Source organism: Malania oleifera, chromosome 2, assembly GCF_029873635.1.
Source record: "Malania oleifera isolate guangnan ecotype guangnan chromosome 2, ASM2987363v1, whole genome shotgun sequence".
Lineage (NCBI taxonomy): Eukaryota > Viridiplantae > Streptophyta > Magnoliopsida > Santalales > Ximeniaceae > Malania > Malania oleifera.
Genome location: NC_080418.1, coordinates 37,898,222 through 37,970,310, shown reverse-complemented (window position 1 = coordinate 37,970,310; position 72,089 = coordinate 37,898,222). Strand labels below are relative to the sequence as shown.

At 36.6% G+C, this 72,089-nt stretch overlaps 1 protein-coding gene across 6 annotated transcripts; it reads right to left on the bottom strand.

The window, feature by feature from the left end:
• Positions 1-31,575: 31,575 nt before the first annotated feature.
• LOC131149283 (uncharacterized) lies at positions 31,576-60,479 on the bottom strand. Of its 6 annotated transcripts, none has more exons than XM_058099599.1 (11): positions 60,261-60,479; positions 58,987-59,240; positions 58,276-58,341; positions 57,998-58,137; positions 57,306-57,432; positions 41,997-42,148; positions 35,576-35,711; positions 33,094-33,178; positions 32,705-32,979; positions 32,416-32,555; positions 31,576-32,270 (listed from the first exon to the last, which is right to left on the bottom strand). In XM_058099599.1, the coding sequence occupies exons 1-11, from the start codon at positions 60,466-60,468 to the stop codon at positions 32,258-32,260; spliced, it is 1,596 nt and encodes a 531-aa protein (XP_057955582.1). In that variant the 5' UTR covers positions 60,469-60,479; the 3' UTR covers positions 31,576-32,257. The 6 variants fall into 6 exon arrangements, with proteins under 6 accessions (XP_057955582.1, XP_057955580.1, XP_057955581.1 ...); XM_058099597.1 differs by having other exon boundaries at positions 58,987-59,367; positions 60,261-60,452; XM_058099598.1 differs by having other exon boundaries at positions 32,416-32,552; positions 58,987-59,367; positions 60,261-60,452.
• Between the last annotated feature and the right edge of the window lie 11,610 nt (positions 60,480-72,089).

Below are 72,089 nucleotides of genomic sequence, written 5' to 3'. Positions count from 1 at the left end.
TAAATACAAACTCAATAGTACTCTTTCTACTATCAATATCACTAGTAAAATCAGCATGTACATAACCCTACAGTTTCAAACTTGCACCTGAGAAGCAAATACATGTATCTAATGAACCCCTCAAATATCTCAGAATCCACTTGATTGCCTCTCAATGCTGCTTTCTTGGTCTACTCATGAATCTGCTCACAACTTTCAATGCATGTGCAATGTCTGACCTTGTACACACCATAGCATATATCAAGTTGCCAATAGTTGTAAGGACCCGAGCCCAAGTGGGTTCTTACATATAAATTTTTCAACGGACGCACATAAATCTAAATTATTTTTATTACCAGAGTACTAATTAGCTTTATTACAAATATATGTCTCAACTATTAAAATGAAAATTTCTAAATTTTTAAAATACACAAACATATTCTAAATTGTATTATATTAAATTTTTATTCTACAATGTTCTTTCTACTCCCGTCCATGCACTTGTTATGTTAGATTTCTAGTATACTTTTCAAAATTATCTAAAATGTAAAATAATGATTGGGGTGAGACGACAGTTAGTAAGTAAATAAGATTATTATTAGTGTGTGACCAAAATGAGCTTTCATAATATTATACTTTCGTAAAATAATATTTAATATTAAAACTTCAAAACTGCTTTTAAAATAAACGTGAATTTAAAAATTTTTACGTAAAACTTTTACCATCAACTACGGCAGTAAAATTTTATAACCATATACTGTAATTGTTAAATTAAATTTTTAACTTTAAAATTGTAACTGTAATATTTAATTATATACATATATACTTTTCCTTACACCTCTCCTTTAGATCATCATTTAGGCACAAAAATGGTCATGTTCATATAACATATACTTTTTATTCAAATCATCAATAACTCTATACACGTGATTATATATATATATATATATATAATCACCTTTAGGCCTATCAATTGTAAGTCATGTTTACCCCCATGACTGGGTTGTGCGGTCCGAAACTAGACTTAGTTGGCTGGCCGGCCAAACTAAATCAATGTATATCATCATTAAGTGAGATTTTCTCTATTAAACACTGGTCCGACCCAAGAATGCAGTCAGAAGAAATCTACTATCGTATAAAACCACTCTATAAACAGTGTGAGTGTATTCTGATCTGTTTAAACTTTTTAAGTTGTGGTACCAAGCATTCGTAATTTTCTGTATCATCTGAGTCATAAGGGATTTTGAAAACATCTTATTATACAATTAAAATAATATTATGAAAGTCTCATTTTTACTCATATTTTCATAAAATACACAATTTAAAAATCAACTCATGTCATCTTTACTCATATTTTTATGAAATATGCAACGTAAAAATAAACTCATGTTACACAATTTTCGTATTAAAAATATTTTCTTGAATAAAAATTAATGTTGTAAAATACCCGAAGGGTTTAGAACATTTCTTAACTCAAAAATGAACGCAAGTATATTAAAGATAAAACTGGTATAATTAAATATGAGTAAAAATAAATTCTGAAGAATTTTATAAAAATAACTAATATAATCAAAATTTACTTTCAAATAAATTCGGGTATAAATTTTAATAAAAATTTAACATAATCAAATTTACTTACTTCTTACTTAACCTTATGATACGATCACAACGAATATTTTTAAAAAATATGATCGGAAAGAATAGGTGAGTGAGAATTTTAATTATAACAAAAATTCTCTCTCTGTCACTAATTCTTTCACTCACTAATCTAAAAATGAAGGTTGAGAGCTTCCTATTTATAGGAAAATTTTGGGAAAGAAAATGAAATTTGTAAAAGTATGTGGAGAGGGGTGAAATTATAATTTTTTTTAAAATGAAGGAATGGGCAAGGAATTGGCATGGGATGGGTATGGGATGGAGATGGAGGTACATGTGGGAAAAATGGGAGTGTTTGCCGACACTTTCATTTAATTAATTTACTTAATTAATTTTTGAAATCATTATTATTATCATTGTTATTATTTTTAAGCTATGTATATATATATATATATATATATATGAAAAAAAATTAGGTTCGAATTTCAAAAATTCATATGGACCCTACACAAGTTCGAGACTCAAGTGGGTCGTACATAACTCCAATAGTCACACGGTTTTATGGGTCTTACACAACTTTGAGACTCATGTGGACCCCACACAGCTTAAGGGACTCATTTGGGCACCACACGGTCATGTGGGTCCCGCATAGGATACCTATATTATTATTATTGTTATTATTTTATCATATATTTCTATAAATTATGTTAGTCAAAATATTATTTTATGTATATGTACTTATTTACGCGTACAAGCAATATCTACCCTATTTATCCTATGAAATTTCATTTTGACCAGACCGACCTCCAGGGAGCGACTGAGCCGCAATAGTCTATGAGCACTCGCTAAGATAAGGTCTTTCTTAGGCATCAAACATGAAATCAAGGATCCTACAGAAAAGTACATCTGTATTGATATTAACTTAATAATCATTTTTATTATTATTTTATTATTATTATTATTATTATTATTATTATTATTGTTATTATTATTATTATTATTATGCTTTAATCGTATATATATTTTTGGGGTCATTACATCCTCCCCCCTTATAAAAATTTCATTCTCAAAATTTGTTAATTTAAAATGAGTACTATATTTGTGCTCTTGGTTTGAAAGATTTGGCGAAATATTATTATATAACCAATTTAGCAAAATATTTGTCTGAGAGACTGAAGTGAGAATCATTGATCTAATAGGGGTTGAAGTGGAAAAACTCAGAAAATATGGAAAATGATTGAACGAAATTATATATATATATATATATATATTATACATATCTTATAAATTATAAAAAAAAAATAAAAATGAACTAAAATCTAGCCTTTAGAGCCTTAGCTCAATGTCAACATCTATTGAAATGCTAGCGGTGTAACTACTATCTACCTAGGTTCTTTCTTGGCGACGTTGACCTCTTATAATGTCGCCGGCTTGGGTAGGAAAAAAGGAGAGAACGCCCATTTTTTTGGCAAGAGAGGAAGAGCTGCCATTTTCCCTTTGTGGCCTTTGGTGGGGATGCTCGTAATAAGCCATCAATGGCCTATACATGACTCTCAATGCGTATTGGCTCTCTTGGAAATGGTGGAGTAGGCCAACATTATCAGAAACTCTTAGTGTGGTAACTGCGATGTCACCATTGTAAGGGGTAAGGCTCATTGGTGTGATGTTAGTTGTAAGTTTCATAGATGGAATATTGTCGATAGGGATGAGGGTACGAGTGGTTGAGAAAATGGCAGGGGCACTACTCGGGGGGGTAATGGTGGATAATTGGTGGGGCAGTAGTTGAAATGGTGGCCTCTTCAACTGATCCCCGCCTACGCCTACAATTTTCAAACCAAAAGCGTACATTTTTTTGCTCGATTGGACCATGTCGTCGAAGTCATGCTATAAGCAAAATAGCCCGCTCCACAGAAGGGAGTTCTCTTTGACTACTATGAAAGGTCTCCTCTAAAATCTCCAGTTATTCCTTGTTGGGTTTCCACCTTTGGATTGGCGATCTAGTGCTGCTCTCAGCAACTTGGGGAGTTAGGTGATTTGGCAACATTTTCAATTAAATGAAATGAGTAATGAGACACCCAATAGAAAAGTTAGGAAGAGCTAATCTCTGCAAACCGAAATGTAGTCGTTCAAGATAGTAGAAAGTTGTGATGTTTAGAGTTCGAGAAAGGTAGACCCTTTTTATAGGGGAATGGCCGCGTGTCGTGTAAATCGAGAGAGAGCAATGTGTATCACGAGAATCGAGAGAGAGTGACATGTGCCGCAAATATTGAGCGCGTGACGCGTTTTGTAAAAATCAAGGGAGAGCGACGTGTGTCGCAAGAATGATGGGAGAGTGACGCGTAGGGGTGTACAAAAATTACCGAAAAATCGAAAACCGCACCGAAACCGCACCGAAACAATAAACGGTTCGGTTTTTCGGTTTTCGGTTCCGGTTGCGGTTTGCAAATACTAAAAAATTCGGTTTCGGTTTCGGTTTCGGTTTTGGGTTTAAACTGAACCGAAAAAACCGAAAAAACCGATTTTCATAAATAAAATTATTTATAGTTATATTATACATGGACACCAGGACACGGGAACACACACACACACACGTGCTTAGGGTTTTAATTTTTAATCATTATTTTCACTTTTCACCTTTTCATTTCAGTTTTCACGGTCACCTACTCTACTCACCTTTTTCAGTTTTCAATTTCACGCCGCCGCTTCCCTCCCGCCTCCTCCTCTTCATCTTCCTCAAGCCTCATTCCTCAGTTCTTCATCTTCAGATTCTTCACTGTGAATCTGTGAGCGCCGTGCGTGCGTAGCGACCGCCGGCCAGTGTGCCTCACTGCCTCCCCCCTCCTCTTCCTTCCTCAGTTTTCTTCATCTCTGGTGATCTTCTTGGCTCTCGCCTCTCGCTGTAAGCCCGTGAGTCTGTGACTCTGTCAACTGGTTGTGTGCCGTCCGCCGTGCGTGCCTCCCGCCTCCGCCTCCTCCTCCTCCTTCCTCATTTTTCTTCTTCTCTTCTCGGCTCTCGCCTCTCACTGTAAGTCTGTCACTCGTCCGGCCTCGTCTGAGTCGTCACTCAGACTCTCACAGACTCACTCTCTCGAGTCTCGTCTCTGTTGCGCTGTGCCGCCGTGCGTCTGCTGTGCCTCCGCCGTGAGCCTGCAACTCTGCCTCTCTCCTAGCTCTCGTGTCTTCAGTCCACACCACCTGCATCTGCTGGCTGCTGCTGCTGTTCAGCTGTTGTAGCCTGTAACTGTAAGGTATAAGCTCCTGTAACTCTGTAAGTTTAGTTTCATTTATTTTCTCTGTTTTATATTTTATGTTTTCTCTGTTTTATAGTTTAGTTTTAGTTTTATATTTTCTGTTTATATTACTAATTTATTATTTACTTTATTTTTTCAAACAATAACTGTTTTAAAAAAAATTGAAAATCGAAGTTGATGCCTAGTTTTTTGGTTTCTGAAAGTAATTTTGTGGATCAAATTATTTATTGTTATATGTAAATTAAAATCAAAATTAAAGAAAAATAGCTATGTGAATTTAAAATATAATAAACAAAAAATATTCATAAATTTTCTAAATTTTTCAAGAGAGAATAAATAATATATAGAAAATGTTTTGAATATTTTTTTGTTGTCATGTATGATAAAATTGCTCCTATTTTTAAACTATAGTAATTATGTAAATTAATTATAATAATTTTTATTTTTTATAATAATATTTTAAATGTTATTATTTTATTCATATGTATTAATTGTTATTTGATTTATAGACAAAAATAAGCATATAATTAATCAATTTTTTGTTTTGTCATTTTAAACATGTCTCATCTAATAAATTTGCACTTATCTATGATTTTTATAGATGTCTGAATTTGGGGACAACGCAAGTCTTAATACAACTCCTTGTCCGAGTCCAAGTCCAAGTCCAAGTCCAAGTCCAAGCATGAATACAAAATCCGTAAATAATGTTGCTGCAAGAACAGAATTGGGTGAGAAGAGGAAATTTAAATCAAGATCAGAGGTATGGGATCATTTTACTAGATTATGTGTTGATAACACTGCAGAGGTTAAAGCTCAGTGTAAATATTGTCCTAAAGTATTTTGTGCTAATTCAAGAAGGAATGGAACAAGAGCTTTGTGGAATCATTTGAATTTATGTGCTAAGTATCCCTATAAGAGACCTCATGATCGTAATCAATCCCAAATCAACTTCAAACCAGAGACAAAAATGGAAGAAAAACAGTTAACATGTCAAAAGTATGATGCTAATATTCTTAGAAAAACTTTAGCATATATGGTGATAGTGGATGAACTACCATTCAGATTTATGGAGGGACAAGGTTTTAAATATTTTTGTAGCCTCATGGAACCTAGATTTAAGGTTCCATCACGAGTGACAGTGGCAAGGGATTGTCTTCTTTTATATAGAGAAGAGAAGAAGAAATTGAAAAAAATTTTGAAACATAATTGTCAACGAGTTTGCCTTACAACAGACACTTGGACATCTTTACAGAATGTTAGTTACATGTGTCTAACTGTGCATTTTGTTGACAATGAATGGAGGTTACACAAAAGAATTTTAAGTTTTGGTCCAGTTCCTAGTCATCGAGGGGAAGTGTTAGGTTTTGCTATTGAGAAAGCTTTGTTGGATTGGGGAATTGATAAAGTTTTTACTATTACTGTAGATAATGCAAGTTCTAATAGTACGGCCATCAATTACTTAAAGAGGAGGGTGAACAATTGGAAGGGTAGTGTGCTCAATGGTGAGTTCATGCATATGAGGTGTGTTGCACATATCATTAATTTAATTGTGCAAAATGGATTAAAACTTGTGGGAGATTCTGTACTTCGAATTAGGCAAGCAGTAAAATATATTAGGCAATCACCTGGTAGAACTGCTAAATTCAAAGAGTGTGCAGATGAGGAAAAGGTTAATTGTAAAAAACATTTGTGTTTGGATGTGCCTACTAGATGGAATTCCACATATATGATGTTGGACACTGCTCAAAAATTTCAAAAAGTTTTTGATAGATATGATGAAAAAGACCGAGATTTTACACTTGATCTTTCAAAAGATGGTGGAAAAGGAAAGCCAATGGAAGATGATTGGGATAATGTGAGGAAGATGGTGCAGTTCTTAGGATGTTTCTATCATTTCACTTTGCGTGTTTCTGGTTCTAATTATGTGACTTCTAATACTTTTTTCCATGAAATTTGCATGGTTAATGCTTTTTTGGAAAATTGGTGCAAAAGTGATGATTTTGAATTAAGTGAAATGGCATTCAAAATGAAACATAAATATGATGATTATTGGGGGAATCCAGAAAAATTGAATATGATGATGTTTGTTGCTACCATTCTTGATCCTCGATACAAGTTAGAGTATGTGGATTGGGGCCTTTCTGAACTGTTTCCTCCTCCTACATCTTCAATTTTGAGTAAAAAAGTGAAGGATGTTATTTTTTCAATGTATGATGAGTACAAAAATGGGGGTAGACAATTCCAATGTAGTGGACCTAGTGGTAAAACTACCGAAGCTAGCTCTAGTTCTTCTAGTCGTATCTCTGGTATGGACTATGTGGTGGATGATGATGAACCAACAATGAAGATGATGATGGTTATGCTAGATAAATTCAAGAGGCATAGGTCAGAAAAAGAAGGTGGGGAAGGCAAGAGTGATCTTGAGAGGTATCTTTCTGAGGCACCTGAAGAGGGTAGTCAAGAATTTGATATTTTAGGATGGTGGAAGATAAATAATCCAAGGTTTCCTATCCTTTCACAGTTGGCACGTGATGTTTTGGCTTTGGCTATCCCCATAGCTACTGTTGCTTCTGAGTCTGCATTTAGTACGGGAGGTCGTGTTCTTGATTCTTTTAGGACATCATTGACTCCTAAGATTGTGGAGGCTCTTATATGTTCTTAAGATTGGTTGCGAAATTCACCATTACCAGTGAACTATGAAGAAAGCCTTGAAGAACTTGATAAACTTGAGAAAGGTAAAACATAATTTCTTAAGACATATTTTTCACATTTTCTAGTTATTTTATTTTAATTATTGTTTTGTATTTATTTTCTCTAATTCATTAACTTTTTTTTTTTTCATTCATTTCAGAATTTGATCAAATTGGCATGGATGATTTAGTGGTAAGATTATGTATTATGAACAATTGAACAATGATAGTCAATTTAATTTTATCTTGTTATAACTTTCATATTATTTCATTTTATTAGGAATGATGTTTACATCGAGATTGGAGAATTGAAGTAATAATTTTGAAGATGGAAGAATGTGTGATCAAATAAGCATGGATGATTTATTGGTAAGATTATGTATTATGAACAATTGAACATTGATCGTCAATTTAATTTCATCTTGTTGTAACTTTTATATTGTTTCATTTTATTAGGAATGATGCTGACCGATATATTGGAGAATTGAAGCTACAATCTTGAAGATGGAACAATGTGGATGGAAGGATGTGGATTACTTCAATTCATTAAAATTTTGAACCATTGATGAACAATTAGAATGTCTATTTTGTATTTGTAATTTGGGATATTTATATATATATAAATTCTTGTTTATTGTGAATGTTTGCTTGCTTCATTGCTCGTTTTGTGAAATTAGGGATAGAGAGAATTAATTATTAAAAGTGCCTAAGGATTGGGACATTGTGGAATTGATATGTAATTCTAATTTTAGAAGCGACCAACATATTTTATCATTAAAAGTGCCCAATATATTTTATATTGTTAAAATTATGGGTCCGTATAAAAAATTAAAATGCTCAATAAATTTTCAACTACTTCATGAAAAATAAATGTTATTTATTTTGAAAAAAAATCGGTTTAAAACCGAAAAACCGCAACCGAACCGCCACATTTTCGGTTTTCAATTAAAGCATAATTTCGGTTCGGTTTCGGTTTCGGTTCGGAAATGACATAACCGAACGGTTCGGTTCGGTTCGGTTTTCGGTTTTGGCCAAAACCGAACCGCACCGAACCGTGTACACCCCTAGTGACGCGTGCCGCGAGTGATGCATTTTACAAAAATCAAGGGAGAGCAATGTGTGTCGCGAAAATCGAGAGAGAGCGATGCGTGCCGCGAGTGATGCATTTTGCAAAAATTGAGGGAGAGCGATATGTGTCGTGGAAATCGAGAGAGAGTGACGCGTGCCGCAGAAACAGAGCGAGCGACACATATTGCAAAATTTGCAGACTTAAGATTTTATTTATGTGTCTACATCTTTATTAATGTTTTAACTATAATTAATCTCATCCTTAGGTCACCACTTGGGTAGGTTGCCTAGTGGTAAGGAATTGGTTGTGTGTCCATGTAATCACGGGTTCGAGTCCCCACTATGCTCAAGTGGTCTCATGTCTTGACCTTATTTTGGGAGTAAGTGAACTATAGCCGATGATTCCCACCCATGAGGCTATTTTTTTTATTTTTTTATTTACTTATTTATTTATTGTTATTAAGTTACTTCGAGTCACCTATGTACATTTTTGTATAAGGAGCTCGACTCTAATATATACTACTGTAGACAACCCTGGTCAAGGCTAGTTAATCTCCTTAACTATCTTTGAAGAAGAAGTCTACAATAATTGAACGATGAACTTGAGGTTTTTTTTTTTTTTTATTTGAATTTAAATATAATATAGTAACATTTAAATTGTATTAAATTCCTTTTCAAGATTTCGTCAAATATATATTCCTAAATCAAGCTTGAATATTTTGATGAGAACTAAATATGTAATATAAAAATACATATTCATATCTAACTTGCACACATAAAAGAATTTTGGGTAAAGTTGGATTTCAGAGCAGACCGTTTGTTCATATCTACTTGTATGTGTAGTACCTCCAAACCCTGTAGGATCTAATGTACTACTTCTTATATTTTTAGTGAAAATAGTAACAACGAAAATAAATAAATCTCGAATATTATTATATTATTATATTTATATATTTGATTATGAATATGAAAATTTTAAATTATTAATGCATCTGATTTAGCAATTAATTATGAATCATCAAAGTGGGTACGTGTTTTTACAAACATAAATAACATATTTAAATTAATTAACGTGTCTTCAATAATACTACCATTTTTCTTAGAGAATATAGGATTGTTACATGTCCTTGAGAGCCTTCACGTTAATCTCATTTCCTCCAATGTTAATCATCTTTAAGATCCATTTTTAAATAATGATCAAATGTTATTTTAAAATGATAAATCTATTGTTAACGTATAATAATATAACAAACTAAAAAAATATCCTAAACTAACAAATCCTACCCAAATCATGTTTTATGTCTAAACTCTCGTAAAATCTATATACTAGAGTATGTAGGACCTATATCTTACTCTTTGATACCAATTGTAAGGACTTGAACCCGAGTGGGTTCCTACATATAAATTTTTCAACGAACGCAAATAAATTTAGATTATTTTTATTACCAGAACACTAGTTAGTTTTATTACAAATATATGTCTCAACTATTAAAATGAAAATTTCTAAAATTCTAAAATACGCAAACGTATTCTAAATTGTATTATACTAAATTTTTATTCTACTCTACTCTTTCTACTCCCACCCATGCACTTATTACGCCAGATTTCTAGTATACTCTTCAAAATTATCTGAAATGTAAAATAATGATTGGGATGAGATGACACTCCATAAGTAAATAAGATTATTATTAGTGTGTGACCAAAATGAGCTTTCATAATATTATACTTTCGTAAAATAATATTTAATATTATAACTTGAAAACTACTTTTAAAATAAATATGAATTTAAAATTTTCTACATAAAACTTTTATCATCAACTACAGCAGTAAAATTTTATAACAATATACTGTAATTGTTAAAATAAACTTTTAACTTTAAAATTGTAATTGTAATATTTAATTATATACATATATATTTTTCCTTACACGTCTCCTTTAATCATCATTTAGACACAAAAATGGTCATGTTCAAATAACATATACTTTTCCTTCAAATCATCAATAACTTTATACACGTAATTATATATATACAATAAAAATCTCTCTTAGTTCTATTAATCGTAAGTCATGTTTACCTCCAGACTGGGTTATGTGATCCGAAAACAGGACTTAGCTTGCTAGTTGGTTAAACTAAATCAACGTACATCATCATTAATGAGATTTTCTCTATTAAACATTGTTCCGACAGAGGTGTGCACTAAGAAGAAATCCACTACCATATAAAATCACTCCATAAATAGTGTGGGTGCACTCTGATTCGTTTAAACTTTAAGTTGTGGTACCGAACATTCGTAATTTTCTATATTGCCTGAGCCATAAGGGATTTTGAAAACATCTTATTATACAATTAAAATAATATCATGAAAATCTCATTTTTACTCATATTTTCGTGAAATACGCAACGTAAAAAATCAACTTGAATCATCTTTACTCATATTTTTTTTGAAATATGCAACGTAAAAATAAACTTATGCCACACAATTTTCATGTCAAAAATATTTTTTTGAATAAAAATTAATGTTGTAAAATATCTGAGAGGTTTAAAACATTTTTTAACTCAAAAAAAAACGCAAGTATATTAAAGATAAAACTGATATAATTAAATATACGTAAAAATAAATTCTGGAGAATTTTATGAAAATAACTAACATAACCAAAATTTACTTACAAATAAATTCAGGTATAATTTTAAATAAAAATCTAACATATCAAATTTACTTTCCTCTTACTTAACTTTGCGATACGATCATGACGAATATCTCTAAAAAATGAGATCGAAAATAGTGGGTGAGTGAGAATTTTAATTATAAAAAAAATTCTATCCACCACTAATTCTTTCACTCACTAATTCTTCTCTTCCTTTGAAATTTTTTTGTGAAAAATGAAGGTTGAGAGTTTCGTATTTATAAGAAAATTTTGGGAAAGAAAATGAAATTTGTAAAAGTTTGGGGAGAGGGGTGAAATTATAATTTTTTAAAAATAAAGGAATGGGCATGTGATGGGAGGTATGAAATGAGGATGGTGGTACATGTGGGGAAAATGAGAGTGTTTGCCAATACTCTCATTTAATTAATTTTTAATTAATTTACTTAATTAATTATTTTTTTTTTTTGAAATCATTATTATTATTTTTAAGTTATGTTTTAGTGTATATATATATATATATGAAAAAAAATTAAGTTTGAATTTCATAAACTTATGTGGGCCCCACACAACTTCAAGACCCAAGTGGGTCTTACGTAATTCCAATAGTCCTCACACGATTTTATGGGTCTTACACGGCTTTGAGACTCATATGGACCCCACACAACTTAAGAGACTCATGTGGGTCTTGCATAGGATGTCTATATTATTATTATTATTATTATTATTATTATTATTATTATTATTATTATTATTATTATTTCTACAAATTATGTCACTAAAAATATTATTTTATGTATATGTACTTATTTATGCGCACAAACAGTGTCTACCCTGTTTATCTTATGAAATTCCATTTTGACTAGATCAACCTTCAGATAGCAACTGAGCCGCAATGGTCTCTGAGCACTTGCTAAGATAAGATCTTTCTTAAGCATCAAACATGGAATCAAGGATCTTACAGAAAATCACCTTTGTATTGATATTAACTTAATGATCATTATTATTATTATTATTATTATTATTATTATTATTATTATTATTATGCTTTAATCGTATATATATTTTTTGGGATCATTACAATAGCTGAGGCATAGGGAACCTTGCTCATATGGTCCCTTTCTTCTTCTATCTTCGGTGACTATTCTTTGCTTAATTTGAAATAACTATCAAAGGGTGTGCTCACTAGTTTAGCTTCATTCATGTTGAACCTACTGAGAATTTTCTTCATATATTCTGACTGTGAAAGCTTCAATGTACCATTAGTTTTATCTCTAATGATTCTCATAACAAGGATTGGCTTCCCAAATCCTTCATTGCAAACTATTTTGACAATTGTGTCGTTAGATTATTAACATATTCAATGCTAGACCTTGCAATGACCATATCATCTACATACAACAATAAAATGATGTAAGAATTGTCAAAGAACTTAACATAGCAACAGTGATTAGCTTCCCATCTCTATGCATAAAATTGTCAAATTTCTTGTACCACTGTCTTGGAGATTGTTTTGTGCCATAAAAGCTCTTTCTCAGTTTGCAGACTAGATTCTCTTGTCCCTGAATAATGAACCCTTCTGACTGAATCATATAAATGTTTTCCTCCAAGTCACAATGAAGGAATGTCATCTTCATATCTAACTGCTCAAGATGCAGGTTTTTTTGTAGCTACCATTTCAAGGACCAATCTAATTGTGACGACAGCCATGCACCACCTTGTGTCCGCGTTCCCAAAGGCACCCCTCTCTTTCAAGAGGATTCGCGGCATGTCAAGCCCTGGTAAGGTTCTTCGCTTTGCATCGAATTAAACCACATGCTCCATCGCTTGTGCGGGCCCCCATCAATTCCTTTGTGTTTCATTTTTGCGAACGTACTCCCCAGGCGGGATACTTAACGCGTTAGCTACAGCACTACCCGGGTCGATGCGCACAGCGCCTAGTATCCATCTTTTACGGCTAGGATACTGGGGAAAATATTTATGAGTAGTCAATGCCCTTCTTCTGCTAGAACCCTTTGTCAACTAATTTGGCCTTATAACGTTTGCTACCATCATGCTCATTCTTTATTATGTATACCCACTTTTTGGGCAAAGCCTTCTTACCTACCGGCAATTCAGTCAATTCCTATGTCTAATTCCCCAACAAGGAATCCATCTCATCCTTCATAGTTAACTCTCACTTGCTTGAATTTTCATCCTACAAGGTTTCATCATAACACTCTAGTTCACTACTATCAGTCAATAAGAGATAATTTAGAGCGGGTGAATAACGATGTGGAGGTATAATGGTCCTGGAAGATCTGCAGACTTCAGCTACAGGTGTACTCTAATCTACATGTGATTCTACATTCTCCTTATCCTCTTCAGCCCTTTTTTGGATAATACTTTTAGTCAATTCATCTAAGTTGACAAACTCAGACTTCTTCTAATCTATCTCTGTGACATCTGGTGCTACTGTTGATTTGTCCTTATACATAATATGTTCATTAAACATCACATTTCTACTTCTAATGATTTTTCTATTTTTTTCATCGCAAAACCAATAGCCAAATTTCTCATCACTATAGCCAATGAAAAAATATATTTTAGACTTTGCATCAAGTTTACTACGAGCATCGGAATCAATATGAACATAAGAAATACAACCAAAAACTTTTAAATGGGAAAACTTTACTTCTTTATTGCTCTAAACCTCTTCAGGAAGTCTGAACTTCATGGGAACTGAAGGTCCTCGATTTATTGGGTAAGCTACAGTACTAACAACATCAGCCCAAAAAGTTTTTGGTAGTCCAACATGTAACCTCATACTCCTAGCACGCTCATTGAGAGTTCTGTTCATGCGCTCAACCACACCATTTCGCTGTGGTGTCCCAAGGATGGTCTTCTCCGCCCTGATTCCATGTGCAACACAAGACTCACTGAACCCTATATCTATGTACTCGCCTCCATTGTCTGACCTCAAACATTTTACTTTCAAACTTGTTTCTGTCTCAATCATAGCCTTCAACTTCTTAAAGTCTCAAATACATCAGATTTATTTTTCAGAAAATAAACTCATACCTTTTTGCTTGAGTCATCAATGAAAGTGATGTAATACCTTGAACGTCCAAGGGATGCAACTAGAGAAGGGCCCCACAAATCAATGTGTACTAACTCCAATTTTTCAGCCTTTGGTGTCCTACCAATTTTCAAGAAGCTCACCTTTTTTCTCCTTTCCTAAGATGCAGCATTCACCCATGTCAAAATCAATGGACTTTAATTCTGGTAGTTTCCCTTTTGATAGCAGCATCTACATCCCTTTCTCACTCATGTGACCAAGACTACGATGTCATAAGCTTGTATTAGTACATGGTTCAGCAACTGAAATTGTGTCACTTGAACTTAAGGTCATATATAAAGTACCAGTTTTCTTTCCACGAGCCAATACTCTGGCTCCCTTTATAACCTTTCAAGTACCACCAACAAACAACATTGCATGCCCTTCATCATCAAGTTATCCAACAGAAATCAAATTCCTCCTCAAGTCAAGAATATATCGAACCTTCTCCAGTAACCAAACAGGCCCATTGGGCAACAACATCCAAACGTTTCCCATTCCCACGACATCCAAGGTTGTACCATCAGCCAATATACCTTACCAAAATCACCTGCAACATAGTTCTATATGATTTCTTGGTATGGAATGGTATGAAACGAAGCTCCTTAGTCCAAAACCCAATCATCAACTGGATTGTATACTGCGAGAAGTAATGCATCATGTACCTCTTCTGTTATAGCATTAGAAGAATCATCTTCATTCTTCTTTTTATGACTTTTGCATTGCCTCCTAAAGTGAACCGTTTTCCCACAATTCTAGCATTGTACTTGTTGGCCTAGTCTAGATTTACTTCTGTTCCGATTAGAATTTTTGGATTTTGATCTGACCCGATTTGAATTTATGTCATTACCTCTGCCTCTTGTCTCAAGGTTTAGGGCAGAACCAGATCCTAAGGTTTCACCTGTATCTTTTATGTAAATCTCCTCAACTAGAATTGAATCCCGTATGTCATTGTACTTTAGTTTTTCTTATTGCTTACTACTATCCTCATTACCTCTTAACTGTTTGGCAAGGAAGCTAAAATGATCAGTGCAGGGATCTTATCATTAAAATCAATTTCTACAGACGATAATTGATTTGTGAGAGTGTTAAACTCGTTCAGATGTTGTGCTACTGATGCATTCTATGCCATCTTCAAATTGAACAGTTTCTTCATCAGATGCACCGTATTGTTTGCTAACAGCTTTTCATACATCCCAGAAAAAGCCTTCATCAAATCTGCTGTGGTCTTCTCCTTTACAACATTGTGTGCAACAGACCTAAATAGAGTTAACCTGATAACTCCCAGTAATTGTATGTCAAGAAGAGTCCATTCCTCATCCTTCATAGTCGCAGCTTTTTCCCCTAAAAGTGGCAGATGCAACTTCTTCCCATAAAGATAATCCTCGATTTGCATCCTCCAAAATCCAAAGTCTGTGCCATCGAACTTTTCTATTCCAGGCGCCTTTCCTACTTCCTTTACCATTGCTCCCACTCAAATCTAACCCTAGTTTCCGATACCAGTTGAAAGGGAAATTATCACAAAATTCCCAAAAAAAAATTGTGAGAAACAAAATAGAGGAAAAACACATGCCAAAGAAAAAAATAATCACACGCACGAGACAGTATTTACGTTGTTTGGCAATATGCCTACGTTCACAAAGTTGCAGGGATTTCACTATTATTAGGGAAAAATATAGAGTGCGGCAGTACAGTGTCTCCTCTCTCTTAAAAACTGCGTCAAAAAACCAAAATCCTAATCACCAAAAAAACAGTTTCTATATCCTACGCACAAGATTCACAATGGACTACAAAATAGGCCAAAAAAATTTTCCCAAGGTCGTTGCCCCTGGACCCCCAGGTTTGGCCCAAGCCTCCGCTCCATGGACTAAACCTCAGAAAAATCTCCCATTAAAAAACCACACAACATTATTTCAGATCGAGTCATTATCCGGATCAAACACAATTAGGCTCTATAAAGCCCAACAAGCAAGAGTGAAAAGACCCACCTTCTTCCAACCCTCCAATCTATTGCCCACTCTCTCAAACACAAGATTTCAAAACGCATCATACAATGCATTTCCCTAAAAGGAAGAACAAGATATGATCATGGCCAAGAAAAAAGAAGACTTAAGGATTATTTTCTAGTTTATAGTGATAATATTTTAATCTTCTCTAAGAATTGAGAATACACAAAGTATCTTGACATAGTTTTGTAAAAGATTTAAGCATAATGGAATCATCCTTAGTCTAAAAACGATTAGAGGTTGAAAGGAAGAAATTGATTATTTAGGAATAATTTATGTTTATCATTAATTGTGTTGCAACCTTATATTACTATAAAAATCAAAGAGTTACCAGAAAAATTGCATATCCTTGAAGAACTACAAGGTCTTTTAGGATTAATTATGAAAGACAATTTGTTAGAGATTTATTTAGGTTAGAAAAGTCATTTTTAGAAAAACTAAAAAAAGGATAAAAAAGAATTTAAAAAAAAAAAATGCAAATGTCAAGATTTAATTGAAGACTTCGATATAGAAAGACTAAAGAAGATAAAAACTCTCTTTAAACCATATTTAAGAGTTTATTTCCCAAAGGAGAATAATTTGTTAATACTAGAAACAAACACTTTAGATTTATTTTTGAGATGGGTACCATAGGCAATACCTAAAGCAATTAGAAGGGGAAGAGAAAATCTTTATAAGTTCCAAAAGAGCATAAAAGTTTTGAAAAAACTAATATGTAAATATAATTATGGAAAATTTGAGTCAAATGAACAAAATTATATGATATTTGAAAAGAAAAAAAAAACTCTTAGCCATAAAAAATGAAATAAGGATATTTCATACTTATTCAGCACTTGTCAAGTTTTTAATTAGAACATATAATAAGGTAGAATGGTCTAATTATATTTCTGCATATTAACTCTTACAAGAATGTTGCTATAAAGTTTCTTAGAAAGTTTCTTAGCAAGCACCTCGAAGATGGAAAAGGATGACTAATCGAGTTTCTAATGTGTTTTAGAAAAATTGCTACATGGCCAATAAAGACCCAAACCATGATTGAGCAAGAAGCTTAGTGTCACGACGTTCCCGAACGCGAACTGTGATAATTAGATGTGGTTTTAAAATGATATTTTTGTAGAAAACCATTGTGTGATGGAGTCGCCACTAACCTTTTGAAGTGTTGTTAGAACACTTGATTACTACCCAATTAAGGGTAAAATCGGTCTGCATTACCATAGTCGGGTCTGATAATTCAGTTATGTTAGGGAAAGGTATTAGCGCCCCCTACACACCCGTTCTTACGAACGGTACCTAATTAATCAAAAATTATCCCAGAAATTAAATTTAATAAGCCTTTGAAAATTACTCCCTTTCAAAAATTACAAATAAATGCATAATGTAAATACAATATAGGTATTCCCTCAGAACCAAGGCATACCGTACTCTGAAGAGCTCATACCCTTTTGTTGCAATCATGGGGATCGAAAAATCGAGAAAATATGTTACAAAAATAAACTCCCATGATTTTTGAAAATTAAAGGGTTTTTCTAAGTATGAAAAATAATATTCCGGAAGATTCTTGGAGCGCATTTGGGGATGAAAATTTTGCAAAGAAGAATTTAAAAATATTTTTATATTTTTCTGTAATTTTTCTGAATTTTTATAACATTATTTTATATTTTTCTCCAAATTTTGAAAAAAAAATTAAATTAAATAAAAATAATGAAAATCAAGTCAAAACAATTTTTAGATTTTTCTCATGAGTTTTCTAAATTTTCTGTGATTTTTTAGTGTAAAAATATCTTTCTAGCTTTAAAATATATTTTTGCAAATTTTTATATTTTTTTATTAATTGTGATTTTTAACATAAAAATTATTTTAAGATGAAAAAGCAATAAAAACTGGCTTAGAAACATTTTTAGAATTTTCCCCAATTTTTCTTGATTTTTTGTAATTTTTCTATATGTTTACTATATTTTTCTAATATTTTATGATTTTTAGGAATTTTTCAGGAATTATTTAAGCATTTAAATAATAATAATAATTAAATAAAATAGAGAAAACTGGTTCAGGAGGACGAACCGGTCAAACGTTGACCGGCCTAGGGGAAACCGGTTTAAGGACTGGTTAGGGCCATATGTAACCCAGATAGGCCACGTGGAGTTTGGCGAGTGGAGGAGGCGTGCAGGTGAGGATTGGCGTGGTGGCATGATCCTAAGCATCCATTGAGTAGTAAAGATCTGACGGCTGAGAGGGAGCCATTTCACGCATTAATGGCGAGAAGAACAGGACGCCACATGTTGGCTTTTCGAGTGGAGGAGCGGTCACCAAGGCTGACTTCTGACAAAGGGCAATGCTGACCGTTGATGCACTGCAGAGATCGGACGGCTGAGGAGGGGACATGGAATGTCATGAAGGTGAGGCACCATGTGTTCGTGATCGGTTGGAGGGAATGGTAGCTGGAGAGATGTCTGACACGAGGGGATCGCGGTCGTTGATGAGGGGGGGTGATCCAACGGTGGATGGGAGAGGGTTTTGGATCACTAACACGGTCAAATCCTGACCGTTCGACAGATCTTTAATCATGCAGTGGAGAACATAGCACACGCGGGTCTGTGTCGTGGCTTCATCTGGTGCGCTGACAGAAAACACACATCCTATGGTTCTCAAGGGGCCACGTGGTCTCTTGGTCTAACGGGTGGTGACAGGCCCGTAGGCTGGACTTACTCTGGTTGGCCTACCAGGAAAGTCAATCTGAATCTCTAACATCTGCCAATCTGTATCAATCTAGCCCACTACAATCACTTCGGGCCATCTCTAACCTCTGTCATCGTCTAACCGGCTACCTCAACCCAACATGCTAGGGAGACTGCAATCTTTTCTCGCATAGTTAGACAAATCCACATACTATCTAAGTCATGTGATTGCACATGTCTGAAATAGCAACAGTACCGTGCTCTACTGTATATCTCTGTCTGTAATATCCACAGGGGTGTGAAACTGTGTAATACTGTATACATATATAAATATATAATTATCTTGCTGCTTTTAACATGATTTCAAAACAACCATAATGCTATAAAACTAAGGTATAATATCTGAAATATCTATCTGAATTATCTGTAATATCTATTTAAAATATCTAAAATATCTATCTATAATAACTGTGATATTTATCTAAAATATCTATATATCTATCTGTAATTTCTATAACATTTGTCTGAAATATCTATATGTATGTCTGTAATATTTGTCTGAATGTTGTGGTTTAGAAATCATGTTATTCTGAGAAATACTGTAAGTCTCATTCATTGCTATAATATGTATAATTGAATATCTGTAATACTGTAAAATCTATAATAAACTCATGCCACACATTTAGGTAATCAAACTCTCATGCTCAATTTCCGTAATTCTGCTGTAAAAATAATATTCATGTTATTCTAGAAAAATAATCTGATATGCATGCTTATAAATACTCATTCATAATTTTCTGTTATACATATAAAAATCTCTAGCATAGTATATTTCCCTTACCTAAACTCTGGAAAACCCCTACTGTACTCTGGCCCTATACCCGCAGGGTTCCCTGTTCAACATCCTGAAAATATCATCCCCCTGAACAAAATATCAGTATTTCATTGCATACTACATTTCCTATAACTGTGAGAAAGGTAAAAAATGGATAAAATACCTTACCCTGAAATTTGGATGAATTTTAAATCATCTCCACCAACGATCAGCTCCGGCAGACTTGCAGAAAACTTCGTCAGGAGCGTCGTGGTAGCCTCAGATCTTCAATCCGGCAAGAAATGGAGCCAAGATCGAAGAGAAAAGGGGAGGGGAACGTTTTAGAGAGAGAGCGAGAGAGAGAGAGAGAGGATAATTCATGCACTGAATTTCTGTCAAAATCCGATTTTAGAAGTACTTATATGCCCGGATTCGTCGACAAGACACGTCACCTCATCGATGAGTCCAGAAAAAAGTTCGTCGACGAACTTGTACTCATCATCGACGAATTTTAGATTTCCAAAAACTCCCCTCTCGGTATCTTCTCGTCGATGAGACGTGTCTTCATCGACAAGGTTCTCACGTATCCTCGTCAACGAATCCCCTGTGTTCGTCGACGAGGTCCTGATTAATTCCTCAAGTTATTACATTCTCCCCTCCTTCTAAAATTTTATCCTCGAAATTTACTATCTGAATCATACATCATTCTCTGAGGAAAATGGTCTACTTCTTTTATTACTTACCCTCACTTATGGCAGAGGAATACCGTGGTTACATTCCAAGTTATGGGAGATTACACATATAAAACTATTAATTACTTTTATCTATTCGATACATGTACCTGCAAAAGAAACACTATCTAGCTATTATACTTTACCTGATTACCTCTAAACCTCTTGGAATAACTGCGGGTATTTCTGTCTCATCTGCTCCTCAAGCTCCCAAAAAGCTCTTTCTATAGAATGATTCTTCCACAAAACTTTTACTAGCTGAATTTCTTTAGTGTGTAGTGTTTGTGTCTTTCTGTCTAATACCTGTACTGGTGCTTTTTCATAACCTAATGAATCCTTAAGCTATATTTCTGTATAACTGATTATGTGGGATGGATCTTAGATGTATTTCCTTAACATAGCAACATGAAACACGTCGTGTATTCTGGATAAAACTGGGGGTAGAGTTAGCCTGTAGGCAACTGACCTTACTTTATCTAGTATCTCAAAAGGGCCAATATACCTAGGGCTCAACTTGTCCTTCTTTCCAAACCTCATGACCCCTCTCAGAGGAGCTACCTTCAAAAATACTCGATCTCCCACGTCAAACTCTAATTCTCAACGGCGAGTGTCTGCGTAGCTTTTCTGTCGACTTTGTGCAGTACTGATTCTTTCTTTAATTAGTCGGACCTTATCATACGCCTGTTGTTCTCTGGACCCAAAACTCGCATCTCACCTACCTCATCCCAGAAAAGAGGAGAACGAAACCTTCTATCATATAATGTCTCATATGATGCCTTGCTGATACTAGCCTGATAGCTGTTATTGTAAGCAAATTCAACCAAAAGCATAAAATGAGTCTAGTTGCCCCCAAAATCTAGCACGCATGCCTGAAGCATATCTTCTAATGTCTGGATTGTCCTTTCAGTCTGACCATCTGTCCGGGGGTGAAAAGTTGTGCTAAATGCTAACTATGTACCCATAGCCTCCTAAAAATTTTTCAAAATCGTGAAGTGAGCCGACGATCTCGGTCCGAGACTATGGATACCGGTACCCCATGTACGCGAACTATCTCCTGAACATATATTTTTGCCAATCTATCCATGGAATAACCGATTTTAATAGGGATGAAATGGTCAGTCTTCGTCAGACGATCAACAACCACCCAAATTGCACTCAATCCCTGCCGCACTAGTGGTAACCCCGTAACAAAATCCATGGAAACGTGGTCCCACTTCCACTCTGGAATGAAGAGTGGCTGCAATTGTCCTGCTAGTCTCTAGTGCTTAGCCTTAACCTGCTTGCACGTCAAGCACTGCTGTTCAAACTCGGCTATCTCCCTCTTCATTCCACTCCACCAAAAGTACTCTCGTAAATCCTAATACATTTTAGTACTGCCGGGATGGACTGTGTATAGTGATCTGTGAGCCTCCTCCAATATAGTTATCCTGATCTCGGTATCTGTAGGAACACATAGCCTAGTACGGAACCGCAGGGCTCCATCATCTAATATGTTGAACTCCTCTCCCTAACCATCCCGTACTCTAGTCATAACCTCTGCCAACTCTACATCATCACCCTGAGCTATTTTAATTTTCTCATATAGTGTAGGTTGTACAATCAGGCTAGCAACAAATGTCTAAGGGCTATCTTCTACTAACTCTATGTTAAGTCTCTCCAAATCCATCAGAATCGAGTGCTAAATCTCTATGGCTGCTAATGCTGGTCCTACTGATTTTCTGTTCAGAGCATCTGCCACCACATTTGCTTTCCCTAGGTGGTAACTAATAGTACAGTCATAATCTTTAATAAGTTCTATCCACCTTCTTTGCCTCATGTTCAATTCTCTCTGGGTGAAAAAATATTTCAAGCTCTTGTAATCCGTGAAGATTTTGCATTTTCCACCATACAGATAATGCCTCCAAAGTTTAAGAGCATACACCACTGCAGCTAACTCTAAATCATGCACAGGGTAATCTTCTCATATTCTTTAAGCTATCTAGAAGCATATGTAATGACCATGTCGTGCTGCATCAATATGCATCCAAGACCCTTCAGGGACGCATCACTATATATCACAAACCCATCCTCCCCCGAGGGGATAGCCAACACTGGGGCAGTAACCAACCTCTGTTTCAACTCTTAAAAGCTCTGCTCACAATCGTCAGTCCATTCAAACCTCACATTTTTCCTCGTGAGTCGCGTCAACGGACCTAACAAACGGGAGAAACCATCCACAAAACGTCGATAATAACCTGCTAAACCCAAAACACTCCTAACCTCTTGAACATTTTCTAGCCTTACCCAATTCACTACTGCCTCTATCTTACTCGGTTCAATAGATACACCTGTCGCAGAGATTACATGGCCAAGAAAAGAAACCTATCTCAACTAGAATTCACATTTCTTAAATTTTGCATACAGCTTCCTCTCTCTCAATGTCTGCAATACCAACCTCAAATGATGTTCATGCTCCTCAAAACTTCTCGAGTAGACCAGTATATCATCCATGAATACAACCACAAACTAGTCCAGGTACTGATGGAACACTCGATTCATTAAATCCATAAATACCGCTGGTGCGTTAGTCAACCCAAATGGCATCACTAGAAACTCGTAATGCCCATATCTTGTTCGAAACGCCGTTTTTGAGATGTCTTCTGCCCTTACTTTCACTTGATGATACCCAGATTGTAGGTCAATTTTAGAATAAACCTAGGTCCCCTGGAGCTAATCAAACAACTCGTCGATCCTAGGAAGAGGATATTTATTTTTAAATGTCAGTTTATTTGTTTTCCTATAATCTATACACATCCTCATGGTCCCATCTTTCTTCTTCACAAATAAAACTGGCGCTCCCCAGGGCGACACGCTAGGCCTGATGAATCTTTTATCCAACAATTCTTGCAATTGATCCTTCAATTCTTTTAACTCGGCTGGGGCCATCCGATGAGTTTTAGATACTGGTGCTGATCCCGGTAGAAGATCCACTGTAAACTCAACTTCACGGTCTGGTGGCAAACCAGGTAATTCCTCATAAAATACGTCTAAAAATTCTCTGACCACAGGAATATCAGCTTGTTTCAATTCTTATTTTGGTAATTCCTTTATGTAGGCAACAAATCCCTGACAACCTTCTTGAATTAGTTTTCTCACCTGAATAGCCAATACAAGCTGTGGCGAAGAACGTACCCACAAACCAAGAAATATGTATTCTCACTTGCCTGGAGGTCTAAAAATCACTTCTTTCAAATGATAGTCAATACTAGCATGATTGACTGCCAACCAATCCATACCCAGAATTATGTCAAACCCCTGCATATCTAATACCACCAAATCAATAGGTAACATCTTTCCCTGTATAGTCACTGGAAAGTCCCTGAGTACCCTCCTCCATCTCACCACGGACCAAGTCGGCGTAGCTACAGCTAACCCAATATTCAACAACTGTGTCTCATACCCCATTAACTTAGTATATACCGATGAAATAAGAGAGTGGGTGGCACCTGTATCAAATAAAACAACAGTTGTATATGAGAAAGCGGTAAGGGTACCTGTTACTACGTCTCCAGCTGCATCGGTGTCGCTTAGCATCAATGCATACGCTCTTGCCAGTGTAGTGTTCCTCTGCTATCCTCTACGGGGCGCCTGATAACCACCTCGGTATGGTCTGGGAGCTAGTGCTTGAGCTAGCAATCCTTGACACGACCAAGATCTATGCCCAGGTCTCCCACAACAGTAGTAGACGTCCTCTCCCATTCTGCATTCACCTAGATGTCTACGGCCACATCTAGGATAGGTAAGAACATTCCGTCCACCGCTCGCCAGTAATTCGTGAGGTGCGGACCTCTTCCTCTAACTCTGAACTGCAGCATTCCTCTGCATACCACTCTCAATAACAACAACTTTATCAACAACCTCTGCAAATGTTTGAGCTCAAAATTCGATAACTTGCTCGAATAAACTCTGATTCAAACTTTTTTCAAACTTCTTGGCCTTTTTTTCTTTGTCTGGTGCTAAACGTGGGGCGAAACGGTACAACTCAAGAAATCGTGCAGCATACTATGTCACCGTCATCAATCCCTGAGTCAGATGCAGAAATTTTGCTACCTTTGAGCAACGATAGCAGGGAAATATCGCTCGAAGAATAATTCTTGAACTGACTCTATAATACTAGCACTGGATCTGGCCTCTGCTCCTCAATCAACAGCGCTGGTCTCCACTAGCGCTTTGCTTCTCCTGTCAGTTTAAACGTCTCAAATGCCACTTTCTGCTCGTCTGTACATGCTAGTACTGCTAAAATCTCCTCAACATCCTGAACCCATTTGCTCAACTACAATCGGGTCTGGTCCTCCAGCAAAAGAAGGAGGTTTCATCTGCGTAAACTGCTCGATCATGCAACTACGCTCTCCTCCGCTCCTAGCCATCTCAGCCATCACCTGCTGGATGACGCTGTGCAAAATGGCCTCTATATCTCCACCTCCCATACTAGAGGGTCCTAGTTTATCACCTCCTACATCTGTACCACTCCTACCTGGATCCATCCTGAAAATACACAAAACACTATTTTAAAATCCTACACAGATCCACTTTACTCCATCCAACTAAAACCTCAAATTCACTGTCAACTATTTCCCTTGTTCCTGCCCCAAAATCCAATCCTGCGACCTAAACACACGACTCGTCGATAGTTTACTATGGTTTTCCTAAAATCGTCACCTCGGGAAAAACACAAAAACCACCATGAAAATCCTGTATTCAGACCACATAACAAATCCTCGAATTCTTTTCCTATATTCTAGTATTGTATCCACTGCATCCTAGAGTCTACAGAACCTAGCAACCTAGGCTTTGATATCAAACTATAACGACCTGCTATTTCTTTATTATATATATATTTTTTCTATATTCATATACACAAATATTCTCTGTCTGTAATACTACTGTTAATTTCTCAAGCTCAAGGGAGCACTGAGGAAACTCTGTACATCATACATATCTAGCAGCAGTATACAAAAATTGGGAACTTCTATATACAATACCAGAAAACTACCCTGTTCTGAAATATATTTACAATACAAAAATACCCAGTGACATCACGATAATCTAAAAACTATCCTAAAACACTAGTATCTCAAAAATATCTACCCTTTCATGTATGGCAGTACAAGCCAATCTCTATGCGAGCATGATCTGCTCACCTAACTGGATCTCTTGAAAAATAATAAGCCACTGGGATGAGTCGACGCTCAGTAAGAGGAAATATGCTATTACTAGTGTGTGGCAGCTGAGTTACACATTTGAAACACTAAAATAATACTGATACTATAATCTGAGTAAGTTGATAAACTATACAGAATATATGGAATATAATTTAAAACATAGTTGTGTATCTGAGTTTGCTATCTGAAGGTACTGCTAATATAATAGTATAAATTGTTGCTGTGTGATATATATGTACATAGGAACTTCTGCTATACCCTGGGATCTGTATATCATGATATATCCCCTCATGATAGGATTCTGCGGCCCATAGGCTGGACTTACTCTGGTTGGCCTACCAGGAAAGTCAATCTGAATCTCTAACATCTGCCAATCTGTATCAATCTAGCCCACTACAATCACTTCGGGCCATCTCTAACCTCTGTCATCGTCTAACCGGCTACCTCAACCCAACATGCTAGGGAGACTGCAATCTTTTCTCGCATAGTTAGACAAATCCACATACTATCTAAGTCATGTGATTGCACATGTCTGAAATAGCAACAGTACCGTGCTCTACTGTATATCTCTGTCTGTAATATCCACAGGGGTGTGAAACTGTGTAATACTGTATACATATATAAATATATAATTATCTTGCTGCTTTTAACATGATTTCAAAACAACCATAATGCTATAAAACTAAGGTATAATATCTGAAATATCTATCTGAATTATCTGTAATATCTATTTAAAATATCTAAAATATCTATCTATAATAACTGTGATATTTATCTAAAATATCTATATATCTATCTGTAATTTCTATAACATTTGTCTGAAATATCTATATGTATGTCTGTAATATTTGTCTGAATGTTGTGGTTAAGAAATCATGTTATTCTGAGAAATACTGTAAGTCTCATTCATTGCTATAATATGTATAATTGAATATCTGTAATACTGTAAAATCTATAATAAACTCATGCCACACATTTAGGTAATCAAACTCTCATGCTCAATTTCCGTAATTCTGCTGTAAAAATAATATTCATGTTATTCTAAAAAAATAATCTGATATGCATGCTTATAAATACTCATTCATAATTTTCTGTTATACATATAAAAATCTCTAGCATAGTATATTTCCCTTACTTAAACTCTAGAAAACCCTACTGTACTCTAGCTTTATACCCACAGGGTTCCCTGTTCAACATCCTGAAAACATCATCCCGTAAAACAAAATATTAGAATTTCATTACATACTACATTTCCTATAATTGTGGGAAAGGTAAAAGTTGGATAAAATACCTTACCCTAAAATTGGGATGAATTTCAAACCATCTCCACCAACGATCAGCTCTAGCAGACTTACAGAGAACTTCTCCAGGAGCGTCGTGGTGGCCTCAGATCTTCAATCCGGCGAGAAATGGAGCGGGGATCGAAGAGAGAAGGGGAGGGGAACGTTTTAGAGAGAGAGAGAGAGAGAGGACAATTTCTGCACGGAATTTTTGTCAAAATCCAGTTTTAGAAGTACTTATAGGCTCGGATTCGTCGACGAGACATGTCACCTCGTCGACGAGCCCTGAAGAAAGTTCGTCGATGAACTTGCAGTCATCCTCGACGAATTTCAGAGTTCCAAAAACCCCCCTCTCAGTATCTTCTCGTCGACGAATCCCCTATGCTCGTCGACGAGGCCCTAATTAATTCCTCGAGTTATTACAGTGTTAATGGGATGGATTGGTTTTGAAAACGAGGCCCATTTTGAGTTTTGAAAACTATTTAATGGGCTAGATTGGTTTTGAAAACAAAGCCCAGTTTGAGTTAGTTCTTTTAAAAAAAAAAACGGGTTGTGGGTCAAATTTTGAAATGACCAAGTTTAACTTTTAAAAATGGGCTTGAGTTAGTTCTTCAAAAAAAAAAAAAAAGGTTGGGGTAAAGTTTTAAAAACTGGGTGGGTTGGGCTTTATTTAAAGGGTTACGAGTTAAATTTAAAAGGAGTTGGGCTGGTTTAGGGTATTTGGGTTAGTTTTCAAAAAAGACTGGGCTCGGGGCATTTAAAATTGGGCTCAAGGCTTCAAAAGATGTAAAAGGGCTTCAGAGGGGGGTGAGTTTTTAGATGGTCTTGGTCTGGTTGCATTTTAAAAAAAAAACGGGCTTGGGGATGAGTCTTCAAATGCAGTGGTCTGAACCTAAGTTTGGGTTTGGGTTTGGGTCCTAGGGATTCAAGTTCGGGCCTGAGTTTGATTTGAAATGGGCTTAAACCTGGATTTGGGTTCGGCTTAAGTGGGTATCAAAGAAATAGAACCCGAGTTCAGGTTCGGGCCAAACCTGAGTTCAAGTTCAAGTGAGGACCTAAACACTAAGAGGGTACCTGCACTCGCGGTTCACATATAGCACAATTTAAGACAGTAAGCATTTACGCATGTATTTTACCTCGGATCCTTCCCCTCCTTCGGTCTTCTTCTCCAGTGGGTGTGCCTGTCTGTGCTTGCTTGATCTAGTACTTTGTGTGGTATGCCCTGAGTGACTGATTTCCTACTCCTTTGCTCTCAGCTTTTTCAGAATTTCTCTACTTTCTCCTGCAATCCTCCAATTCTTTCTCTGCTTCTCTCTTTCTCTGTTTCTCTGTTTCTCTGCTTCTCTGCTCTCTGCAATTTGGCAGAGTTTCTTCTAATAGTTCTCAATTTGCAGAGAGAACCTCTCTCTTCTAATTCTCTCTTTTCTCAATTTCTATAGTGTTGTTATGCTTTCTAATGGTGTCTGCTACAGTGTGAGCCTCCCTATTTATAAGGAGGCTTGAGGGTCCAATTGGCGCCAAAAGCACCTTCCTCTAACTGAATTCCCTTGAGCTGGCAGGGAATAATTCCTTTTAACTAATTGCACATGTGAGTTCATTTTTATTTTCTTTTATTTTTGAATTTCTGTTACTAACTAACGGTGCTATTTCTCTCTTCCAAGTAGGTAACTTGAGGAACACCTCTAATTTGGCCAAGTGGCAACCTAAGAGTGGAGGGCTTGTATTTTTTTACTTTCTTATAATTTTTGTGCATTTTTTGTATGTTGATGTACCCCCCCCCCCCCCCCAAAAAAAAAAAAATCCCCTTGTACTGCAACTATTGTTTGTAACATCCCTTGTATACAATACATTTTATTTCCCTGTGCTTTCATAAAATAACCAACTATTATAGCATATTCTAATTACAATATACTACTATCATTATTTGGTAATGACTACATGTTTGTTCTTTAAGAGTAGACATTAGTGTGTAGTCAACAACCAAATTGTTTGAGCATTTTTTTTTTTTTTTATGTAGTGAGATTGAGCTACCATCAAACAATTATAATTTCATATGATTTTAATCTGTTTATTTTAAAACCGACGTCAATCATATCTTTAGCATAAAAACAAATAATGACATCTTTACAACTAAAGAATATATTATACATGACTCACTTATTGTAAAATCGTAAGACAAATTACATCACTAAACTTTTGATATCATTATTTAAGAGTTTGCTTTATGTCATATAAGATACTAGTTAACGAGCACAAATTGTGCTCATTTGAGTATCATAAATCCTTCTAGTTAATTCATAGACATTTCCTCTCATAATTCACCATGATTGCCACTTTGAAATCTTGGTCTATTTCAAGCTTGTAAAATTGAAACCATTACTAGTTAGATTCTAATAGAAGTCATTCTAGACTTCTAGTGGAGCATAAGTATAAACGAGGTATACTCCTTTTTATGTGAGTCTTGTGATTACCAATCTAACTTTACAGTTTTTATTAGCTGCATCAATTTTTTTCTTTCTTTTGAATACTCATTTAGATTATATTGGTTTAAACTTTGATGAAAAATTTACTTATTTCCATTTTATTCATAAGTATCAATATACTCTTTTTTATGTGAATCTTGTGATTACCAATGTGACTTAACAGTTTTTATTAGTCACATCAAATTCTTTCTTGTTGGGAAAAAATTTATATACGAACAATTCCCACAAGTAAATCAATGGAGTAATGTAAATGATAAATGAAAAAAATAAGACACAATAAATTTAACGTGATTCCCTCAAATATTGAGGTACATCCACGGGGCACGGCGATCCAAATCCACTATCACCACATATGTTGTACAAAGTGGATACAAAAGGCATAAGCCTTACAAATACACAAGAGTATATAAACAAATATAGCAAGATGGAAATACCTCACCAAATATTATGAACAAAGCTCAGAGTTCCCTAAAAAACCAACCAAAAATAATACATACAGGAAAATACTAATATGTTGTAAATAATAAACAGCTTGAGTTGCAGGAGTGACCGACGGAGCTGCTGTAGAAAATGGAGAGGACGACTGGCGCTGATGCTGGCTGCAGGCAGAGGGAGCTCGTATTGAAAATCAGAGTGGAATGGCAGCAAGCATGAAAAATGGAGATAAGAGAAAAAAAGGGAGATGAAGGGGCAGCTATTGTTCTTGCACCTGAGACCTTGGTTTTCCATTCAAAAAGCATGCTGCAGCACTTTATTTTTTTTTTTTCTGGGAAGCCAACAAACATTAGAGAAACCATTTTCCAATTGTTGGGCCCCACAAGGAGGGAAACCCAACATTTCTTTCTTTCTTTTGAATGCTCATTTACATCCTATTGGTTTAAACTTTGATGAAAGGTTTACTTCTTTCTTTTTTATATGAGCAGTCTTGCTCATTATTGAATCTATTTCATCATTCATAACTTCTCAGTGTTAAAGAATTGATCTAGTGATACTATAACCTTATTGAAGGTTCTAGAATCGAATTGAACTACATGTTGATAGGAAACTCATTACGAACTTGTTGCTTGCAATATCTTCAATAATGAATTGCTCTTCCAATGCACCCAAAAGTTCAAGTTCATTTGCAGCAACCTAGTAATAATAACTGTCAAAAATACCCACAGGATTTAGCTCAAGTGGCCAGACATGGGCGTGCCACAGTCTCTTGGTAATAAAAAGTCTTACTTCGATTGGCATGAGAAGTTTCTACTAACCTGACATCCTCGGGAGGCAACGCTCTGTGTCCAGTTTAGTGTCATCCAAAAAGTCATAAGAGTTCATTCGAGGGTCTAAAATTCCAAGTTACTAAAATAAAAAAGCATTGTCAAAAAGATTACTTGTTAGGCTCATTTGGTTAACTCACTAAATGATTGGGTCGACCAAACTGGGACTATTATCTAGACTTTTTCTATATAAATTTAAAGTGCCTAAAATTAGTTTTGAAGCTCAAATCAGATGGATAGGTCCAACCCTTTCAAACTAAACCAGTCACTTCACTGCCAATTCGACTAAGACCAGGAAAATCGAAAATCATGCAAGTCGGAGTTAACCTAGCCAAACTCAAGTGACCCGACCTAACTTGACACCTCCCTCCTCATAAGAAAGAAAAAACCCCAAGCTTTTTAAATAAATCAGATTCTCTCCTCACTCAAATTCTCTGTATCAACTCTTCTAACCTTAATCAAATCCTCTCATGCTATTATTTAATATTTGTCTTATGATATTAATCTCATCATTCACACACCCCCACATGTAGAATAGCACCATTGGGAACCAATTTATATATATATATATATATATTAGATGAAATTTAGCCTTGAATTTTTTTCTTTTATCATTTAATTTTTATTTTACAAGTAAAAAAGGGGGAAAAAAATAAACAAGAACAAATTCCTCATTTCAGTGCGAAAAAAAATAGTAAAATATTAAGTGCCAACTGTATTTTCCTCTATACACGCACATCTAGACTAATATCACCATTCGATTTGACCAATTCGACTAATAAAGTTGCCTTACTGGATTGGTCACCAATTCAGTTTAAAAAATATATTAAAAAAACATTACCAAACACCTCAAAATATGCCCTAATTAATATTCTCACTACAATCACGGTCCGGCCAGTTTGACCCGCCAGTTCATGTGAAATGATAGTATGATACTATGCACCATCTCACTTAATTGTACTCATAAGAGATTATTTGCCTCCGAAGCCAAATACCTTGCGCAACTTAAGTTTCATTTCTTTTCCATTGCAGGACAACTGCCATTACATATATCGAAGAAAAAAAAAAAACCTTCGACAATTTGTGCCAGCAACCTTGACCAATGAACTCTCTCTCTTCTTTTCTTTTCTTTTCTTTTCTTTTTTTCCTTTTTTCCAAGTTTCGACCTTCCTCCAGAATTGAAACTCACATAACCCAGATAATCAACATCAATCCCACTTGCTGGGTATCCAAAACATGGACTATACAGAGCTCAGTAAACAACCATGGCCCATACATGGAACTTGATGCTCAAGCTTTGGTTGCTCTTATAAACTGCTCACACATGCTTGTGGCGGCTGCTGCTGCTTTAGAGGCAAAGGGTTGAGACGATCTCTTCTAGACATTCTTGGTCTGGGGAATATATACCATCTCTTCTAGATATATCACACTTCAATAACAGTGGCGCAGATACTTCAAGGAACTCCGGCGGAGAAGCATTCTCACAAAATTTGACTACAGCAAAATTAAAAGAAAAGAAATCTTACATCATAAATTGTAACCAAAAACAGGTAACATAAAACAGTATAAAAAAAATGCACAACCTTGGAAGACCCTATAGAGCTTTGCAACAAGTAGAGATGAGCAGAAAGGAAGTTACTTGACATGGTCCCGGAAGCAATCCAACAATCTGACAACACTTTCTTCAAATTTATGATCTTCCCTGTCTGACTTGTCCCCGACAACATAATCCTTTGAGGCAATCCACTGATTTAAAATACTGATAATTCTTTTAAGCTGCTGCAGTAAAGGACAACAAGGAAGCTGAAGGAGGCACAAATCAATATAAGATATAGGCCCACAAAGAGTTGATGGGGTACATTAGATTTCTACAACCAAATGAATTAGGCATTAGACTGACACATTATCCAATTGAAATAAGAGGATACAGATGTATTTCTAGCATTTAGTTTTGCGCCAGAAGTGGTCAAGCTTTCATGTTCTTCATTGGAGTAACCTAATTGTTGGTTGAGAAGGTCATCTTCAATCAATTCTGATTTGCTTACTAGAACCAACACATACTGATGCAAACTTGATGGGCTCATCTTGCATTCATCAACTTGGACTAGTACCCTCGCCATAATGCTCCAAATTGCACTGCGTGCTTCTAAATCATCTGAAGAAAAAGGCAGTACATCAAGAAGACCCTGCAGGAAAGCCACATCTGGATGGACTGAACGTCAACTTCAATTCTCAAGGAAATTTGGTGATGAATGATGATAGATCCTAATAACAGAATACCACACAAACTTTCCAGATAAGAAGCCAAAATGTTTACCCTGTGATATATCAGATACCAGATCAGCCGCGTCGATAAGAATATTTGCAATTAAAACTGCAGCAGTAACACAAGAGTTGGCAACCTGCAGGGAACAAAAAAAAAGTCACTTGAAATGCTTACAATACTATGTTCATGATTTCATTATCATAATTGTCATTATCATCATAATGGATCAATGAAACAATCTTCAACAGTAGGCAAAAAATGTACCACTTTCTAGTCTTCCACATGGAGCTGTTGCAATTTTAAAACTTCCAAACTTGTGTCCACACTCAACATACATAATATGTGTGTGTGTGTGTGTACATAAATTTTCATATCAGATTTTTGGTTACAAGATAGATTAATTAGAGGGGGCTTTCCCAAGGTGCTGGAAATCCACACCACCTAGGAAAATCACTGAACAGGCACTTAGGTCAGCTGCGGATACCAAACAACGTCTTGACACCCAAACAATTCTTCAGCCAATACACGACATACCCACACACACGCGCGCGCACGCACACACACATTGTGTGGGCACTTGCACCTACATGTGCATGCTCACTAGCTGCAGGCATCCAATTCGTGTGCCCCGCAACTTTCTATAGCGCCATGGGTTATGAACATAAATGCATGTGCAAATAAGAAGGTAGTTATGAGTGGTTATGGGCAGGAGTGAGTTCTATTAATTTACACATAGAATCATACAATTCTCAATTCAAATAGTACGATTCATATTGAGAAAAGGATAAATTGTTCAAATCACATGGGAGAAACACAAAACTCTGTGAATTGAGGTGAATCATACGATTCACCTAGTGAATCAATGAATCGTATCAAGTTGAAGATTTGGATCTGACTCCTCTAAAACCTAACTTAAAAGAGGAGCTTTTTTTACAATTCGTACCCAACTCCTCCAAAACCTAACTTAAAAAAGTCTCATAAACTTGTTTTTTTTTTTTTTTGAAAACGGCCTTCTATTTGCTATTTGCTGGGTTCTTCCTCCAAGAGAGAAGAAAGAACTCTGTTGGCTTTCTCAATCTGCACCTTTCTTTTCTGTCATTGGTTAAGATTAGAAGAAAACCAAGGTTAGACAAGGGAACCAGTTTTGAGAAGAAAACCAAAGTCAACTAGGTGGGTGAGCTTTCGGTTGGCACATTGCCTTCTCCACTCTCCAGATTTTAAGATCTGATCTTTATTAGTTTTTATATTTTAATAATTTTTTATTTTTATTTATTTTCTCTTGTTATAGTTGTTGGAGAAATCCCATGCATTAAAAATGACTACTTTTCTATTAAACACCATAAAGTTCAAACTTTTTTTTTTTGCTTTTTATTGATTCATTCCCTTAAAAACCATAAAATTCAATTTTTCATTAATTTTCCTCGATTCCTCTCATTATTATTTTTTTTAAAGAAAGCATACACATGATTTTTTTTTTTTTTTTTGAAACATGTAAACTTACGCATAAAGCTTAAATTTTTTTAAAAAAAAGTATGGGTCTTATTTTTTTAGTGTATCTTGAACTCTCTTAGACTCAGTGCACTAGTTTTGAGTTACATAACACGTGTTAAGAGTTCCATGCAAACTAGCTTTACTAGATACTTGATAGAGGTGGAATGGTCTGATCATGAAATATCTTGATTATACGGGTGAAGGGCCTTCCAGACATCCATTGTGGAAAGAACTGCCAGAAATTAAAGACAATTGGATGATTCGTGGGTCATCGAGGGTGATTTCAGAAGTGGGTCACTGCAGCCTCATTAGAAGATGAGCTGTGGGCTTGGAAATGGATCAGATCAAATACAGAAGGAAGAAGATTCTCTCCCTCACCCCCCTTGCTATTTTTTGGGTGGTGTGGAGAGAGAGGAATAGAAGAGCCTTCAAGGAACTATTTCTCCTATTCAGTCTGTCATGGACCAGTGGATGGCCATGATCTCTAGCTGGCATTATGGGCTAGTTGGAAGGGACCCCTTTGTAATCCTCATTTATATGGCTAGTTGTCCCTTTTTGTATCAATATATGTTTGACTTAAATAGATCATGGTAGGATTTGGACCCACAAAACTTGCTTCCAAGGCAAAGTACCACTCCAATTATCAACATGGTTGATCCATATTTGTTAAAATTTCGATGTATTTTATTTTACTCGTGCATATATGCAAGTCATTTGGAATCAGTTTTTTAAACTTTGCACCGAACCTTATAATTCAATTCGATTCTTGATTCGTGAATTGCGGTTTCGGTTCACAACTCGAATCTCGATTTGACAACTATGAATTTGCCTATTATTTAAAAATATTGTTTTAAATATTAAATTGTGATGAGTTCTTTTGAATTTTATGTGTAAAAAAGGCAGATCGAAACTGCATCTTTCTTATATCATATATATACACACACACACACACAGATATATATATATACATACATATATATATATATATATATATATATATAGAGAGAGAGAGAGAGAGAGAGAATTTCAGCAGCTTACAGACCTCAACCTTATCAGGGAATCTGACCAATTCATAAACCATTATAAAGAGTTCTTTTTTTGAACAGATTTCTTTTGAATATTCATCAATCACAGAAAGAGCTTCAATTGCGCGAAGAATCAACTCAAGAACAGCATACCTGTAAAACAGAATATCAAACATCAAAATATTTACAATCATTGCCTCACAGTGGATTGACTTGGGAGAGTTAAGCATGTGTAGACCACATCCAGTAAAGCCTTGTAAAAATTGTAAAAATTACAAGAAAATCAGGGTATTCTTAACTTCATTGACAGGAAATAAGTACTCATGGCTTAAGAAGATAATTTATAATTGCAGTAACTGCAAAAAAACATCCAGATTAAAAAACAGGTCAAGTCTGGCCTGGTGACATATGTGGAATGGACACCTTAGTGTTTGTGTTGACATCAGCTGGGGTGTTGATGTGATTATTCCAGCTCTATTTAACATCATACACGAAACAACAATAGTAGGGGTTGTAACTCCTAGACTCATTATTCAGATTCCAGATAACTAGAATTCTGATAACTAGTTTCCTGGTGCAGATATTGACAGAAATTGATTGAGACTTTTGTATGGGCTCATGAGCGCACACCTTTGGCAAATTTGCATGGTTGGACAATAACCAGTGGATCTTTGACTCAAACACTCCTTGAATACTCTCAAACATTTCTCTACGCATCTTTGACACACTTTAAGCACTGTGCATGGCAAATTATAATTAAAATTCCATTTTCTTTCATTCATAACAATAGTTATAACAATAATTTATGTAAAATTATTATAAACTGACTACATTCAAAATAGAAAGAGGAGATATTTTAAGAATCTCTTTGGATATAGAGTGTTTTATAAATGTTACAAACCTAATATTACATATAATATATTTGTATATAAACCTGATATATTTGGAACCACCTCTCCAAATGAGGAGATAAGGCTACACACATCATACCCTACTAAGAGCCCAAATATGGCAATAGAAATTTTTGATGAGGAAGAAGGAGGTTAGAAGGAAGAAAAGTCACAAGATGTCCTTCAAAATAGGAGAAGAAATACAAAATAAAACATAGTAGTCAAGCAAAGCCCCTCCAAACATATTAGTCAAGCAAAGCCCCTCCAATATCATTGCATATCTACCGACGACAGTCCTCAATAGCTACCAAATGAAGAAAACCAAAAAATGAGGCAAGAAAAATAACTCTACCACATACCAAATCAAGGGATTCTTCAACCTTTTATAAATCCGAACATTCTGCTCCAGCCAAACACACCAACAACTGCCAACAAAGCACATTTCCAAAGAAGCCTCCTTTCCTTACGCCTACCAAAAGCCACAAATTTCTAAAGAAAAAATCCCAACAAAGAAAGGCAGCGCACAACTCTCATCAAGAATACAAAACAATCTATTCCTCAGGTTTTAAAAGGCAAAAACATAACAAAGGCATTTTACCGTTGAGTCATAAGCCTTTTGGGAATTCAATTTTTTATTTAAAAAATCATTATACATACTAAAAATAATATGGATTTTATTAAACAGTGGAAATAAAACCTGTTATGTAAACTTTACCACTAAAAACAGCTTAAGAGAGTCTAAATTTAGGAAATCAAGCTGCCCAGGGGGGTACTTCCCTGTGCATAACATGGCCATTGCCACATGCCCGTCCAATGAGCATAAATATTGTACTACTGTGGTTGCTTTCCGGTTAAAAAAAGCCTTTCTGTAATTAAAAAGACCGAAAAAATACACGAACAAAACCAAGTCTTAAGTCCCTCACGAGGTGGGGTCAGCTATATGAATCCTTTTCCGCCAATTTATGCAATCATGGACCATTTCTTTTGACAGATTCAGGGCTATTAAATCCTTACTATCTCATTCCAAGTTATTTTAGGTCTACCCCTACTCCTTCTACTGCCCCCCACAATAATTAACTCACTCTTCCTTACTAACACACTAAGTGACCTACATTGCAAGGAAAGGGGGCTGCGTTAGGTAGCTGACAGCCATCGTAAACTTACCGAAAAAGACCAAAAAAATATAAAGAAAAAAAAATAGTGCTGACTCCCTTGTCTAAGATAACTCCCAAATGCAATTAAAGATAATCTTTTAGTCATTGCCACTTGCTGAAGTGAAAGGGAAGTCACTGACAGAGAGAGGCATCCAGAATGTGAAGATCTGAATCAGGCCCTTGACACAGGGCTAGACAGAATGTCAAGATGAGAGAGAGAGAGAGAGAGAGAGAGAGAGTCACAAAAACAAAATCGTCAATCTTGATCAGCCAGAGAGGGACGACAGCCTAGTCATCACATTGTTGTCGCTGCAGAAGATTGACTGAGGGTGTTTGCCCGAGGGGAGAGGTTGTCAAGGGAGGTGGGGCAGCTCATGCACTGAAGGTTACACAAATGAACAATAGAACAAGGCCTTCTGTGCTCTAATTGTTTAACTTCTAATTTCTTTTGTATTTTTTATATTACAAAAATAAGTTAATGAGGATCCACATACCCATATGCCTTATGGTTTGAGGTGTCAAATGTGCACTTTTTGGCCTGAGGCATACACCCAACTCCCAAAAGCAATTGCCATTTAGGAGTTAACATTTCATAAATGCCTTGGGGCATTTTTGGCTCAAAATGCATCAAGATGTGCGTCTTAGAAACACCTTTTAAAACACTGATTCCTTATATATTTTCATTTATTGTTGTCTCTAAGCCATGTTGTGTCGTATATTTTTCAAAATTGCTGCATCCACATGCCTATACCCGTGTAATCATGCCTGCGTCTTTGCTCGTGGGGTTAAATGAACCAACATCAAATGCCAATAGAAGCTGCTGAAACCTCCTAAATATTTTTATTACAAAACATTTTCTCAAGTCTTACAGAATCACATAATGATAAACAAAAGCAGGACATTCCTATATAGGACAGTAAGTGCCAAATCGCTAGAGAGGCTGATGTGTGATTTCCTTTGGTCGGGTTGCAGTAAGGGTAGGAGAGACATCTAGTCAGTTGGGAAGTGGTTAGCAGACCAAGTCTGATAGGGGTTTGGGCATCGGGAATGTGGTATCCAAAAACATCTCCCTAATAGGCAAATGGGTTTGGAAGTTCCCTCTGGAAGTAGACTCCCTATGGCATAAGGTCATTCAGGGCAAGTATGGGATAAAATGGAACAGGTGGGAGAGGAGAGGTAGTGGCATTACCTCTCGTGTGTCCAAGGAAATTCGTGTCCCAAGTAGCTTATCTTTTCTTTCCTCTTATTTGGTTTAAAGTGGTAATGGCAAATAAGTTCGCTTTGGGAGGACGTATGGATGAGGGAGTCTTCGTTGGAGTTGAAATTTCCTCGTTTATTCAAGCTTTCTGTGCTTCATAATGCTCTCATCAGCTCCTTCTTTTCTTCATAGTGTTTCTTGGGATTTCCATTTCTTTAGAAATCTCAATGAAAGAGATCAAAGAGTTCATCATCCTTGGTTCTTTATTGGACCAACATGATCCTACCATTCATGAGGAAGGAAGAGATCACTCGAGTACATTCACTTCTCTATATCCTTTCTAACTCACCCTCCCCCAACCTTTTCACTTGGAACTCTAGGAAGGTTCAAACTTTTGGTTGGATCGTAATCCTGGAAAGGATAACACAGAATTTTCTTTAGATGAAAAGGCCCAACATAGCTCTCATTCCTAACATGTGCTTCATGTGTTATGCAAGCAATGAAACAAATGTGCATCTTTTTGTGCATAGCAGGGTAGCATCAGAGCTTGGGAATGCCCTTTTTCTCTTTTGTGGGTTGCGGGGCGGGGGGGGTTTGGGGTAGTGGGTGGCCCCGAAAAAGGTGGCAGACTAGTTACTGGTCAATTTCTGGGGTTTTGGAAAGAATAGAAATGGAAGACCTCTTTGGTTTGTGGCTGTCTTCGTCATCCTTTGGATACTGGATTGAGAGGAATGCTAGGATTTTTAGAAGTCGCTCAACCTGTCCATGGTTACTTTGTGATAAAGTGACTTTCCCTTGCATCACTTTAGGTGCACTCTCTTGGCCTTTTAGGGGATTGCCGCTGCCCGACCTCACGAGAGATTGGAGGCTAGCACTCTTGTAATTAATACTTGTATTTTTGTTCCTGGTTCCTTTAGTAACTTATAGGTTTTTTGTATCTTTTGTTATCCAGGGAGGACCCCTTGTCCTCTATTTTTGTGCTTTGTTTATTGCTTTAATAAAATTGTCTTTTACCCAAACAAAATGACATATAGGACATTAAGATGTGGTGAAAACAAAAAGGCTACGGAATTTCCAAGTTTAAAAAAAAAAAAAAAAAAAGACAGCTTCAAGTCCAACAGATTAAATGTCAGAAATAGTTTAACCTAGTATCATTAATTTACCAGCAACAAATAACATTAGCATATCCAGGCCAGCTGGTCCAAAATAACATGGACAATCTATCAAGGAAAAAACAAAGATTTGATTTCTGTGAAGGGAAAAAAGAAACAAAAAGAGACCATAAATTGTGAAATTTTTGCATCCTTGTTCTCCAACCCATGTCCACACTGAACATACAATTCCAATGGAACTAGATCAAAGTTGTCCCTGATTAATGGGTTGTCAGTTGTCACAAACATAAAAAAGTATAATATGCTAATATGAGAAAAATTATATATATTTACCTAAAAAACTGAAAATTACAAATGCCACATCTTTCAGTGTCGCAGCAACAGTTAGCCCCTTCTTCTTACAAAGTGCTCTAACTGGACTTTTGGAAGTTTATCACAATATGCATTTCACTTAAAACACACACACACACACACACACACACCCGAGAATGCATTAAACTCATTGATTTCCAGAAACTATTATGTGCTCCAATTGAATTGATTCAGGAATTGGATCGTTGGAGTTGGTGTGTTATTATCCTAAGGTATATATTTCTAGCGCAGGTTTTCTTTCAGGAGCATGGCAAAGAGGCAATTTTCCAAAGTTCAAAGCGATAAATATACTTCAAGAAGACAAGTCACAGTATAATAGCTGTTGAGGCTTGAAGTACATTGTTGGCCCACAACCTGACAGCTCAAGCTTTTAGGTAAAGTGGTAGCCTAACACAGTATCAGAGGTATGGTTACTGGGAGGTCTTGGGTTCTAGTCTTGTTGCCCAGTTCATCGCTTGTTTGTTAAGAACTATCTTATTTCCCTGTAAAGGGTGTTGTTTATCTTTGTTTATCTCTGCACATGCAATTGGGCTGCATTTGTAGGGGAGTATTAAGGCTTGATACATTGCTGGCCCACAACCTAACAGCTTATACTTTTAGGCAAAGTGAGAATCTAATAATGGAAATGCAGAAATTTCTACAATTTCTACATGCATACAGCGAAGAACCCCTTCCATCAAAATAATAATAATATCATTATGCTCAGTCCACAAACAAGTTTGCAGATACTTGGACCGAGGAAGTATTAGAGAAACACGTCAATGTTTTGCCTGCTTGACCATGTGAGTTCACTAAAGATCTAAATTATTTTGCAATTGTTAAGCAACCACTTTACCTAAAAGCTTAAGCTGCTAGGTTATGGGCCAACAATGTATATCAAGCCTTAACACTAACAAACAATGAATAACACTCATATTGAATGATAATTTTTTAACAAACTTATGTGAAACGAGGACAAGAACTAGAACCCCGGACCTCCTGGCAAGGGTTTGATACCATGTTAAGCAACCACTTTACCTAAAAGCTTAAGCTGTTAGTTTGTGGGCCAACATTGTATATCAAGCCTTGACAGAAATATGTACTGGGATATTAGTTTAATGTTTACAGTTCTACTAATTTTTTTGCCAGTGGGTGGAAAACTTTGCCCGTCCCATGAGGCTATGACATGGTTTGGAGTTTGGAAATTCAGATACCAACTGAGCTACAGATCATTCATAGCATTTTTCTTGTCGCAGTATTTAATGATGATCTGATACTGGGATGCTACAACAATCATGTGCATTTTATTAGAGGATTAACCAAAAAGTAAATCAGCATGTAGTTGCCACTGTATCAGAGGTGGAAAACTTGGAAAAGTAGAACTGTAAATGCCATAAATGCCGGTTTAAGAAACTATCTGAAAAGAAAAACTTCAACACCTCAGCATTTGAGAAATATGCTTCAAGCATGAAAAGTCCACGTATTATAGTTGAAAAAAAAAATGGAAAAGAAAAAGAAACTGTCTGATCCGCTCAGCCCATGTGCCCCATAAGAGGGGTGGGTGTAAAGGTTTTGGGAAGCAATAACAACAAACAAAACCAAATAACATGAAATATGATGTAGAAAGTCCTCCATTAACAGTTAAAATGTGAACAATTTAGCATAAAGCATTATAAAATATTTCACAATGCCAAGAAACAAAATTTACAAAATAAAGGCAAAATGAATCATACCGTTCAGGTATTCTTTCGTTCATCAATTTGCTCATCTCAAATGACAAGAGATTTATCAAGAGATCCAGAAAACCCAACTTCATCATGGTTGCAAGAAGAGTGGACTTAACTTCCTGTTGACTTTCTATGATGGCTAGCACCAGTCCAATGCTCTGTTTTTCCAAAAAAAATAATAATAATAATAATCTTTAGATTATGACAAAGGCAATCAATCTTTAAGCTTCCTTCTTCTTCAGGAAGAAATTAAGAACACAATAAATGGAATTTTACTGAATCAATGACCATGCATTAGTAAGGCATGTACGTAATGATGAGGTAAAATCTTCCCAATGATCTATTGAAAAGACTAATTTTCAATCATATAAGATTTTAAACTTCCCTAATTTAAGGTGGGTAATGGAACAACTTCATGCGAGATGCTGGTTTTATTAATGAGGTTAAGAGACTCACTCTTCCCCCCTGGGGAGGCTCAAGAACATTCCCAGGATATATTGTGGAAAACAAGGAGGATCATCATGCTCAATCACTTACCATTCAAAAGCAGGAGAGTACTTCTTGTCTAATTGTCAAGCAGCGGGCTAGTTTTGGCAATATTACACCAACTACTACTTCTGTTCCTGACCTGCTGACGGAAGACCGCAGCTAAGGTTATTTGTACAACAAGACTACTTTGGGCATAGGCTAACGAAGTACTAGTTTAATTTGAGAAATATGCTCGTTATACGAATCCTAGCTCTTTAGAGGTTATTTTGTAAATATTTGGTTTGCTTTTAAAATGTAGGACGTATAAGCATTTTGCATGTGTAAGAAATTCTTCTTCTCCTCCTCTCCATCTCCCCACCCCTGTTCTACGTCACCCAAAAACCTAAAAATTACCACAAATAGAAAGGCCCCGATGAGTGCTCATGATAAAATAAGATGCTCAAATCCTAGTGTTTGTTTACTATCTTTTGGGTTGAGCTTCACAAGCTCCTGTCTATTGCCCAAATGAATTGAAAGGGGTATAAAAGTTGGTGGTTGTTTCCAAGGCTATATACTTTCTTATATTTTTTCTTCTTTCTCCTATACATGGGCTAACCTATGGCAATTTCATCTACTTCCATCATAGTTGTTTTAATGGTGAGGATAATAACACCAGACAAAACTCAGTAGATTAAACTGAAAAGGTTTAGCAATTATTAATCGTTATTCGAGTGCACATGCTCAGGCAACTGCTACACCTTTAGCTCTCTTCTTTTTAAGTCATTTAACACATTTTTAATTTTTCTTCTTTAAATCATTGTTCCCTCTTCATTTACTAATTATGGAGAGGAAGAGGAAGATGGAAGAATTTTTTCTGTTTTAACTTTTTTTTTTGGAAATAAAAAAATGGAGTTTCAGATGGTTAACAGTTTTGGAAGCACTGGATTGCACAAGGTCAGGGGGTGCAGGGCATAAAGAACATAGGCTAAGTAGTAAGGTAAGACATAACCAATAGTTAAAATATGAAATCACCTTGAAAAAAATATGAAAAATGACCAACCATGAAATATGCATGGGCGTCGCCAATTGAGGAAAAATGTATTAAAAAATTAAGTGTGGTTCAAATAAGAATGTTAAGATGGATTAATGACTATGTAACAAAGGGGTAGGACCCAATGCACGCGAGAGAAGATAAGGGTCACAAAACTTGCACCAATCCAAATCAAGACAGGAGAAAGTGAAATGAGCGCGTGCAGGAGAGGCTAGAGGTAGCACCAATTGAAGTAAATGACTTGATTGCAGTGGAAAGTGTTGCTAGGACAAGGAAGACCAAGGAGATCTTTGCTTGAGGCCATCAAAAAGGATTTAGTAAATTTTAATTTAATAGAAGCAATGTTTGAACAAGCGATGACCAAGAAAACCAATAAATTTGAAGTTGTTTCACCAATTATCAACATGACCAACCACCTCTCCATCAAGATGATATCAAGTTCCATTGTTTTGGGCACTGGGGGAAAGACTCTTCATTGAGAAATACTTGTGTGTGTGTTGGGGGGGGGGGGTTTCTTTCACCCTAGCAATGGTGATTCTCTAATTGGTGCACTTCATTAGTTATTGCATAAACAAGCTGATACTCTAATTGGAAGTTTATAAGTTATTGCATTGACAGTCCATAAGCAAGCCACAAATAAAATCTGTTTCTATCTGGACACTTGTTTCACGAAAAACTTTCTAGTAATTACTATTGCAACATAGCAAAGGTAGAATTGCTTTTTCAAAAGGCAAAAGGAAAGAACTCGCGCTTCAGGGCACCTAGGAGATGCAACATTGCAACCCAAGTAAAACCATGGAAATTACAAAGAAATTGTATCAACAAATCTATGAGAGGGTGGATGGCATACATTAACAAAATGCTGCCCATTGAACCAAAAATACTAGGTTTTTAAGCCATCTGTTGTCTAAAATTGTGGGAGAAGATTCTATGCCTTCAAAAGCGCTGCGATTTCTTTCTATCCAAATGATCCAGAAAGTGGACACAAGGATCAGCTCCAAAATATTTTCTTTACCCATGTTAATGCACCTACAAGCTCAACTTTTTCCTGAAAATATAATCTGCTCCCACTCAGAAAAATCCCACCAGAGACGAGGCAACATCCCAAATATTCCTCTGGACTAATCACAGGGCAATTTATCAATTTCCTTTTCCATGAGGCTTCCCAAGCTAAAGAAGAAAAAGGGCAAGTTTGATAGGAGCACTTGTCATTCAAATGGCTTTCCAGGATAAGTACTCTTCCTCTCGGGCATTCCAGACCCAAAAGAAACATTTTACATCACAGCATCATTTTCATCTTTCAATGCCCCTTCCTTAAATTATCTGCAGAGAGAATAGCCTCCCATAAAGCTTCACAAGTGGAGGATGCAACCTTCTTAGGAGCTTTAGCTCTTCAAACAGCCTTCTACAGGAAAGGATTTCTAGAACCACCACACATCGGAAAATAATAGCTTTCCACTGAAAGGCTTTTTTTCTGCCAAGCCAACCAAGAAATCCTCCAAAAATAGTAACCATATCCTATACAGATTCTGCAGTAAGGAATCAAATTCATCCAGATCCTAATCCTAAACATACAACAACAACAAACCTTAAGTCCCACTAGATGGAGTCAATTACATAATCCTTTTCCGCCAATTCATCCGATCAAGAGCATTTTCCTCTATTAGATTACGGGCTATTAAATCCTTCTTCATTACCTCATTCCAAGTTATTTTGGGCCTACCCCTACCCCTTTTCATGTAAAACACAATAATTAACTCACTCCTCCTTACAGGTGCTCTACTACGCCTACGTTTCAAATGCCCAAACCCATCTAAGATGCCCCTCCCTTATCTTGTTTTCAACCGGTGCTATGCCTAAATTATTACGTATATGTTCATTTCTTACTTTATCTTTTAATGTTAGACCACTCATCCACCTTAACATTCACATCTCAGCAACTTTTTATTTTTTGTACATGTTGTTTCTTTGTTGCCCAAAATTATGAACCATAAATCATAGCTGGCCTTATAGCCGTCTTATAAAACTTTTCTTTTAATTTAAAGGGTATTCTACAATCACACAACACACCTGATGCGCTACTCCATTTTACCCAACCTACTTTAATTCTATGTACTACATCTTCAATTTCCCCTTCAGCTTACATAATAGATCCAAGATATCTAAATCTATTAGTGATATTAATCTCTTGATTATTAAGCCTAATCTTCTCTCTATTGCTACTCCTTACATTACTAAAATTATATTTCATATATTCTATCTTATCCCTACTTATCCTGCACCCTTTAGACTCTAATGTGGCTCTACAAAGTTCTAGCTTAGATTCCACTCTACTCCTACTATCATCAATCAACACGATATCATCTGCAAACAACATACACCAAGGGATCTCATTTTGGATATTCTCAATTAGTTCATCAATTACTAAAGTAAAAAGATAAGGACTCAAAATAGAACCATGTTGTATGTACACCTATTGTGATTGGAAAATCTCTAGATTCACCTCCTACAGTCCTAATGTTAGTCACTACTCTATCATACCTATCCTTAATGACCTCCATATATCTACTACAAACTCCCTTCTTTTCTAAGACCCACCAAAGAACTTCCCTAGGTACTCTATCAAAAGCTTTCTCTAGGTCAATAAAACCCATATGCAAGTCCCTCTTTTTTTCCCTAAACTTTTCCATTAAACTTCGTAAAAGATAAATAACTTCTGTTGTTGATCTCCCAGGCATAAAGCCAAATTAATTTTCTAAAATCTTCATTTCTAATATTATTCTTTGTTCAATTATCCTTTCCCATAATTCCATTGTATGACTTATAATCTTAATTCCACGATAGTTATTATAGTTTTGACTATCGCCTTTGTTTTTGTACATAGATACTAATGTACGTTTTCTCCATTCTTTTGGTATTTTCTTAGTTTTTATAATAGTGTTGACTTGATTAGTTAACCAAACAATTCCTCATCTCCTAAACATTTCCAAATTTCAATTGGTATTTTATCTAGCCCTATACATTTCCCACTTTTTATATTTTTTAATGCCATCTCAACTTCAAGGACCCTAATTTTGCGAACAAATCTTCTGTTTTTAGTCTTCTCCTCATTTGTCACTTCCAAGTTCAATCTTTCATTTTAATTTTAATTAAATAACTTATCAAAGTATCTCCGCCACCTATTTCATGTCTTCTTCTCTAATTAATACATTATCATTCTTGTCCTTTATACATTTTACATCACCTAAATCTTTGCATCTTCTTTCACTAGCTCTAACAAGTTTATAAATGTCGTATTTTCCTTCTTTTGTATCTAGTTTAGTACATAAAGTATCATAAGCTCTACGTTTAGCTTCACTAATAGTCTTTTTGCATTTTTTCTTGCTTCTTTATATTTTTCAAGATTTTCTATATTTCTACAATTTTGCCATATTTTATACCAATTTATTTTTGTCTTAACAGCTTTTTGGACTTATTGATCCGAGCATCTTCCTTTGGACTCACCTAAAACCTCTTTTGCTATCCTTAAGATAGAATTTGCCATTCTATTCTAAATAGTATTTGAATCAACCTCATCTCCTACTGTCCAATCACACTCTTCATTCATTTAATCTTTAAATTTTACTATATTATCTCCCTTCAAGTTCCACCATCTAGTTCTTTTGCATTGATTTATGCTGCTCCTCATCCATTTTTTAATATGTATATCTAATACTAAGACTCTATGTTGTGTAGCTAAACTTTCACCTGAAATAACTTTACAACTGTTACACAATAGACAATCCCCGTTCTTAGTTAAGAAAAAATCTATTTGGCTTTTACTATACCCATTCTTGAAGGTTATTAAGCGTTCTTCTCAATTTATAAAGCAAGTATTCAATATAACCAAGTTGTAAGACATGGCAAGATCTAAGATTGTATCACCGGCCTCATTTTTATCTCTATACACATGGCCTCCATGTATCCTCTCATATCCTATATTATCCTTTCCAATGTGACCATTCGAATCAGCTCCCATGAATGTCTTTCCAAACAAATGTTTTCTTCATAAAATACTATCCATATCTTCCCAAATTTGTCTTTTAAGATTTTCTGCTAATCCTATTTGGGATGCATATGCACTAATGACATTCACTATCTCCAAGCCTAAAGCTATCCTAATTTTAATGATTCTATCCCCTATTCTTTTAAGATCTACTACGTTATCTTTTAGGTCTTTGTCTACAATAATAACCCCCCCCCCCCCCCCCCCCCCCCCCCCCCAATTTTTATGTTTCTCTACACTAGTGTACCAAAGTTTAAATCCTAATTTTTCAATTTCTATAGCTTTCTCTCCTACCCATTTCGTCTCTAGTTTCCTATGCTAACTTATTAATCCTCTCCCCTTTATATTTGCCTAGTCTATTCTCTTGACCTAGGTGAATTTGATAAGAATTCATGATAATAAGATCTAAGAAAATTATACCTTGGCTGTCAGCTACCAAACACAACCCTGCTCCTTTATCTAGGCTTGGAACCGACTATGTGTACAAAGAATTTGTGTTACACAGGGGAAGCACACGTTTGCGTTTTTTTTTTTCTTTTCATATGAACAATTTTCTAAACATCCCCCCTAAAAAAAGTTCCAAACACCTCATTTTCCCCAAGCAAAATAGTGTCAGCAACTACTGCATTTCTGTCCTTGGCTAAACTAAATAAAGAAGGGAAAGAATCCTTTTAACACTGCATTGCAAAGCCAAACATCCAGCCAAAATCTAATTCTTATTCCCATAGTGCACAACAACCCCAAATCCCCAATGAACATAGCACCTTTTTTCTATCATGATCATGATTCTTTTCCACAGACCAAATCCATGAGAAAAATACCAATGTTTCGTAAACCAGTCCCCCACCCCCACCCTCCCTCTCCGCGCACATGCCATGCAGTTGCCTGCCCATACCTGGTGATAACCAACTTCCAAAACCCATCACTTTTACCAGCATACTCCAGAGCCACTTGCCAAGAAGAACCTGGTCAAACACTGCAGCTTTCTAAGGCCCAGACCCCCTGGTCAAACTGGAGAACAGACATTGTTCTGGCTCCATCATGGTACTTGCTCTCTTAGTTACTGCCCCACAAAAAAATCTCTTTGAATCTTATCCAACTTGTTAGCAGCAGCAAAAGCTGGAATAGTAAACAATGACATAAATAAGTAGGAAGGTTAGCCAGTGTTCTCTTGATTAAAGTGATTCTACCACACTCCAATGGATAGAGCTTTCAACATCCTGCAAGCTTGTGTTCAAACCTTTCAATCGCACCGTGGTGCGAAAGCAGTTTGGATTTAAAGGTAGCATCGAAAAGGAGGCCCAGAATACAAGGTTGGAAGATTACTAACATTACCTCAAGGTTTCCAGCCAACAATATCAAATCTCCATCATTTCCCATGGGATGATTGGGATGATTTCACTCTTTTTCACATTCACCCTAAGGCCTGAGGAAGCTTCAAGCAACAAAGAACATAAGTTTAAGTGTCGGAGTTAACCCTTCCTAGCTTCGCAAAATATGATAGTGCCATCTACAGAAGGAGAATATGAGCACCTCCAAATCCAAATAGGTTCGCAGACCCACTTGAAACCTCTCAGAAAACCATGCTCAATTATTCTTTTAATCATATGGAAGCAAGTAGGGGCACAATACATCTCTTTGTTTAAGCGCTCTAGAACTATTAAAAACGCCTTTGGGAGCACCCTAGATGATAATGGAGAAGCATACTGTGGAAACAATGGTTTTAAAACTCAAAGGGTGCCCAGTGAAGTTATTGGGTTGGTCAACTGGTTGAACTGGCGGGTCAACCTAGCATTTGAACCAGTAACACACATATATAATACTATTTATAAATTATGATAGTTAATTAAAAGTAAATAATCAATAACAAATGTTAAACAATTCTTTTAGCATTTTTCCTATTAATAAAATATTGTTGAAATTTATTTTTATTAAAATTATTCAAATATAGTAAAAAAATTAATTCAATTAACACACACACACACACATATATATGCAGATAGAATATATATTTTACAGTGTTTTAAAAGGCATTCTTGAGGCGCGCCTCAAGGCGTTTTCAGCATAAGACGCCCTAAAGCGTAATAGGAAAGGCGTAAAGCCTAAAATGTGTATGTCTCAAGGGAAAAAGCGTACGCCTCAGGGGAAAAGGCATATGCCTCAAGAAGAAAAACGCGCATTTCACGTCTTAGTTGGGAAGGCGTACGCATTTCTGAAGCGTCAAAACCCCTCAACGAAGCTTCTTTCCTCCCTCTCGACAAAACTTCCGTAGCTCTCCCAAGATTCCTCCAGCTCCTTCTCCCTCTCTGACGAGTAGACGAAACTTCCGTAGCTTTCCTCCAGCTCCTTCTCCCTCTGTGACGATTCCTCCAAGCTTCTCATCTCTCTCCGACAAGTCGTAAATCCCTTCCAATTTGATCTGCCTCTGAACTTTGTTCATTTGGTTTTATATTCTTAGAAATTAGTGGAGGATGCTTTAATTTGGCTTTTTCTCTTCTCCCTTCTTTTGGTAATAGGGCTCATGCTTATTTTTTAACATGTATTATTTGTGTTTGTTATCTAAAATTAGCTTATATAATATTTTAAAATTATGTTTTAATTTTTTTCCATTATTCTTAATTTTTTTTCATTTTTTTACTATATATAAATTGATTTTATTTATTAATTATTTGAAAAAATAGAGTCCCAAAATGCTTACGCCTGCCTTACGCCTTCGCCTTTTAAAACATTGAATCATTTTATATGTCAGAAATTTGTAATAGAAAAAAGCATTTGGTTCAGTGGTAACAAGTCTCCTCGGCAAGGCTAGGATTGGAGTTCGAATCCTCTCTGCTGCATTTGTGTGTCTTTTTTGTGTAAAGGATTAAAAGACTGGATCAACCCAGCCGGTCCACTGGGTCCACCCAAGTCAGGCTAGGTTGACTAGTTCCAACCGTGTTGATCCTGGTTTTGCTCAAATCCAGTTTCCTGGAATCACTAGAATTGGCAAAGTGGGTTTCCCCGATTACAGTCCGGGTTTTAAAACAATGGTAGAAATACATTAAATTATCTATGCAAAGTCATTTTCCACAGAAAACACGGAAGGAAACCCCAAAAGGTGTTGTCATACTATTTTTCCACATCCATTTCACAGTTAGGTCAAGGCTCTGTCCTTCTAAGCCTTGAATCAATACACCCATTGGCCACAAGAACATCATCCAGAATCTGATTGCTTGGAATTGTAGCATTTTGGCATTCAAAGATACAATTGATACAGAATGATTTTTAACCGTGGGTGGCACAATTTCCAAAGGCTTGCAACTGATTACTTCAGTGGTACCCATTCCTGACCCATCATCGAACCCAATCTCCAACTCTCAAGGCATGAAATTCAAAACAATCGGTGTTGGCATCAAATCCCTTCCCTTGCTCACTGAGATCCAAACATACCCATCTTTCTCTTATCTCCCTAAAGTCGCCACACTTTCTGACACCCATTCCTTGTTTCCTTCTTTCCCATTGAGTGAATCTCCCCACGCAACTGCCATTGCCTCGACAGCTCGCCCTGTTACCTTCTATTTTAAAGCCTCTCCGATCGTTGATAAGCTTGCGCGGCCTAATTAACTTGGGATTTTCAAAACAACTTGAGCTCGACCATCACTTCAGTTTAAAACAATACAATAGCCCACTTCTTTTAAAGAGCTCACTTCTAAATTCTAAGTCTTCAACCTAGATAACTTGTTTCCCCTTGCTTTAAGGCCCATCCCCATCCTTGTCCTTACCCTTAAAGTCTACAAATACAGAGGCTTGAGTTAGCCTGATAGCTTTGAACTCAAACTGGAAAACAATCTTTTGTACCACTCTCCAACTTCTTGTCTAGTTGTACCTAGCCTCAATACACTTTTCTATGTAGTCGGCACACATCATCCACCTCCCTTCTGCCATGGCCTGTAACTCTAGGCACAAGAGAATGGCATCTATTCTGGAAACCTCAACTCCTCTTCCATATCAAACCCACACCTCAAGAAACAACCTATTAAAAAAAATTTTAGCCTACTTGAAAATTCCAATCTCACCTTCATTCTCCTTCCCCAACTCCTTCGGTGTGTTGCATTCACAATTAATACTACTCTATATTCTCCATTTGTGCAAAGAAAGCTAGGGTACCCATCTTCTTTAGGTTGCCAAGATTCTATGCAACCCATTAGCTTCAAATCCCAAAGGGAAATCACCATCTCAGCCCTCCACTATCAATCTCTAGAAGCCATAGAATATCAGAGATGAATATCCTCTTCGCAACCTCCTAAACCACCATTAATTATCCCTGCTCCACCACAATTCTTTCCAAATCTGAATCAACCATGTGAACTGTCCAATATTGAGGTACAATGAGATCCTCCTATTTTCCTCATTCTTTGGGATTTGGAACACATACTCAGCCTCTCCTTCAAGCATGAGATCAAAAGATCTACTCTCAAAGGCCACAAATCTTCTCATTTCCTTGCTCATCTTGGCAGCACTGGTTCTAGTTACTCTTCTTCACATGGAAAACAATTTTAGTTCAACCCATGCAATTTCCTATTAATGCATTTTGAGAGCAAATTGTGCTGGTAGTCCAATATAGACTTGTTAGTATCTAACAATGAACAACCCAAGCATGTGCATGTGTGCACACACATTCATCACTCTAGACTTTATGGCCAGTGGACAAATTCACTATTTTCAGAGATCTCAATAAAATTTAGCTGAAAGTTGAAGGATTAGATTGCAGTATGGCACAATTGCAATTTGCGTAGAGCTCCAAGGCCTTTCTTGCAGCCCAAAATGGAGCATTCAATGGCCCAACTCATCCATATCCCGCCAAGGCCTCAAAAAGCAAGAGAGGAAGAAAAGGCCAAGAAAAAGGGGCAACACATGGACCAGCTGCGCAGGTGACGCCTACTTACAAGAAAGGCAGCATCGGGTCTGACAAGTGGCCCCCACCCAGGCAGCGCTTCTAGCTTGGCCACTCCTACTGATTTCCCAAAATTACTTTTGCCACATTTTTTCTCTCCTAAAAGCCTATAAGTAGGACCTCTGGGAGCTCCATGGGGACATCAAAGAATCATTAGAAAGAGTCACAAGAGAGAGAGAGAGAGATCTACACAATGGTGAAATTTCTTTAAAGTGGAGAACCTCTGACACTGGAGATTGATCATCAAGGGATTCTTAATAAGAGATTAACAAGCCTCTAAGGTTTGATTCGCACAATTACAATTGAGACAGCATAAGCATTCCTTCCAGCCCGATTGTTGCAGAATCTCTACATGAAATTATAATACTACAACAACAATCAAGCCTCAAGTCCCACCTAGTGGGGTCATCTACATGAATCCGTTTCCCTAATTTACACAATCTTGGGCAATATCCTCTAACAAATAGAAGGTACATTAAATTATAACCTTGCATGAAAATAGAAATTCCATGAGCAACATTATGATGGCACAATTATAAAAAGCATGCTCTATAGGCCCTTGCATTAGCGTGTCCCAATACCATAGAATGTTATGTGCCTACATCATGAATATGTGCAAGCAAATAAGACTATTTTGATCGCCTCCTTTGCAAGAGAATGAGCGACTTCAGGTTTGATCCCCAATTCAAATCGGGATAAGAAGGCAATTTGGGGCTTAAATCTCCAAATCTATCATCAAAATAGTCTTCAGGGTGTTTTCTTAACATGATAGCCTTTTCTTAACAGGTAATGATAGCCTTTGCTTGGTTTACTTTTTGAGGGGTGGAGGGTAGAGTGGTAGCTAGCGGACTTGATAGGTATTTGATTTGCAGCGAATGCGAGGATGAATTTCCAAACCTTTCTCATTGTTTTCTTCCTAAGACTATGTCTAACCATTTCCTAATCTTGTTGGAATCAAGAAATGTGTCCTGGGGTCCTATGCCTTTTAGATTTGAGAATATACTATTTGGATCATGCAGCCTTCAAGCCTTTGGTTAGGGACTCTTGGGGAGAGGAATTGGAAGGGGGTTGGGGTGGATTTCGTTTCATAAGAAAGTTGAAACACCTGAAGGAGAAGTTGAAAGTTTGGAATAAGGAGGTGTCTGGTGACATCAAAATTAGAAAATCTAACATCTTAAGTGAGTTAACTTCACTAGATAGGAAGGAGCAGGATTGTAATCTTACAGATTGTGAAGAGATTAGGAGAGTTTCCTTGAAAAATGAGCTAAAAGAGGTGATGTTTCAGGAAATGAGGAGTTGGAGACAAACAAATTCAAATAGGTTAAGGATGGTGACTGCAACTCTTCTTTCTTTAATAAACTAGCTAATGTGAAAAGAAGTCAAAATTTGATTAGGGAGTTAGATGTGGGGGATGATATAGTGTCTAATAATCAAAAGTCATATTGCTTCTGTTATCACCAACTTTTTCCTTAACTTGTATTCGAAGGAAGATCACTGTAGGTTGATGATAGAGGGATTAGATTGGAACCCTATATCTACTAATAAGATGCGTTGGTTAGAGAGACCTTTTCATGAAGAGGAAGTTAGAGTGTGGTTTTTGGGATGGAAAGGGATAAGGCACCAGATCCGAATGGCTTTAATATTGCTTTCTTTCAAGAGTGTTGGGGCATAGTAAAGGAGGATCTGCTGAAAGTTTTTAGCAAGTTCTTTGCAAGCGAAGTCATTAGTGAGAGTACAAATTCCTCCTGTATAGCCTTGGTTCCAAAGGAATCTATTTCTATTAAAGTGGAGAACTTTAGACCTATTAGTCTTGTCTCTAGTGTTATAAGACTATTACTAAAGTCTTAGCTAATAGGTTGAGCGCGGTTCTTGATGATACCATCTCTAGCGCTCAAAGTGCATTTGTGGGGATAAGGCAAATAGTGGATGCTATTTTAGTTGCCAACGAGGAGGTGGAGGAAATCCTTAGGAATAAGACAGGGTTCGTATTTAAAATAGATTTTGAGAAAGCCAAAGATAGAGTGAGTTGGATTTTCTTGGATAGAGTTTTTACGAGAAAGGGTTTTGGTGTGCGTTGGCGTCATTGGATCAAGGGTTGTTTGTCTAATGTGTGGTTTTCGATAATTACGAATGGCAAGCCTAAATCTTGGTTTGGTGCTTCAAGGGGTATTAGACAAGGAGACCCTTTATCTCCTTTTTTGTTTGTCCTTGTAGCAGATGTTTTGAGTAGGTTGGTGGATAGGGCAGTGGAGAGGGGTTTGGTTAGAGGTCTAGAAGTGGGAAGAGAGGTAGTGGTTTCTCACCTCTAGTTCGTTGATGACACCATCTTCTTTGTAGACAATCACAGTCTTTCTTTTAGGAGTATTTTGGGTATTCTTCATATTTTCAAGAGGGTGTCTGGGCTCAAAGTCAATATGGGTAAGACCGGTTTAGTGGCTATGAATGTCTCAGTTGATCACGTTACGGAGCGGGTTAAAGAAGTGGGGTGTGGTATTTTGGATTGGCCTTTGACATACTTGGGTGTCCCTTTGGGGGGTAACCCAAGAGCTGCAGATTTTTGGATCCCGGTAGTGGAAAGGGTGATAAAGAGATTAGATGGTTGGAAAGGAGTCCTCTTCTCTCTTGGGAGTAGAATTACTTTGATTCATGCTTGTCTTGCTAGTGTCTTGTTATAATTCCTATCTATCTTTAAGATTCCAATGGGGATTGCAAACTTAAGAGGATCATGAGAGAGTTTTTGTGGTACACCAGGGGGTCATAGGGAAAATTTAGTGAGTTGGAATGAGGTTTGTAGATCTAAAAAAGAGGGGGGTATTGGGTCTTGGCAAGTTGGTGCCTAAAAACACCACTCTTCTAGCTAAATGGTTATGGCACTTCCCTCTAGAAGAAGCGTCCCTCTAGTATAAAGCAATAAGAAGCAAGTTTGGGTTGGATGAGAAAGGGTGGGACACCAATGCTGATTTAAGATGCTCTTTGGAAAGTCTGTAGAGATACATTTCTCAGAACTATCCTTCTTTCATCCCTCACACTAAACTTGAGGTGGGGAAGGGTTCTCATATTCCTTTTTGGAATAATCCTTGGCTGGGAAATGCACATTTTGTACTTCTTCCCTCATCTCTTTCATCCAAGTTTGGAACAAAATAAAGCCATTTCTTTTTTGTTGGTGAATTGAGTAGTCCTTTGGTTTCCTAGAATCTTCATTTTAAGAGGACCTTTGAATGAAAAGGAAATGGTAGAATTGTCATCTTTTTTATCTATGTTGAGTGGGAGTAACCTTTCTTCGAGAAGGGACGTTCATTCTTGGTCTTTGGACCAATCAGGTGTATTTTCATTCCAACTCTTCTTTCTCGCTATACTCTACTATTTGGAAGGCTAAGGTTCCCCCTAAAATAAAGGCTTTCACTTGGTTGGTTGTGCTTAATAAGATTAATACTAATAACTTGCTGCAAATTAGGAGACCTATGAAGGCTCTCTCTCCCGATGTATGAGTGTTTTATTAGAACTTTGAGACAACTTCTCACCTTCTTTTGCAATGTGAATTTGCTTGGAGTATTTGGAATATGCTTTTTGGCATTATGGGAGAAAGTTGGGTTTGTCCTCCCTCAGTGGAAGACTTTTCATAAATATCCTTTGCGCACTTTGGTAGAAGAAAGGGCAAGTATGAAAGTATGGCTTTTTCTCAATATTAAGGGGTTTACGGATGGAACATAATACTCGGATATTTTCTGAGAAAAAATTAAACCAAATGCTAGTTTGGGAAAAAATAAAGTATTTGGCCTCTTTGTGGTGTGTCGGGTATGGATTTTTTAAAGAGGCAAGCTTTCTTGAGTTTCAAAGAGATTGGAGTAACACGTTGAATAGATTATTTTTTTCGTGGGCATTTTTTATGTTTTTTGTTTAGTCTTGGAGTGTCTCAGTTTGTCTAGGGAGATTTCTCATTCTCCCTCTTGTAAATTCTCTTTCTATTACTGATATCTTCTTTTGTTATAAAAAAATACATATATCCCCCATGGCTAGGTCAACTTAGCCTTCCATATAGATCCAACGGACAAATCATGGTACAAACTACAAATGTTCTTGATGGTTTGAGTTATGGATGTACTTTGCTGATGTTCTTTATCATGATTGTGAATTTAGTTAAAATTAAGGATCCTTTTTATTGCCACATTGTCAAAGAGAAGACTGAAAAGGTAAACAAGGTGCCTAATGGATCCCTCACAAAGTCCATTAATATTCCCAATTCATAACTTAATTCCTGAAAGGATTCCTTTTCAAGTTATAGAATCAACATTTGTGGTTTTTTTATTTACTTTTTCCTAAACAATAAGATGGAGACTCTTCATTGAGTGAATGGATTCCTATAGTCTCCAAGGATTTTTCACCTAGGGTGCCTTGCAAGGTTCCCATCACTAAGTTCCTACTTCCGACTACCTAAGAAAAGGGGGTGATCCTCACAATAAATTAGGAAGGCTCCTACAATCCAAGGCCACTCAAGTTTGAGTGATGGCTAAAAGCTTATGGCTTGAGACTCCTATTGGTCGGCCTAAATGATTTAAAGATGGTGGCTTATCCATACCCAAGAAATCTTGGAAAAGAGTCAAAAATCATTTTTTGCACAAAATCCATATTATCCAAAATCCCATTTTTGCCAAATAAAAAGGATCATTTTCTTCAAATTTTGCATTAAATTAAAAACAAAAAAGCCTTTTTTCACTTATCCCTGCAAAGGGGAACAACACCATAGGTAGAGCTCCACAATCATCAAATTACAGAACCGTAGGTCTCTAGCACAAGAAAATGCATCTCAGAGTCTGTTACCTTTTCTATAAGCTGTAGATTTAATGTATTTTCTGCAATCCATAAAAGACGGCTTAGAATATGTTCAAACTGCAATGCCTCAGCCCAAGCAACACCTTCACTACCTTGAAGGCCCAAAGTTAACAGCCTGTATTGAAATGCAACTATTAGGAGAACATATGGCGCAAACAAGTATCGCCATCAAACAATGTGAGCAACATGGCCTATTACAATACATATAAATAAGAAGCCAATCATTATTCATGAAACACTAGGCGTCAACAACTGCAAATGGGAAATATGGGAAGACGACTGCATCCTCACCCCACATCACCTAGATGATGTCATAAAAAAGTATTACAGCTAAATGTGAAATATGCACATCCATTTCATAAACAATGTGGCTACAAAGCAAGTTTCCCTCTCGCTTCTGCCCGTTCCAACTTGCACAGCATTGGCACACGAGAAGACATCATTATATATTAAAATAAAAAAGGAGTAAATGACACATCCTAAGAGAGGGATGATGACTTTGTTCTTTGAACATATATTACAACTGCATTGTGGCAAAAAGTGAGAAAGACTAAAAGGGTACATTTGCAGAACAATTGGAATACCATAAAAAGGCCATTCTAGATGGATAATCAATGGGGTGGGCGTGGGGGGGGCTCAAATCAAAAGGCCAGATGGAAGGGTTCTTGACTATATATTACCGGCACGCTTCACACAGGCAAGGGGTGTCATCTACAAATAACTGATCCACGATTATCTCAATCAATCCATTTGTAGAGACTATATGTTTCATGGGAACTTCATGGCAGGCAAGATTTCCAATTATTCCAAGGCTAATCTCCTGAAAAGAAAATGATTCAAGTCTTTAGATGCCATCTAACCACCGAATTATCTATTTGAGATAACAAAAGTTAAATGGGTAGAAGGATGAAAAATGGTTTATTAAACAGCTCAAAATACAAATGGAAATGCAAATTACCGTGATGCGCATGGATTGGGAAACCATCAGATTTGCCAAAAGCACGTCTAGCAAAAGGTTTTGCACCTGTATAGAAGTGTCAATATCCAATCAAATAAATACAATAACGCTGCGTTTGGGAGCATGGGTTTCAGCCATGGATTTGTGTGGACTTGGACAAAATTCAATACGATTTTTTATTACATTTTGTCCAAATCTACACAAATCCAAATCCAAAATCTCTCCCAAACACAGGATAAATATAATTCCCGGGGATTGCATTACGCACATGGTAACGTATATAACTAAAGTATTACAACTACAGTTTCATGGCCCATTCCTTCCCTGTTATCATGTGGACCTGACCTACATTATAATCTTCTGATTGATATAAGTGTGTGTGGATGGAGAGAGAGGGAGAGAGAGGAGGGAAGGTGCGCCAAACTGATGAAGAGAGAGCACCATCAAAATATATCATTACTAACCATCAGTATCTCATAATCCCAACCACAATGAAGACTTCGGTGTAGTTAGGGGCTTAGAGCACTAATTCACTAGAGTTAGGTCACTAATAGCTAGCTTGGATGTTGAAACAGACAAATATTTGATATTAATGACATACTTAACCTCATGATCTAGAAAAAAAGAAACAAAGTATCTTGGCATACCAAATAATCAAAATGAACAATAAGCCAAATCAAGAGTGCAGGATCAGTAGACCAACAAAATTACCATGAATTCTGCATGTGTTCTGCTCACAGCAAGGTCCCACAAAATGCAACCAAATTCTTCCCAAGCCTGCTCTCCTGCTGATCCATTGGAGTGCTGAAATTTATGGCATAAACCTTCATCACTTCCATCTTGACAAGTAAATTCATCAAAATCATTAAGAGTGCCCATGGGTTCAGTTTTGTTGTTTGGAGAATAGGGAGCTTTGTCTCGGGCTGGGGAAGGTATACTTTCTTCCATGTGGTCAATTGTTGATCCTAGAGTCAAAGCATCACACGCATCAACTTCACTAGAGTTATTAGAGCTCCTTATATTTGATGGTAGAAGTTTTCGTATTAGAGAGATTAGATAACTAGGATCAACTGTTGTTGAGACATCAAATAACTGCACAATGGAAAGCAAAATTTAGATTTGAGCATTTAACATGATAAACTAATGGTGCATGAGTTCCAACCTTATAAGAATAAACTTATCCACTTACTTACACACACACATGACACTGTGACAGCATATATGCACACAAATTTGGCCATCAGTTCCAAGCATTTCAATTCAAGAAATAACACAGATGCAAATTTGATAGTGTAACACATGTATGCAAACACCTATTGTGTCCATTGTATATAAAGACAAAATAGATTCAACAACAACCAAGCCTTCAGTTCCACTGGGTGTAGTCGGCCACATGAATCTTTTTTCACCAATCAGCACAATCTATTCATTCCAAGTTGTTCTACATCTACTCCTCCCCTTCCTTCTTCCACTAACACTAACTAGCTCACCCTCCTCACAAGGTCGGCAATATACTCTGCCAAAACAAATTGCTTCTTCAAATTAGCAATGCACAAATTTGGCGCCGCACCTTGAAGAGAAGATAAATACGATTACAAAAGCATCCGACGCCCACGTAATACTCCTATCCCCGAACTCAACCCACCCACAATAACAATGCCTGTGTTTATGCGTTCGCTTGGAAACCTGGCGAGCAGGGGTATTAAAATTCAAACTTCAAATCGTCTATGACAAAGAGATAGGGCCGAATAGTAAAGAAATCTCTCAAAGACGGACAACACAAGAGACAAGAGAAGGGAACGAAACACTCATGATTTAGCAAATGGAAGCTCACCCTCGTGATTTCGTGCAAAAGGGTTTTCTGTGCAAATTAAACAGGAGGGTTTAAAGAAAAGCATCGTCAAAAAGCAGATACATAACTGAGAATTCCAAGAAAATTACAAAGAAATAGCAGGGGATGATTTGGGACCGTTAGTGTCACTCACCTCGTTCGGGGGAGGAGAAGGGTGATGTGCCGATGCCCCGGTGTCTTCTTCTTCTTCCCCTTCTTGAGTGATTGGTTCTGGATTGAGCGTCATAGGCTCCGATTAATCGACGAAGCAACCCTGAGAGCAGTTCTTCCGCCGTCTGCTCAACAATGAAGGTCTGTACTGTTGTAGTGCTTGTCTGCTCTGTTTTTTGAGTAATATCCATTATTTTAAGTTTTAACTATTCGATTAGCAATTAACAATAATACTTAAATATTATAAATATATTCTATAGCGTATATATTATATATGTGGATGACAATGTTGAGAATATATTATAATTTTTTGTATGTTGTTCATTATAAAATTGACCTTTGGGAATATAATATTTACCTATATAAGGGACATGTTTTACAACTGCGATACACTGCTGAATTTTTATAATTCCAAATTTCTTTATTTTAATTTTTCTATAACACGTTATCAGTACGATCAAATCTCTAATAGTATAACAAAATCTTTTAAGTTTTGTTGGTATTATTCTAAGGTAAGAATCTTTTTTTTTTTTTTAACATGTGTTATTTATATAACTTTAGTTTTTTTTTTTTTTTGTCAAACTGTATTTATGTGTTAACTATATCTTTTATCTTAAATACGTGTCCTTAAATGTTTTTATGTTAAAATATATGTGAGAATAACATTTTCATTTTAATATTTACGTAACATTGAATTTTTATTTGTTTTTCAAAGTGACTTTATAATATCAAACCTCACAAAACTTGAATTTGTTGCCTTTGATATTTCTAGAATAAATTATCTACTATGGGTACTTGATGTTGAGATTCACCTTAATGTTATGAATCTTGATAGTACAATTGAAGAAGGAAATCAATCATCCCTAATTGCGCAAAGGTAATGATTTTCCTTCGACACGATTTACACAAAGAATTGAAAATTGAGTATCTTACTATTAAGGACTCATTAGTCACTTGAAACAACTTGAAAGAGAGATATGAACACAAAAAACGGTAATTCTTCCAAAAGTTCGATATGATTGGATACACTTGCGAGTGCAAGATATTAAAATTGTAAGTGAATATAATTCAGTTTTTTAAAATCAGCTCTCAATTGAAGTTATGTGGAGAAAAAAATATTGATGATGATATGTTAGAAAACATATATTCGACTTTTTATGCCTCGAATGTGCTCTTGTAGCAGCAATATCGAGAGCATAGATTTACAAAATATTTTGAACAAATTTCTTGTTTACTAGTGGCTGAACAAAATAATGAATTTTTATTGAAAAATCATCAATCTCGTCAAATTGGCTCAACACATTCCTTGAAGTGAATGTGACTTTTTCTCAAAATCGTGGACGAGGTCGTGGTGGTAAAAGGAGTCGTGGTAGGAAAAAATGTTGGACCCGTGATAATCATCCTTCAAAGTTTGAAAGTAAAGATGCTGAAAAGATTCAAACAAAATTGACAAAAAATAAAAATAAAAAAAAGTTCTAAACAAAATAATAAAGTGCAAAATAATGACAATATTTGCTATAGGTGTGGAACAAAAGGTCATTGGTCTCAAAATGCCGCCTAAACAGCTAGTTGATCTTTACAAGGCATCGTTAAAAGGAAAAGGGAAAAATGCTGAAGTGAATTTGTTTAAACCCATTGATGCTGAGTATGAGTCTTCTTTGGATGTTGATTTTGATGTTTCTGATTTTTTTGAGGATCCTAGTGGCAAAATTGATCATTTGATTGGGGATGAAAATTTTTACTATTAAATTATCTTCATGTTTGTGTTATTTTGAAAAATTAATTTATGTAATTTTAGAAAGTTTTACATATAATATGTTTGGTAATATTTTGTTATCTTTCTTAATTCTTAAATTTTATTTTTATTTACTAGATCATACAAAATAAACTTGATAAAAAGGAGGATGACATGTATTTGGTGGATAGTGGCATGACTCACACAATTCTTCGTGTTAAAAAATATTTCTTACAATTAACATTAGCTGAAATTAATGTTAATACAATATCTGACTCTGCAAATGTTATAGAGGGCTCTGGAAGAGTTCATATTATGTTTCCAAATGGGACAAAATTGTATATTGGTGATGTATTGTATTCTAGTAGATCCCAAAGAAATCTACTAAGTTTTAAAGATATACGTCGCAATGGATATCATGTTGAAACCAAAAATGAATGAGATATGATTTATCTTTTAATTACATCTACAGTTTTAAACCAAAAGATTATATTGGAAAAATTTTCAAGTTTTTCATTTGACCTATATTTCACAAAAATAAGGATGGTTGAATCAAATTTTATGCACCAGAAGTGCTCCAAGCCTAGAAGTTTTATACTTTGGCATGATCGTCTTGGCCATCCTAGTTCAACTATGATGCGACGAATCATTGAAAATACACATGGACATCCATTAAGGGATCAGAGTTCTTTTACCTGATGATTATTTTTGTATTTCTTGTGCTCAAAGAAAACTACTTGTTACACCTCCTCCATCTAAATTACCTTTAAAGTCTCAATCTTTTCTACAAAGAATACAAGGAGATATTCATGGCCCAATCCATCCAATTTGCGGACCATTTCGATATTTCATGGTTTTAATTGATGCTTCCACTCGATGGTCACATGTTTGTCTACTTTCAACTTGTAATGTTGCTTTTGCTAAATTTCTTACTCAAATAATAAAGTTAAGATCAAGTTTTCCTGATCATCCCATTCAGATTGTCCGTTCAGATAATGCAGGTGAATTTTCTTCAAAACATTTTATGACTATTGCATGTCAATAGGAATAAGTGTTGAACATTCTATTGCACATGTTCATACACAAAATGGTTTAGCGGAATCCTTCATTAAGGGTTTACAATTTATTGCTAAACCTATGCTTATATGATCAAAGCTTCCTGCATCTACTTGAGGTCATACTATAGTGCATGTTGCGTCTTTGATTAGAATTAGACCAACTACATATCACAAGTTTTCACCTTCACAGCTTGTGTTTAACCACCAACCTAATATATCTCATCTTAGAATTTTTGGTTGCGCAGTATATGTTTCTATTGCACCTGCGCAACGAAGTAAGATGGAACCACAACGTCAACTTTGTATTTATGTTAGTTTTGATTCTCCTTCTATCATTAGATATCTTAAACCATTAATAGGTGATCTTTTTAGAGCAAGATTTCTAGATTGCCAATTTGATAAATCAATTTCCCGTCATTAGGAGAAAGAAAAGGTAAAGGATTAAAAACACAAGAAATTTGTTGGAACACACCAACTTTGTCTAATCTTGATACACACACAAATCAATGTGAACTTGAAATTCAAAGAATAATTCATTTGCAGAATGCTGCAAATCAATTGCCAGATGTTTTTACAGACACCAAAAGGGTCACTCAATCACATGTTTCGGCCGCAAATATTCTTGCTAGATTGATTGTTCCTAAAGAACACCTAATGGGAATAGCATCTAATGCATCTAAAATGCACCAGAAGCGTGGTAGACCAATGGGTGCAAAGGATATTGTTCCTCGAAAGAAAAAGGAAATGAATAAAAGTGACACTCCAAAAGAGGTCATTAACACTCAATAAGAGGTTAAAAGAAATATAGATCAACAATCCCATATTTCCACAGAAGCAACGTCAGAAGTGTTTCCGATACCGAAAAATTATGAGATCTCATTAAAATTTGGAAATATGTGGAGAAGAAATGAAGTTCTTGTTAACAATGTGTTTGCATATGCGATTGCTTCAGAAATTATTAATGATAATGAGCATAAACCTCAAACTGTAGAAGAATGTCGATATCGAAATGATTGGCCAAGATGGAAAGAAGCAATACAAGTTAAGGTTGACTCATTAGCCAAACGTAAGGTATTTGGACCAATAGTCCAAACACCTGAGAATGTCAAACTTGTTGGGTATAAATGGGTTTTTGTACATAAGAAAAAAATGAAATGAATGAAATTGTGAGATACAAGGCACGTCTTGTAGCACAAGGTTTCTCACAAAGGCTTGGTATAGGTTATAATGAGACCTATTCTCCTGTTATGGATGCAGTTACTTTTAGATTTCTGATTAGTTTAACTGCTTCTGAAGGACTTGACATTCGCCTCATGGATGTAGTAATAGCTTACTTCTATGGCTCATTAGATAATGACATATATATGAAAATCCCTGAAGGATTTAAAATGCCTGAAGCATATAATCCAAAACAATGGCAAATGTATTCTGTTAAATTACAAAGATCCTTGTATGGACTGAAGCAATCTAGACGAATGTGGTACAATCGTCTGTCCTTGTGTTTTTATTAAGAAAATAAATTCTGGATTTGTTATAGTCGCAGTTTATGTTGATGGCATAAACATAGTAGGAACTCTAGAAGAGATCTCAACGACTGTTGACTACTTAATGAAAGAATTTGAAATAAAGGATCTTAGGAAGACAAAATTTTGTCTTGGTTTTCAAGTTGAACATTTAACAAGTGGAATTCTTATTCATCAATCATCTTATGTAGAAAAAATCTTGAAACAATTTTATATGGATAAATCTTATCCATTAAGCTCCCCAATGGTAGTCCATTCACTTGATGTGAAAAAGGATCTTTTTTGTCCTCGAGAAGATGATGAAAAAATCCTTGGTCCTGAAGTACCCTTTCTTAGTGCAATTGGAGCACTCTTGTATCTTACAAATTGCACTAGACCAGATATAACTTTTGTGGTAAATTTGCTGGCAAGGTTTAGTTCTACACCAACTCAGAGACATTAAAATGGAGTAAAACATGTTCTTCGTTATCTCCACGACACATTTGATATGGGTTTGTTTTAGGCAAAGGGAGTAAAGTCTGTGTCAAAAGGATATACTGATGCTAGATATATTTCTAATTCTCATAAAACTCGATCACAAACAGGCTATATTTTTACAAGTGGTGATACTACTATCTCATGGCGATTTGTAAAGCAAACAATCAATGTTACCTCTTCAAACCATTCAGAAATATTGACAGTTCACGAAGTTGTGAATGTGTATGGTTAAGAACTATAATCCAACACATTAAAGGGATAAGTGGATTATCATTGGAGAATGACAAGGCAATAATATTGTACAAGGACAATGCAGCATGTATTGCACAAATCAAAGGTGGGTACATAAAAGGTAATAGAACTAAACATATTTCACCAAAGTTCTTTTACATTCATGAACTTCTGAAAAAAGGAGATGTTGATATTTGCAAAATTCGTTCAAGTGACAACTCAGCAGATATATTCACAAAAGCATTGCCAACTTCAATTTTCAAAAAGCATGTACATAACATTGGAATGCGACAACTTAAGGACATTTCTTAATTGATTGTATTTTTTAAGTAAAATATGAATACTGTACTCTTTTTCCTTCGTTAAGGTTTTGTCCCACAGGATTTTCCTTAGCGAAGGTTTTAATGAGGCATATTCATAGTGTATAGTCATCCAAGGGGAAGTGTTGTAAACCGTGTATATTATACATGTGGATGATTATCTTGAGAATTTGGGATGCCAATATAATCTTTGTCTATATAAGGACATGTTTTACAGCCAAAATGAAGATAAAAAGATTATTAGCAACATCTAGTTTCTGAAGAACTAGACTGTTGAATTTGTATAGCTCCACATTTCTTTACTTTATTTTTTCTATAATTCTCTCTTTATTTCATTTACAACAAAATATTAAATTATACATATTTTTAAGATTTTGCAATGTTATGACCTAATTTTTTAAATTAAAAGGTGTCAAAATTATAAAAATCTAAAAAACAATTAATGGTAAAATTTTAATTAAATTGTGATAATGTTATAGAAATTACATCATAATAAAACAATTATTAAAAATAGTACTCATAAAGATATTATTGCGGAATAAATAGTCGAAGGACCTCCGTTGAACCTTTCGATCTCAATCGCTTGAAAAAGAAAGAAATGAGTAGCTTGAAGGACCCAAGGTGTACTCCGGGGGATCACTCTGATGCCTAAGTAAGGGACTGCTTTTGAGAGGTTGTAAGCAATAGTAAATTTGGGCTAGAATGAGATACCTTTGCCTCAAAGCGATCCCCCTTTTATAATGGCGAAGTTTGACTCTTGGGAGATCTTCCATTATGGCGCCCAGCGTGGATCACTCCGCCTATTACAGCATCAATGTGGATCTCTTTGGTCATTATTGGGTTGGAGCTAATAGCTCTATATGAGCAATTGACTTGGGTAATGATCGTTCTCATCAATGTTGGGACTTAACTTCCTTTTACTCTGTGGTTGATATATTTAGGGCATATCAGTTGCCCCCCTTTAGTTTCAAATTTTCAGAACTTGTTCTTGAAAGTTTGAAAGTTGTCCTATCTCTCCCTCTCTCTCTCTCTCTCTCTCTCTCTCTCTCTCTCTCTCTCTCTCTCTCTCACACATTTTAACACCTTGTATGGTTGTTTCTTTATCTGCTGCTTGGCTTATCAGGACTCGAGGGAGGTCGGCTGGTCCGAGCCAATGTGGAGTCGATACGAGGGCATGTTCAGCTTTGCTGAGCTGATGTTGAGACCTGTTTGGAGGGTAGTTCAACTTTGCCGAGCCGATATGGAGGTTCATTCAACTTTATTGCGTTCATGCTTTGCCGAGTCGAAGTCACGAGAGGTCGGCTGGTCCGAGCAGGTTCCCACGGGCGTTTTGCACCGAGCTACTTTTTGCAAGGCATTTGTGCCAAGCAGCTCTTCATGAACATTTGTGTTGGGCCGCTCTTCTGGAGACATTTTTCTGCCGAGCATCTCGTTTGTGGAGCTTTTGTGTCGAGCGGCTCTTTTAGAGGCACCTTTCTGCCGAGTAGCTCTTCTTGGGGAACTTTGTCCCGGGTAGCTCTTCTTGAGAAATTGTGTTGAGCAGCTCTTGGTGAAAATTTTGTACCGAGCAACTCTTCGTGAACATTTTGTGCTGAACATCTCTTCTGGAGGCACCTTCCTGCCAAGCAGCTCCTCTGGAGGCATTTTTATGCTGAGCAGCTTTTCATGAGGCTCTTGTGCCGAGCAGCTTTTGGTGAAAATTTTGTGCTGAGCAGCTTAGCTTGAGAAATTGTGCCGAGCAGCTCTTCGTGGGGGCATTCTTGCTGAACAGCCCTCCGTGGGGCATTTTTGCTGAATAGCCCTTCTGGCCTCACATGTGTTGCTTGTCAGTTAGGTTGATTTTGCCTAATGAGTTGTGCTCATTTGTTGGGCAGTCTTCTAGCCTCACGAGCGTTGCTCGTCAGTTGAACCGATTTTGCCTAATGAGCTGTGCTCATTTTTCGAGCAGTCTTCTGACCTCGCGAGTGTTGCTCCTTAGTTGACAGATTTTCCCTAATGAGTTGTGCTCATTTTTGGACAGTCTTCTAGCCTCACGAGCGTTGCTCATCGGTTGGGCCGTATTTTTAGAGTTTCGAGGTCCTTCCATTATTTTGGTTGTACCTGCAAAGTTTCAAAACTTTTTGTTATTTGTGCCATACCTGGGGAGATTCGAGATTTCTTGGGACTTGTGGTCACATCTATTGGGTGTCCCATCTGTTCGGGATGCGTGTTCATGCGGGGCTTCATTGGCATGCATCTAGTTAGCTTTTGCGTCTGATAGGACATGCATCTTTCTTGGACAGTGTGCTTGTATGGGGACTTGCATTTTTCCCTCAAGACGTGAACCAATTAATGCCTTCCCGTCTTCTCTAGATGCACATTTTTTGGGGATTCGAGCAAGTTTTTCTCTATAAAAGGCATTCATTTGCTCATTCTTCCTTGTCCTAACCGAGAGGTTCCTTTTCCTATGCTAGGTACGCTTTCCCTTCACCTTTCTCTTTATGTCTTTTCATTACTTTTGTTTGGCATTGTATGTTAATTTTTGCTTTGTCCTTCATATGCTCTTGATGTTCTTCACATTCTGCTTAAAGCGTTCTTCGTGTTCTTCATTTCCTTCGAATGTATTCCTAATAAACCTGCGAAAAATTGGCACTATTGATCCAAGTCATTGAGTAGTGTAAGTTGTTTTTCCTATTTGCCTTTTAAATCTTGATTCTTATGAAGTCCTCGGAGGCTCAGTCCAGGCCTCCGATTACCGTAAGGAATGCTTGGTGTAACCTTTCCCCTGTAGATATGCGTAACGTACGTCACTTATTCACTATTCTCGATAATATCCATATTATGTTACTCACCAATTTTGAGTCTGCTCTAGCACCAGGTCCCAATGAGATTTTCCTATACATCGACTTCCTTGATCTAGGTCTCAAGCTGCCATTTTATCCTTTCTTTTTTAACGTCTTTCATTTTTATAACATAGATCCTTCGCAGCTGGTCCCCAACTCTTACTTATCGTTGGTGTCTTTTGTCGTCCTCCTCCTCAAACAAGGTCATCAGCCCACAGTGCCTCTATTTTGGAGCTACTTTCATATGAGAACGCACTCCGTAGAGAAATAACTATACTATTTCAATTCTTTTCCCGATTATAAGTTGTTTGCTCCTTGTAGCTCTTCCATTCGTGAGTGGAAGTTTCGATTCTTTTTTGCCTCCATGGAGCTAAACTATCATGGGCCCCGCATCTGGTCTACTCCTCTTGATGGTGATGTTCCTTCCTCTCTCTTTTACCTATTCTGCGCATGCATGGGTTGTGTGTGTGTGTGTGTTATCTAATTTTTCCCTTTGTTTTAGTCATGCTGCGATACCTAGCTCCCACTCTGTCCCCCTTAGAGCAGGCTGTCCTTCAAGACCTACGAGCTAGTGGTCGACAGGGTATTGTCCCTCACAGCGAGTTGCTCAAGGAACGAGTCCTTATGCAGTGGGGGCTTAGTCCCATCTCTCAAAGTCTCTACTTTCCATGATTTTATAGTGTATATACGCATATTTTTTGTTGTTCTTGGTTTCCTTGCTCCTCCCTTTTTTCTTTTTGTAGTATGGACTTCAATCAATATGAGGTTGTAATGACCGAGATGAAGAAGCAAAGGTTGAGTTAAAAAAAGAAGAAGAGATACTTTCAAAGGGAATCTTCTCAAATGGAGGATGCCCTTGTAGTGGAGTGCGAACCCCTACCTAAGATGAATTCGTCCGTGCCTGCTTTTTTAGGAGGGCCCATCTTTCATAAGCCTACGCTTTCTAGTCCTACCCTGCGTCGTGCGGTGCATGTTGAGGACCTCATGGAGGCCAAGATGTCACTCCCTGATCATTTGTCTGCCACCATTCGACATACTTCCTACTAGGTACCTTTGTTAGTTTTGCCTACGAACTTGTTTTTGCTGCTCATCAATTCGTGCTAACTTTGCATTGTTTTCAGCTGGTGACTATGTCTTTGGCACAAGAAGAAAAGGTAGCTGAGATGTATCGACTCACCCTGGAGTCAGGGGAGAAGTATGTTACCACACAGAACGAGCTACATGAAGCTCGAGTTGGCGCTGATCATTGCGAGAAGGCACTCCAAGAGGAGATAACGAAGATTGGAAATGAGGAAATCCCTGCTACTGCTATTGCTGCCGCTAGTGCCGCAGTATTAGAATATCGAAACTCTAAGAAATTCATCATCGATACTTCTAAGACTTATCGCGCAGGCTTCCGGAGGTGCCGAGAGTAGGTCAAGACGATGCATCTTGACCTTTCTCTAACTGGCGTATGCTTGTATGACTATGGCAACGAGAGCTCAGAATCAGGGGAGGAGATGGACGAAACCGACGAGCTTGAGGAAGAGGAGGTTGGAGAAGGAAGTAAAGCTAATGACTAGAAAGTTCAGCTCATCATTTTATTACTTTTGATATTGTTCTTTGGCTTTCCAAGCCTTTTAACTCAATTGTACAACTTATGCAAAATGGAATTTTAAGCGTAGTACTTCTTTAACATATCAAAATTCCATATGTTCTTTATCTTCCTTCCCTCTAAGTCTTTTAAGGTGTATGCTCCCGACTTGATTTCTAACGCAATTTGGTATGGTCCCTCCCAATTGGGTTTTAGCTTGCTTGAACCGAGTTCTGTAGGGTTATTTCGCACCTTCCTGAGGTCCAGATCCCTTGGGTTAAATGTTCATGCCTTAACCCGAGTATTGTAATACCTGGCCACCTTTTGTTGGTATGTTGTGACTCTCGTTTGTGCTTGGTCCTATCTTTCCTCTAAGAAATCTAATTCCGCTCTTAATTCTTCATTGTTGCTTAGCTCGTCAAAATGTTGCCTCCATCAGAAGGGGATTCCAACTTCTATGGGGATGACTGCCTCTGCTCCAAAGGCGAACACGAAGGGGGTTTCCCCTATAGCTACTTGTTGGGTTACATGGTATGCCCAGATAATTGATGGAAGTTCTTCTACCTATTTGCCGTATGAACCTCGAGCTGCATTCTTAGACTGTGCAGTATTATCCGGTTCATGTTCTCCACTTGTATGTTACTTTGCGGGTGTGCAAAAAATGCGAATAGAAGTTTTATGCATAGGTCGACATAGAATTTTTTGAAGCAATCGTTGTTGAAATGTCTCCCATGGTTTGTGATTATAGCCCAGGGGATGCTGAACCTGCAGACCAGCGAAGTCCACACGAATTTAGTGATGTTGCACTCTCTTATATGGGTCAAGGCTTCTACTTCTACCCATTTAGTGAAATAGTCAATAGCCACCAATAAAAATTTCTTTTGTCCTATCGCTTGAGGCAATGGTTCGAGGATATCAAGTCCCCATTGGGCGAAGGGACAAAGACTCGTCAAGGGGGAGAGAATACTGGCCGACAAGTGTGATACTCCAGTGCACCTCTGACACCTGTCACACCGTTTAACCATCTTGACTACATCTTTCCTCATGGTGGGCCAATAAAACCCTTGTCGTAAAGCCTTGTGGGCTAAGACTTTGCTAGCCAGGTTGTTTTCTCATATCCCTTCATGAATCTCCTTTAGAACGTATTATCCTTCTTCGGTACCTAAGCACCGCAGGTATGACAACGTCAAGGATCGCCTACACAACTTTTGGTTTACGAGTGTGTACCTGGCTGCCTTCCTTCTTATCTTCGTGGACTGCTTTTTATCGTCTGGTAAGGATTCATCTCGGAGGTACTGTATTAAGGGGGTTCTCTATTCTCCTTCGTTAACTTCCATCACTGCAAAATTAATTTCGACCTCCTCGTAAGAAGGCTTCTTAACTCTTTCCAAGTAAATGACGCTCTTCCAGTCTAACTTTGAGGCTGAAGCCAATCTTGCCAGCACATCAGCTTTTGCATTCTCCGCTTGTGGTATGTGCTCTATAGCAAACTGAACGAATATTCTGATGTACTTTTGTGCTTTTGCTAGATATTTCTTCATATTATGATCCTTAGCCTCAAATTCTCCCTTCACTTGTTCAACCACCAATTGAGAATCGCTTGAAACATGAATCCGAGCTACCCCGAGCGACTCTACTAGGCGTAGGCCTACCAGCAAGGCTTCATATTCTGCATCATTGTTAGTTGTTGTGAACTCCATCCTCAATGCATACAACGTTTCAGAACTGTCTGGCGCCATAAGGATTAACCCTACTCCCCCTCTGGCCCCATTCGATGACCCATCCACATGTAGTATCCAAGCCTTTGGCTCCTGTTCTTTCATAGGATTGTTCTACCATGAAATCAGCCAGCACCTGAGCTTTGATAGCAGGCTTTGGATTGTAGTCTATATCAAAATCTCCTAACTCGGCTGACCACCTCATCATTCTCCCCAAGGTCTCCGATCATTGGAGGATCTGTCTCAGCGGTAAGTTGGCGAGCACAATTATCTTGTGCGCCTAAAAGTATGGTCTTAACTTTCGTGCCGCACAGATAATGGCAAAGACTGCCTTTTCCTTTATGGTGTAATTTAT

What these genes read in the sequence shown, in the direction of transcription:
- LOC131149283 (XM_058099597.1), bottom strand. Translation starts at nt 60,353, where the DNA reads ATGACGCTCAATCCAGAACCAATCACTCAAGAAGGGGAAGAAGAAGAA. An exon ending in TGCCTGTGTGAAGCGTGCCG is followed by an intron (nt 57,433 to 57,997) that starts GTAATATATAGT and finishes ATTTCAATACAG; the next exon opens with GCTGTTAACTTTGGGCCTTC. An exon ending in GGTATCTGATATATCACAGG is followed by an intron (nt 32,980 to 33,093) that starts GTAAACATTTTG and finishes CAGTCCATCCAG; the next exon opens with ATGTGGCTTTCCTGCAGGGT.